We start from the raw sequence: 71,369 nt of genomic DNA on the forward strand, positions 1-71,369 counted from the left end.
AGATATGGATATACATGAATGGTGCCAAGATTTTTTTAATTCAAAAATGTTATCTTCATGGGAACAAGAGGTTGCAGAAGGGGCCAGGGCCGACCACTCAGAGGAGGAAATTATTAACAATTCTTATCTTCTGGAATTTGTGTAGATTTTGCTTGGTGATCTGTACTGAACAATATTTATCTCTCCCTGATGGACTTTCTCTTTGTGTCCTCTCGATTTCTGTATTATACACTGTGTTCTGCTTGACTGTTCTCTCAACTGGGAGCTCAATGGCCAGAATGTAAAGACAATGGAATTACAGTTACGGTTGACAGTGTGTGAAGGTATTTTGTTTAAAGGTTGGCCGGTAATCACAGGCGACTGGGTTTTGGAATTACTAGTGGCTCTTTACTCTCTTTACCCCTGTGCATTTCAGGCTGTTGAGGGCTGCAGAGAGGGTCTGGAATGTGATGTTCAGTTAGGATTTGTTGGCTTGATATCTGTATTTGTTAATGTGATTGAGTTTTTGTCAATTTATCCTTTCTTTGTCTATGTTTACATGGAAAAAAAAAGACAATTGATCGGCAGAAAAATCTGTTCTCATTTTCAGGGCTATTTAAAATATTGTCTTGAAAGGTTCTAACTTCAATCCTAAGGTCTTCTCAAATATACTGCTCAAAATTCCTCTGTCTCTTTTCCTCCTACACTGCCTTATCTATCCTTCCTCACTGCACTATCTCTTCCCATATAAATACCCCCGAATCTGTATGCCTGTATGACCTCCCCTATTTTGCTTACATTATCTATAGATATACCTGTTGCATACACAATAGTAAACAACGATAGCAAAAATCCCTGCCTTTTTTATTATTTGTATATAAACATGTCAAACTCTCAGTTGTGGGTTGTTGCTCTTTGCCTCCTCCGTTTGTGTGGCATTGCTGGCTGAGTGTGACAGAAGTGCAGCTCCACCCCAGAGGATGTCAGTAGTGGGTGCTGGATTTCTCACAGTATATAAAGTCTGTGAAGCACTGTGGGACACTTCTGGATGAAAGGCTGAGAATGCTACTGAGGCAATTGTACCAAGTTCTGCTGAAAGAGAGAGCAGAGGTGTGGGGAGTTTAGCCATACATGGCAGGGTTGTTTTGGCACAAAGTACTGCATTAAAGATATGGGATTCAAGAGCGTTTTCAGACTTATTATGTTCCCTGCCGTCTACGACAGGAATTGGGGGAGTGGTACCTTTTTTCTGATAGGGTGCTTAGCAGCCCTGTATAAGCTTAATCCAAAGCCCCTTGAAGTTAATGTGAATGCTCCCATTGACTACCCTGGGCTTTGGATAAGGCCCTATACAGGTTTTAACAGAACAGGTCGCACAGTGTGATTTGGGGGGTATAGGAAATATGAGGTACATTTCACATGGGCATGTTTCCATCCACAGCAGCTAGTACACACTCCCTTGAAAAGTCAAATAACATGCCCTTAAGTATGAAGTTTTAATAACTCTCCCAGATCCTGAAATCCTCACTCATTCGTTCTCAGTCCATATTTCAAGCAAACAACTCCCTTCGACTTCAGGTAAGAATGTCAGGATTTGGCTTCTTCTTGATGCATTTCTGCAGCACCCATCAGCATGGTATCAGGGCACTCGAGTCATGGAATCAGACCCCTCTTCCAGCCACGTGCCATTGCAAAGTGTGAGTAAACATTCCAAAGAACACTCACATCCACTGTTCCCTCTAAGCTGTGCGCGTGTGCACGCGGACACAGATCCTAAACCCCGCGCACAAGGCGAAACACCACACGCACGAAAATTTGCACAGAACCACCACAATTTGCACACAAGACATTTTTTGTGCACACAGCCTGTCAAAAATTAGAGGGAACATTGCTCACATTCCTGATTCCCAGTAAGTTAATGACATTTCCAGTCTACATCCCTACTTGATGGCATTCCATAGCTACCCTGTTGCGAGAAGCAGGTAGATGGTATTGGGCCTGTCTTATGATTGAGTTTTCAGGCAGCAGCTTACATGGTTTGGAAGGCAATGTTCAAAGAATCCCTATTTTCTCATGGCATTGACCAAACAGGCTGCCAATCCTAATAGCTATCCTCATCAAGGCTGAAATTCACACTCAGTCTAACTGTGGGTGTGAAGGCTATTTTACTCCTGCAGTCTTGGGGGTGGGAAGGGGTGTCAGCTGATCTCATGGGCCTTTTCCATATCTAGCTTCTATAAATAAAGATAACGAGAAAAATTAACAGAATCACAAATGGATAGTCCCATGGGGAATGTCCTAGTGTAGATCTGATCATATGCCCAGTATCTCTTGTCTCAACCTCTGCTCCCCTGGCAGAAGGAAATATAGACAGCATGAAAGTGTGAGCTAGCACCATAGTCAAGAGGTGCTCCAGTGGTTTGAATACTAGTCTGGGACTTAGGAGACTGAGATCTGGGTTTAATTCCCTATTCTGCCACAGGTTCCCTTGGGAAAGTCATTTACTTTCTTTGTGCCTCTGATTTCTATCTATAACATGGGGATAGTAGTACTTCCCTATCTTAAAGACCGTGAGATACTCAGATACTATCGCAAGGAGGGGATGATGGGGGAGGAGGGAGGATATAAGTACCTAGATAGAATTATGAGAATTCCAATCACACCATGGGCACAAAAACCCGCTAAGGCTGTCACACAGCCTGAGACCAGCCAAGGAATTCACTATCAGAGCAGCATGCTATGCTTCACAGTGTCATTGTGAGATGAATCAGATTCAGCCCCAACTTTGGATTCTCTGCCTGCTGTTAGTTTGTGTCAGTCGGAATGGCAGTTAAAGCTCCTTTAGGATGGTATCCTGTTCCACTTACCAATACTTTTCTGTACCTATAGTTAATAAAAACCCTAATACTGAAATCTGATTTCCCTATTGAAATCCCATACCCACCCCAACCAGTAGCTTGTTGCACTGGATGGGGAACATTGGCTAAGTATACTTTATGAAGGTGATCAGTACCTTTGATATACATAAGATGGATAAGCATTGGGCTAAAGACATTGGTTTGTCCTTCATAATCACTGCTTCCCAGAACAGACTCCCCCATCCTGTAAGTATGGCCTACATTCTTTGTTTCTTGATGTATAACTTCATATTTGGCCCTATTAAAACACACTGCTTACTAAGAGATCCAGCTCACTCTGCATCAGTGACCTGCCCTCTTCATTGTTTACCACTCTCCCAATCTTTGTGTCATCTGCAAACTTTAACATGTTTATTAATGACCTGGAAGGATACATAAAATTACTGATAAATAGTGTAGGGCCAAGAAGTGATCCCTATGGGACACCCTTAGAAACACATACTCTTGATGATGATTTCCCATTTGCAGTTATATTTTGAGACCTATCACTTAGCCAATTTTTAATCAATTTAATATGCACATAGGGATTCTGTATTGTTCTTGTTTCTTAATCAAAATGCCATGCAGTACCAATTCAAATACCAATTCAAAGACTTACAGAAGTCTTACTATTTTATATCAACACTATTACTTTTATCATCCAAACTTGTAATCCCATAAAAAAAAGATATCAAGTTAGTTTGACAAGATCAATTTTCCATAAACCCATGTTGATTTGCATTATTTTTTTATCCTCGTTTTAATTCTCTATTGATCAAGTCCCAGATGAACTGTTTTGTTATTTTGCCCAGGATCGATGTCAAGCTGTCAGGGTTATAACTACCTGGATCATAGCCCGTTCACCCTTTTTAAATATTGGCACCACATTAGCTTTCTTCCAGTCCTCTGTAACTTCCCCAGTGTTCTAAGTCTTATTGAAAACACAATATCAATGGTCTGGAAAGCTGTTCAGCCAGCTCTTTTAAAACTTTGGGATGCAAGTTATCTGGGCCTGCTGATTTAAAAATGTCTGACTTTAGTAGCTACTATTTAACATTCTCCTTAGTTCCTGTAGAAATAGAAAGTATTTCATCATCATATGATATAAATACCTCATCTGACTTTTTCCCTAAGACAGTATAGAAATATTTACTGAACACTTTTGCCTTTTCTGCATTATTATTGACAATTCTACCATTTCCATCTCATAATGGACCAATACCATTGTTAGGATTCCTTCTGTTCCTAATATGCTCAAAAAACCCTCCTTCCAATTGTCCTTAACTCTATTGGCTATGGGTTTCTCCATGTGTCCTTTTGCTTTCCTTACAAACTTTCTAAAATTCCTAGCTTCTGATTTATATTCATTGCTATTAAACTTTCCCCTTTCCCCATTTTTCTTCTATCTCCTTTTGCTTCCCCTCTAAGCCAGACTATTTTTTTTTATGAGTGTGGAGTTCTTTCTCAAATTTTGAGATTATGGCTTTTTGAACATCTAGTAAAGTGATTTTAAACAGTTCCCAAATATCATTCACATTTTTCTATTTTGTTCTATTCTATCTTTCTTCCCCCTGCTTTGGCTCAGGCTTGTTTTCAGCTTTGTGCAATTGGCCTTTTTAAAGCACCAAATGTCATCTATATCTATATAGAATAAAGTCTATATATAAGTACTGTGACTTGCTTTGGCAACACCTAGGTTGAGCCTTTGCACCTAAGCAATCACTAATTTTTAGTTCTGTGACCAATTCCTCTATCTGCCAAGATGAGGTCTACTATAGAAAAGATTTCTGCTGCGAGACTGCCTCTCCTGGGACACTGAGACTGTGCACTCGTTGTATCCCCTCATCACCCCTTTCTGACGAGGCCTGCATGCCACACGTTATTGCAACTGTGATGTAATAACTGTTGTGGCATTTACTTCTAGCTCAACCTAGGTGTTGCCAAAGCAAGTCAAAGTACAATATGCAGCAGCAACACTCCTCCTGTCATATAACCTGCTGCTCTGTAGAGAAGGGTATCTCAGTGCTGAAGTATTGCGGATGTTAGGAAGTCTCTAGGTCTGCTGCAAAGTATTAAGAATCTCATTTTATCAGCAGCGCTGGCAGAAAGGTCTGCTTTTTCCTGGTTGGATGGACTTTGGCTTGGCTTGTTTGCATGCTGTTGAGTTTTGGGGAAAGGGATTGTATGCTGTTAGACCCCTTCTCCTTTGAGTTCTTTCTTCTTCTCTGGTCTTGTCTGACTGCAGCTGAGAGACACTGGAGCAGCCAGGAATAAGCATCATATACTTTGTGTTTCTTTGCTTACCAGTTGACAGTCCCTTTGTCAGCAGGCCCAAATAACTTGCATCCCAGAGTCTTGTCAACTCCAGTCTTACTGCCCACTCCATAAAGAAATAAAAGGCAGCTTCCTCAAGCGAAACCCTGCAGGAAGGAATAAACCTGCCACTAGTCCCAACTTCCATGTACCGGAGGATGCAATCCAACAACAAAGCAGAACTGCAAATTGCATGCACTTTAGGGGTTCCTCTTGGACCTAGCATATGTCACTAAACAAGGGAGAGCCCGTAAAGGCCCCCAAATCTTCCAGGAATACACCCTGCTCTTCAGAGGGTTCCTTTAGTGCTAGGTAGGCCTTTCAAAAATACCAGAGAGAGTCTGTATGGTTCAAATATCAGACAAAAGCACCTGCACAGCAGAATCCACTCAGCACTCAGTGGCTTCCAAGGGTCACTGGTGTGATGTGGCAGAGTGAAACGCTACACACTCAAGCTGATAGGTAGCTCTGTCCCCATGGTATACCCATAATTACCCAGGGCAGATCTGGTGCTACACAGTACATGAACATTAACCCAGCAGGGACTGTTGGACAGAGAGACCTAGCTATATGGTAACCAATAAACGAACTGATAAGGTACAAAATAAACCTCCCAGTCACCACAAAGATGTTTTCCTTCCAGACAATTAATGCCGACCCCCAAAATTAGAGGCTGCTCTTAAATCTGTTTTTTAAAAAACATAAAGAAAAACTCCATCTCAGGAGAGGCTTTTGTCCGTTGCAGCTGTCACAATATCCATCCACCCAGAGCCAGGAGAGAAATCTCCAGAGAGTGGTAAGGCAAAACAGCAAGGAAAGTACAGGCAGCCTGGCATGTTAACAGGGAATTAGAAACAGTACCTCGTGGTGCAGACTGAGTAGGCTTCCCAATCCCCTGTGCAATGTGATTGATATGAGGGTGCCTCTATGTGCCATACACTCACAGGTACGTGCAATGAGAGACACAAGGCTGGCTTCAGGTTTTTTTTAGATAGCACTAGATTGTGAAATTCACTTTAGCCGGGAACAAAAGCCTGCCTGGATTATTTTGCCGCTGTGCCCATCATGTGTGAGGTGAAAGTCGTGTATCTGATGGTACCTAGCAGTTGAAATGAGCACACAATGTTCTCTAGAAGCGTTTTGGTCCTGCCTCTGACTCTAGACTGTTCCTATGGCAATGCTGTCCAGGCCGGAGCAGGGTGTAATGCCTTGCAACTGAGACACATAAAAACAAGCCCAATACAAATCAATGACATAAATCTCGACGGTGGGGCAGAGAAAATGATCCTGCCCCAACTCTAGGGTTGCCAGTATAGGTTGGACGTATTCCTGGAGGTTTCATCACATGACATAATCTTTAATTAAACATTAATCTTTAATTCCTAGAGACTTCAGGACAATCCTGGAAGGTTGGCAACCCCCCACTTCAGCCCATATTTGATTGCTACTATTTTAGTCAGTGGAGACTAAACTGGGAACATGCATGAATATGAGCCCATCGTGCAATGCTCTACTCACTGCTGGGTGGTGCCTCCTTCTGGTGATTAGCTCCACCCAGTTCAGCACCCTCTTTCTTCTCTTCCACCTCCTGCTCACGTAGTCACAGTACGGCCACTTTGTGACTCGGCCCTCTGGCCAGGTCCCACTGTGATTTCCCCTTCCCGGGGAGTCTTTCAAGGTCTCTCTCCACAAGCAGGGTCAGGCAGTCCTCATGCCCACTGCCCTGACTATGTCACTCCCGCCGTGACTCAGGCTGTCTTCCCATTCGCTGCTCCATGCAATAGCACTGTGCAGTGGATGGCAGGGGAACCCAGGCCTACCCTGTGGGTTCCAGTCCAGGGCTCTGTACTGAGCAGTTAAGGGCTGTGGCTACACCAACCTTACTGCTCTCATCCCTGGACTACTTCCTACCATGCTGCTCCAAGCTTTTCATTCTCCAGCTTTCCTAGACAGCCCCTCTCTCCTGGGCCTACTAGGTAAACCCTGCCTCTCCCCTCTTCCTTCTCCCTTACCTCAGGGAGAGATACTGCAGACTTCCTTCCTGCAGCCTCCCACTCTGTTGCCAGCCCCTGCCTGTTCCCTCACAGGTGAACTTCCTCTAGGTTTGCCAACTTTCTAACAGCACAAAACCGAACACCCCTACCCCGCCCATGCCCTGCCCCTTCTCCAAGGCCCCACCCCACTCGCTCCATTACCCCTCCCTCCGTCGCTCACTCTTCCCCACCCTCACTCACTTTCATCAGGCTGGGGCAGGGGGTTGGGGTGCAGGATGGAGTATGGGCTCAGGGCTGGGGTAGGGGGTTGGGGTGTGGCGGGGTGAGGGCTCTGGGCTGGGGATGCACGCTCTGGGGTGGGGCTGGGGATGAGGGGTTTGGGGTGCAGGAGCGGACTCTGGGCTGAGCCAAGGAATTGGAGTGTGGGAAGGGGGAATGCGGGGTCCCAGTGGCGCTTACCATGGCTGCGAGGAAGCAGCTGCCAGGTCCCTGCGGCCTCTATCCGGAGGCACAGCCAGGCAGCTCTGCGTGGTGCATGCTGCCTTCGCACCTGCAGGCATCACCCCTTGTAGCTCCCATTGGTCGCAGTTCCTGGCCAATGGGAGGTGCAGAGCCGGTACTTGGGTGGGGGTGGTACCTAGGGGCCGCAGGGACCTGGGGGCCACTTCCAGGAGCAGCGTGGAGCCAGGGCAGATAGGGAGCCTGCCTTAGCCCCGGGCCCCCGCTGCGCTGCCAACTGGACTTTTAATGGTCAAAAACTGGACGCCTGGCAATCCTAGCTTCCTCCTAATTAGTGCCTAAATCTCCTCCATTTGTAGCTTAATTGGTTGACTGGGCCCACCTAGCTTAATTCATGGCTTTCAAGGCTGGTGTGGGGAGTACACCACAGCACAGAGCCAAACATTTGAAAGGGATTAAAATAAAAGGGAATCTTATATCTGGTCTACACCATGGTTTTTGTATCAATTTAACTATTTCAGTTGGGGGCTGATCTTCTACCAATATAGTTTTACTGATACAACCCATAGTGTGGGCACAATTAAACTGGTTCAAACCTGCCTTATACCAGTGTAGCTTTTTCCCGTTTCCATAAGGTAAAATACAGCTTTTTTTGGTAGACAAGTCCCTGTGATTTTAAGATGTGATTTTGCAGAAAAACCAAGTTAACTTCTTTGTGAAAATCTGATTCACCCAATAATAAGGACAAACTCAGAGCCTACATCTAGAATTCTGTATTATCCCAGCATCAACACCACCAGCAAAAATCATTCTGCGACTGGTGAAACTTTAACAAAGCATAAAGCGGAGTAATGACGTTTAAAGGGACAGGAGTAGACTTCAGGATCCAAATCTTCAAGTTTAAGAACATTAAGTGGCGGAGTAGCCTACGAACCTAAACTCTGGTTGGGATAGTATGTTGAGCACTTTTGAAAACTGTTTTGTGTGAAAGAGGGCAGAAGGGTGTTTATGATTCAATGAAAATTGGGCACTTTCATTTCAAAATTGTGAAGGCAGCTTCATTACATCTTACCCAATGTCCTCTCTGTTGCATTTACAAACTGGATAAACTCTCCTGGGGAGGAAGGCAAACAATCAGAGACATAACATGCGTCAGTGGAAGTGTAGTGTACAACTCACTAGAGAGCAAAGCAGACAGACAGATGTTTATTGAAATATTCTGTCAGAATGCGATTGATTCTTTAGGGCAGGGACTGTGTCCTCCTCTGTGGCTGGAAAGCACGTAGCCCATTTGGGTGACTACCACAATAAATAATAACAACAACAACAGGCCATTGCCCTGCTCTCTCAGGGGATCTTGATTGCCACCAGAATCTCTGTGTGCATGTGCATGTACACACTGCACTATATACAGGATTTGGGTAGTTAAAATGTTAGCTCACCCACACTGTAACCATCATGAAACGTGCAGCAAGGGAACAGGGCAAAACTCCATTCATTTTTATTCCCAGGTAGAATTTAACATGATGTACACACTGTGAACACAACAAATCCTGCATCGCGGCAGCGGGTTAGACAAGATGATCCCTGTGGTCCCTTCTAACCCTATGGTTCTATGATTCTATGAACCAAAGTCCCTTTCCTCTTATCCTTCTAGTTTTGGAAGAGTCATTGTAGTCTCTGTGTGTGAAATAATGTGTATATGGGAATACAGACCTGATATAAATATAACATTTTATATTTTTAAATGGGTGTTCACCGGGTAAGCTTTAAAGTAACTTTTCTCTGTCAAGATGTAGATTTCGGAAGGTAAAGCTGTTTGACCTATAGCCTAGTTCCAGAAAGAACATTACTTTATTTTTAGACTAGTAGAAAACAAAGGGAAAAGATGAACTGGATCATAAGTCTGAATTTATTTTTAATGTTGCTGATAGATGACTGTTGGGTGAATAGCTGTTGCCTGGATGGTTTTTTATTCAGCTGTTTTTATAGCGTTTCTTTTACATTGACCTTCCTGTAAAACTGGTGGCATGACATCTTAAAATATTTTCCCCAGAGAAGACTATGCCAACTTCCTCAAAAGTGGCATGTCTGCATTTTTTTTTATGAGTCTTGGACTTTCAGCTTTTGTGGCAGCCGGCAGGCAAACGCCCAAATATCCTTTTGAATTACTGATTTAAAGTGGACTTTTCCAGAACTGGTGCTAGCTAAAGATGACCTCATTTGAACCTCATTAATCTGAAGACATTGAAGAGAGGAGCTAAAAGACAGAGTGATTGGAATATGCATACTATAAGGATCATCAGAAAGGCCCAGAAGCTCAGCTTTTGGGTCAATGAGCCATCTGAGGGAAGACTGACCTTCCAGAATCTCCAAGTCCGGCCGCCGCGGGAAAAGGAAGTCACAACATCAACAAACAGGCTACGCCAGCCTTTGATCAGTTTCTCCTTGCACCTGAAGTTCCACTAAAGTTCCACTGTGGCAGCAGAAAACAATGTTGACGACAATTTCAGGCTGCTACTTTATGAGTCTATCCTGGAATAAAAGCCCTGCGGCATGGCCGCGGCTGGCCGTTGTCAGCTGACGCGGGTTCCCAGGGCTTGGGATGCGGGGTTAAAAATAGCAGTGTAGGCTTGGGCTGGAGCCTGGGCTCTGGGACCCTCCCTCCTTGCAGGGTTCCAGAGCTCGGGCTGCAGCCTGAGTCCGAACCTCTACCCAGCAGTTTCACAGCCACACAGCCTGCGATGGGCAAGCCCAAGTTAACCGGCATGGGCTAGTCACACGTGTTTAATTGCTGTGTAGACGTACCCTGAGAGTCCAGAAGACCATAGGCACTGACTCCATGAGTGTTCCGGGGCTCAAGCACCCACCGGAAAAAAAAAGGGGGTGCTCAGCACCCACAGGCCCAGATTAATCTTTTGTGGGCCTCGCCCCCCGCTCTGCCTGTGCTCTGCTCTGAGGCCCCGCCCCCACCCGGGCTTTTCCTGAGGCCCAAAGCCCCACCCCCACTCAGCCTCTTCTCCTTGAGGCCCTGCCCGCTACTCGTAAGGGGGGAGGAGGTGGAAAGGAGCATCCACCAGTAAAAACAAAAGTCAGTGCCTGTACAGAAGATGCTGAGAGCTGAATAGTTGACAACCCCCTGTTACTTTATGTGTCTCATTTTTCCTTTTTTCTGCTTGTATCTTTTGTTTTTATTAACTGGGAAGCATCCCAACATTTAATTCCTAATCGGAGGGTTTTACAGTGTGGCTGTGTATATGCATGTGTGTATGAGCACCCATCAAGTTCACATGGAGAAGACATCATTAAGAAAGCTCCCTAGATTTAAACAGTCCTAAACATAGTTTCATTAAGATACTCGTTGGAGTGTGTGCAGTATTCTGTGGTTAAAAACCCTAAGAAACTTAAAGCTGACATCTGTAAATGTTGTTTGCAGTGTTGCTGCAGCCGTGTTGGTCCCAGTGCATGAGAGAGACAAGGCAGGTGAGGTCATAACTTTCTTTGGATCAATGTCTATCGGCGAGACAAGCTTTTGAGCTACTCAGAGCTCTTCTTCAGGTCTCCAGATGTGCCTGATTTAGCATCTGACAGTGGAAGAAGCCACCTGAGATGTAGAAGTAATATATAGTGACAGAATGTGTGATGGTGCACAGTGTACCCTGCATTTTTTATTTCCAGAAACTGAGCATTTCCACATAAATTCCTGAATGGCAGAGGCAAGTGAAGCTGCCAGTGGGTGGTGCATGGGCATCTCTAATGACTGCAAATACAAACTGTATTAACGTTGCCCGCTGCATGTATTCTATTTATACCACACCAGAGGGAGCGTTGGCAAAGCATCACAGAGAGAAAACCTTTTGTTACACCTAGAGTTGCTTCTGTTCGTGCAAGTGAAGAAATTAAAAAAAAAAAAAAAAAAGGATTGAATGATTTACTGATCTATCTACCCACCCACGCACGGTTTAGCAATTGACTATACCATAGTTAAGCTACTATATATTGCATAGCTGTGATTTCTTTAGGAAAAATGATCAACTGAAACATATTTGAATCATTAGGATTCAGAACTGTCAGTTCGCAGCTTTTCCCAGTATGGTACAATACTGTTTTTTGGCTCTTTTTTCAGACCTGCTGGGAGCACTGACCAACGGACTTCTTTTTCTGGTGCTATGCTCCAGGCTTGGCATTGGGGGACTTCACATGAAATCAGAGAATGATTTGTGTATTAAGAAATAGCTCTGGCACTAAAATGTTTAAAATTATTCTTTGTTTCCCTGACTTCTCTCCCAATTTAGATTATCCAAATCCAGATTCCATCAGACTTGCCCACGAGATGGAATTCTAAGAAAACACTCTTTTGTTTGTTTTTTAATGTCCACTTTTCTCAGACTTCCCATTCCATTTTTAAATTTGCTTAGGGATCCCTTAGAATTGTTCCGTTTGTTCCTTCAGGAATTAGAAAGCGGGGGGACGGGGGGGACGGGGGGACGGACACGACAATGAGAATGCAGTTCTTGGAAACCTGACTTTCCAGCCTACAAACTGCCAGCTCTTCCAAACACATCAGTGCAATGTTACTGAAAATGGCTTGATATTTCTGCATGTTTTCAGGGTTAATCGAGTGATTAACTGAAGGGAATACTAGCATGGAGGCCCAAAGTTATGCTTACAGTGTGTGTGTGTGTGTGTGTGTGTGTGTGTGTGTGTGTGTGTGTGTGTGTGTGTGTGTGTGTGTGTGTGTGTGTGTGTGAAGGAGGGAGTCGCAGATCTGGCAAAAATAAATATTTAAAATTTGTGCCAGATCACTGAGGGATGCAGTTCAAGCACCGTCTTAGCGAAGCTCCTGCTCCCAGATTATGATAGACACCCCTGTTTTTTCAGACCACTTTAAATTAATATTTAAGCACCTATGGGCTTGATTTTGTGCCCATTGAAGTCAAAAGCAAATCTCCCATTGACTTCAATGGTGCAAGAATAAGTCCTAAATGGCCTGGTTATTAAAAGTACTCAGCACCTAGCAGCTACCAAATAAGTCACGGCTCAGCCATTTTAAAAACCAGGCCACTTACTTAAGAGCCTAAATATGGATTTAGGATTTTTAGGTACCCATTATTTAACATTTTGGCCATTAATTTCTTCCTCCCATCCTCTAGCTACATATGACTTGTTATCATGAGTAAAAGAATAAGAACCAAACAGGAAATATGGCATGAACGTTTGTTTAGTTTCTTTGTTGCTGTATGACACCTCTAATAAACATTCTAGGCACCATAGAAATCCTTACAGCTATTGCCTCACATTAGTTGCAGTAGAACCTTAACATGGGAAGGCACGTGAGTCTTCTCGCTTGTGCCTGAATTCATGCAGCTACATGAACATTTAGTCAGATTTCAATTTGGCTGCTTTTTTGGTAAAAGGATGTTGGCCAGTATAAAAATCCAGGTGAAACGTAAGACCAGGTGAGCAATGTTATAGGGATAATTTTAGAAGTGAGGATGCTGTACATTATTTACAATACATTGTAGTTTTATGGGGATATGACCCATTGGTGGATTGAAAATTATTTTGATAGATTACTGTGATGCATAGGCTTTGTCAATTTCACCCAAACCCAGGATTGTTAAAGTTATGGATTGTTTGATTCACAACAACATTCATCCATAAAAAAGCTAATTAAAAAAAGTCTGTTGGACTTTACACAGAATAAGGAAAACTGTGCAGGTCTCCCTCCCCATAGGCCCAGCTGTCTGATGTCCATGAAGAGCGATGCAGGGGCCAGGGTAGGAGGATGGGACTGCATATAGAGATCTGCACAAAACATTGTTGGAAAAGGTCCAGAATGCGGGACCTTTTATTTTAGCTTTATTTAGAGAAATATCCTACCCCCTTCCTGTGGGCTTGTCAGCCTCTGTGCTCCCTGAGGCAATTTTTGGCAGCGACATTTAAGGGAAAGTCCAGTCATTAGCAATTTGCTGACTCGGAAGGGGTCTTTGTAACAATTAGAAAAAAGGAGGGAGTCTTTTGCAATGTTTGAACAACCCTCCCGCCCTGTTGCAAGCAGGACCACGGACCCTCCTCAGGCTTCTACAGAGCCCTGTCCTCTCCCCCTCTGCTGCAAATCCTGCAGTGCACACAAGGAGCCCAACACTGGAGTTGCTGGAGGTGAGTCAGTCCTTACTCAGACCAAGTCTTAGATCGGATCAGCAAGACTGAGCCCCGCATTGGTGAATGCTGCATGAGACGGCAACACAAAAGGGATTCCAAGATAAACCAACAAAAGGAAGAGCAAATCGAAGAACTACAAAGGGAAATAAAATGATTTTTGTGTGTGTGTAAATCGAAGAACCACGAAGGGAAATAAAATGATTTTTTGTGTGTGTTTTCCTCCACCAGCAGGTGCCTCTATAGAGTCAATGCTTCTCTGTATCATTGCAGGCCTAGTGGCACTATGCTGGAAATAAACTGCTTTCTAATATGTCCTTCCCCATTTCCACCCCCTTCCCCTTTCCGCGCTCTGTGGTGAAGTCAAGGAATTTGCCCAGGTTGAACATGCAATCTACCCCAGTGCCAGGAGGCAGGAGATCTAGCTCTCTATATTTTAACACATGCAAATTGTTGCAAGAAAAAGGAAGGGATAAAAACAGTATTCTCCAAAGGATGAAATATTGTGGGTGGCAGGAGTGAAGGATCTTGACTGGGGAATGTGTGTGGGGTCCACATTTAGTCTACACAGATTTTTAACCCCCAGGAAGCGGATTGAGGTTTGTCTGCCAGAACGGTCCCCACAGCACACCAGTGTGCACCCACAGGTCCTTTGAGCTGACACGAAATCACACAGGCCGAAGGGAAGTCAAACCTACACGCGAGGAGAGAATGCTCCCTTACCTAGATGCTAAGAGATCATAGGATGTTGGGGTCAGAGGCCCTTTGGGGATTAGCAGGGAGGAGACAGCGCCCCCCTCCCTCCCCCATGCATTTGGCTTTGGTTTGGAGCAAGCCCCGTTCACAAGGTGAATTCTGATTTTTTGAACACGTTCCCACAGGGGCTGACAAAAGGGGGATCGCAATCGTGACTTGGGGCTGGGGGGGGGAGGGCAAATGAAAGCGGCTGGGGGCCCTGGAGCGGATCCCCAGTTCCTCTGGCTGCAAGCGATTGCCAGCACCACACGACTCTGCAGAGGGCTTTCGGAAGGAGCAGGATGTGTGCCAATCGGAACGTCGTCCTCCCCCCCCCCCGCCTGCAGAATTGGGCCCCCTGGCCGAGGAGGGAGGGGAGGAGGGTGGAGCTGGGCGGGGCTAGTAAGCTCTTCTGAGTCAGGAGCGGAGCTAGCCGAGCAGTGCAGTTGCAGTTGCAGAGGGAGGGCGAAGCGAGGCAGGGAGAGAAAGAGAGCGCTGGGCTGTGGCTCTTGCCTGACGTTCACGAGCGAGCGACAGCAAAGTGCAGCCAGACTCTCCGCCAAGAAAGGAGAGCGAGCGAGCCAGATCAGCACAGGAGGGAGCAGAGCAGACTAGGAGGAGCAGCTCTCCCTGTGCGCTGGGATTTGCTATTGGTATTAATTATTATTTTTACCCACTCATTAATTTATTCCCCCCGCCCCCACTCTTACCGGCTTGGATTTTCCCTCCACTCCCCGGCCACTTTGGATTTTGAAAGCGGTGGAAAGAAGGAAAGGGATCCAATCCCCACCCCGCGATCCCTCCCAGTTGCAGAGAGAACCGAACCGGGCCGAGCCAGGGATCCAAAGCGGGGATCAGCCCCCCTCCCCTGAAAGGAAACTCCAGCTTGGGAGCAGCCGCAGGAAACCAACCCGAAGACTGGAAAATGCATTGAAAACTTTCGGGCAAACTTTTTTTGTGTGCGCGCGCGTGGGTTTTTCTTACCTCTCCGAGGGGAAATCTGTTACAAATCGGTGCCGTTTGGAGCTTGGATTGTCCCTCCGGGGGTCGGATCGGAACCGGGCCGGACGGAGGAGGCTGAGCTTTGTGCAGGGAACGAGAGAGAGGGAGAGAGAGAGAGAGAGAGGAAAAAAAAAAGCGGGGAGAGTGTCTGTTTCTTTGGCGGTTAGAGAGCCGGGCTCATGGAGGGGTGAAACCCGAGACTGAAGAGTTCCCCCTGGCCGCAAGCTTTGCAGAAATCACCCAGGAGAGCGGCTCCAGGAGAGGGAGGACGAGGGCACGGAGGGGTAGAGAGAAAGGGAAGGAGACAGGCGGCCAGAGAGAGACACAGCAAAAGCTCAGCAAGCCACCCCCCTCCCCCGACCTGCTGCAGGAATCATGAACTTTCTGCTCACTTGGATCCACTGGGGGCTGGCGGCGCTGCTCTATCTCCACAACGCCAAGGTAAGGGGGGGTGGGTGGGGGGCTTTGTGTGTGTGTGTAGGGGGCGCCTTCCCCCTGCCCGGCGTGGTCTTTCCCCCCGCCTGCGGCTGCCACCGACCGTGCCTCGAGGCTGGGAACTCAGGGATGCCCGTGGCAGAGCGAGCACCCCTCGCCTGCCCCGCGCCCAGGCTAGGTGTATGGAATTCACGTGTGCAGCTGTCTCTGCGTGCGTGTGCAAGGGCACGAGTGTGTGCAGTGCCGTGTGTCTCCTGCAGAAGTATCCCCAGACGCCGCACGCCCTCAGACACAGAGACAGACAGGCATCCGATGAAGTGAGCTGTAGCTCAGGAGAGCTTATGCTCAAATAAATTTGTTAGTCTCCAAGGTGCCACAAGTCCTCCTGTTCTTTTTTTAGAGAAAGGTGTGTGTGAGCTACAGTGAACACACACATGCACTTTGAGTGTAGTGGCCATCAGGCACCCTTGTACTTGCGGGGAGAGGTCCGGGATTTTATGAGTTCCTGAAGGAGTCCCGGTTCCCACTCGCTGCTCAGCCCGTGCCCACTCTCCTCTTCCTCCTGGGAATGGGACGGATCTGTTGCCTGTGGAGTTTCGTAGAAGTTGGGAGCTTTATTTGAAATTCACAGGCGGACATGATCCCCGTGCTTGGCCCCGTCATCCCTCCCCAGGCATGTAAGCGGCACGCTGACTTCTTGCATCAGCTTCTGGAAGCACCGTGCCTGGGCTGTAAGCCTCGTCCTCTGTCTCCTGACATTGCAAAAGGCTGTTTTGCCCTATTTGTCTTTAGTTAGATCTCTCGGGCATGTTACTGCCCGGCGCTCCGAGAACACCTCGCTGCTGGAAAAACAAATAGAGATCAAAGGGGACAGAATGGATTCTGTATTTCATCCAGGCTGATTTGCAAAATACATGTCCCCGCTGAGATTTCAGAACTCCGATTTCCCCCTTCTCTCCCTACTTTTACCCCAGCCTCCATGGCATTCCCAAGGATCAGAAAACGGTTTGGCCTCCTTAAAAAAATACACCTCTTTGTACAAACCCTGTCTCTTTTTAAGGGAGTCAAGTGGGATGTGTTGCCAAGTTTTTAAACGGGTTAGATTGAGCGTCCAGGTGATATGGTATAGGCTGGCTAGGTAGGCATATATTATAATTGGAGGGATAAGAAGAAGTTAGTTTTCTTCTACCATTTGTCTTCAGGAATTTGGGGAGGCCATCACTGAGGGCCAGGCCCTCCAGTGTGAGAATAAATACCATTTGTAAACTAACCTGCTGTTCACATTGTTTGCTCAGCACTGACACTAGAAGGTAACTCCTCAATTAGAAGCCATTTCAGATGTAACTGAAGTCTGGCAGGCATCACATGCTTTGTTGCTAGCCTGTTATAATGCCACTTTCTAGGTGACAGCAGCAGATTAGCCTGCACTTGATAGGAAACCAGGCTTCCCTCCTATTGGAGAGTGTCATGTGCTAAGTTATGGTGATATCACTGTCCTGTCCTTGGCTAGTCTCATGTTAAGGTGGTTTAAAAAAAACAAAAACAAAAAAACTTTGAGACCGACAGATCAGACAGAACCCAAGTCTGGCCATTTTCAGAACACAGTGCAAAAAGCCTTCCGCAAAAGTCTCTCCTCACCAGAGGAGAATAATGACAAGGAACGAAAGAGACAGAGGGGAAAGGTAGGAACAAATAAGGAGGAATAACAGAGTGGCAGGGAAGAGGCATCCCTGCCTCACAGAGTGTTGTGAGGATTAAGGCATTAAAGATTGTGAGATGCTCCTGCGATAGTACAGACGTGGGAGCCAGATAAGTGCCTAGACAGACAGACCGCCAGGTTCCTGCAGACAGATGTGAGTTCTGCCCTTATTTGTATGTCGGTCGCCTACATACTACGGTGATGGGAACATTAGAAATACTGGTGCTAGACAGATGTCACGTAGGCAACATTGCGATGACCGTGGGCCTGGCATAAAGCATGACTCTGTGTCAGGACCCGAGGTTCGCGCTTTGATGATAATATTTTATCTCCACTGTTTATCAGGCAGTGGTGCTGAATAAACTTATCTACCTAGCCAGGCATGCTGGGGAGAATTAAATAAAGCCTTGGCCCCGGCTCCCAGGAAAAGCAAGGTACAGGTAATGCAGTGCTGCTTTAATAAATGCAGAGAAGAGGGGCTGGTATTCCAGTGCTGCTTTTGTAAAGGCAGAGTTATAATTACTCATTCTTGAGGCTGTTAGTAATACTATCACGACTTGCAGGGAGGCTGGGACAGTGGGAAATTGTGAGTTGGTGGCTTGGGATGGGTGGTGCTGCTGCAGGTGTCCTGCTCTACTTGCGGGGAGTATCCTTTGTAATGACGGGGGGGGGGAGAGAATGCAGTTAGAACACCACCCTCCTCAAATGTTAGCCAGCCCTGGCCCTGCCACCCTGTCCCCACTGCTCTCAGGGTCAGGTGTGGCCAGTGGGTTTGGGGAGAGGGTACACTGACTTCCCCACAGCCCCTTTTCCCTTGAAAACAGGGAAGCACAGACCGGCCCCATCATTTCTTTGTTCGATGGGTTTGATTCTAAACTGCAGCCTCCTAGGAGTGACCGCAGGGAGAGAATATCCTGGGAGCCCGAGCTCTTCCCTTCCTGCCGTGGAATGTGGAGAGACTTGGGTACACCAGCTGTATTGCCATAGGGGTCCGGCAGTGATCAGACACTGAGGGAGGGAGGGAAAGAGAGCCTGTGACTAGACTGTTAATGATCTCACACCGACCAGGCTCCTGCTTTTGGTGTGTCTATGAGCCAGGCCACACTGGAACACCAGGAGAACTAACTTCCCCAGCCCCTTCCACGCTGAGTAGATGGGCCACAGCGGGTCACCTTCCCCAAAGCTGCTTTTCGCTCTTACTCTGAGAACAAACTAACAGGAGCAGGTCTTGGGAGCAAAAAGGGGGATTCCGCACTGCCATCCCAGTGGATCTCTAATTCTTGGACAAACCCAGATTCTCTTGCCCCATTCTGCTCTGTCTCAGAGGTCCCCATGCTGTCTGCCGGCAGCTTGCAGGATTACTGACCTCTCTCTGCATGTACAATGGGGAAAGGTTGCAGTAAAGCCTCCCCCTTGCGTAGAAACCTCTGAGAAGAATTTCTAGCGCCTAAGACTGAAAGTGCCTTAACTCCTGTCCCAGAGTCCCTCCCAAAGTGGCTGGATTGTTTGTTCCAGCCCCAAACAGTTACAAAGCTCTTTTAATGAGCCTGCAGAGATTAGGGGGAGGGGAAGGAAGAGAAAGGGTTGTGGTGGGGGGAACGATTGAATTAACCTTTTCTCTTCCTCAAGAGAATAACTGGCTTCTCATTAGAACTGGATCCCTCAGCAAAGCAGACAGGAGACAGAGAAGGTGCAGATACAGACAGGGTGAGTCAGGAGCTGACTCTGTGTTGGGGAGTGTTTCTCTGATTTCAGACCACAAGTTCTCAACAACCTGCAAATAGCACAGGGCACAAAAGAAGCTTCTTCTTATACAACCCCTACCCCAAGGCGATATACCTGCCACTAACTCAGGGACTGCATCCATGCCACAGAAAAACATGGAAAGCAATCATATTACGGAAGTGATGAGTAGTTCCAAAAGCCAGTAGAGGAGAGAGAGCCCAGGCAGCATGACCTTCAGGCTCCCACCGAAGGGCACTGGGCCTTGTTGTGCCCTGAAGGGCTCTTCTGATTTTGTTTTCCAGTTGCCCCTTCTGTGATACATAGCCGCCTGGTCTAATGTGAGGCAAGCTGCCTTCCATCCAAGCAATGCTGCCTCAACAGACAGTCTCCATGGGTAGCAGTGATTGGAAAGGGAAAAGGAGTGAGAGAAATACGTGAGAGTGGAGCAGGGCCTCTAGGGAGACATTGTATTATTAATAATTCCAGAAGCCCTCCTAGATCCAAAGGCAAGGAGTGGAGGGCCTGCTGTGAAATCACCTTCTTTCCGGGCCAGTTGGTAGTCAGGAGTGGCATGTGGGGTTGATTTCAGGCAGGCACAGCAATCCAGTTCAGGTGAATTCCCAGACTGTTGTATGACTTTTAACATGCTTGCAGACTTCGTTAGCTAGCAGTTTGCACACGCACTCCCACACCTTGATCACAGTAAAATCACGGGTTAGAGTTTGGTTACTTCCTCGAATGGGTAGAATAGCTGCTGCTCCAGGTGCTGGTTGTGGGATGGTGGGTTCTGCTGAAGAACGAGCTGTGGGCTGTGTTGCAGGTGAGGAGTGAAAATGTGCTGCTTACACCTGTTTCCTGACACCTGCCAGTGACGTGGGGGGCATGTGGCAGGGGAGGCCAGTGGCCCCAGAAAGCGAGGAGGCACAGCTGAGCTGTAAAGGTGTTTCCAAGGCAGTTCTCAGTAGCGGCCAATGGTCATGCTCTGCCTGACTCCAAGCCCTACCCTAACAGTACTTTTGTGCCTTGTAGATTGAACAGACTGATCTGGCTGGTGATTTCCTTTCTTCGCTAGGGCACAGCTGATGCTTTTCTGTCCCTTTTGGCCCTTGGTCTTCAGGCATGGGCTGGTTCTGGAGGGCTGCTGCAGCCTCTGCCTCCTCCATTTTGTTTGTGCTGTTGCAGTGACCTTCACCCTTCAGGAATGATAGTGTTCCTGGGAGTCCTCTTTTAAAGCTGATATCACAGCCCTAACGCCGAGCGAGGGCAGATAGCTTCTCTTCCCCAGTGGGGAATAGACCCTTAATTGGGTGACTGAAGGCTGGATTTGCATATTATACCTAGGGCCAGGAGCTTATGTGCTTCAATGGCGTTGGGAGGCAGATCAGCAGAACCTTAGCTAGAGGGAACTATACACAGGCCCTAGGGAATAATTGGCAGAGGGGCTTCTTCTCCTGCTTTGGAAGCTCCATCTCCTCCCTCCTCTTAAAGCTGGTGGTGCTAGGTTGTGTGTGGGTCTGTGTGGAAGCATATAGGTAGCTGATCTATTTGGCAGGCCTGACATTGTCCTGGGCTGGCTGGCTCCAGTCCCGTACCTGGCCATTTGTGAGATGACAGTGATTATTTTTTTTTAAAAGCCTAATAAGATCAGTGACAAATAATATATGGCGTTTCTATACCACCACTCATCCCAAAGCACTTTAATACAGCTCCACTGAAATGCAGCTGTCTCTGGAGTGGAGGACATGTAGATGGCAGCACATTGCACAAATAGAGAGTGAGTGGGTGTTTTTGGTCAAGGACAGCAGGGTGAAGTCTGCCTTATGGAAAATGCCATCAGAGTTATAATGCTCACACGGAGCAGACAGGAGCTGGGTTTTTAAGGTCTCACCTGAAATGTAAAACGGTTTTCTAATAAAACACTGTAATGCTTTCTCTCCATCTCTCCCTCTGGTTGGGGGGCAGGTTAGTTAATTCCATTAGTGCCTGTGTCAGCTACTCAGAAGTGTCTCTTGTCACTACAAAAACAGCAGGAGGGGGTTTTTTTTGGTTAGGAAAGTGTGATAGAGGGAGCTCAGGGGCCTAGTCTTCGTTCTGTAGCACAGAGGCTCTGGCCCAGATCTGTGGCCCCACTGTGCTGTGGTGCGCAATGTCCTTCATGCCAGGGGGAGTGGGAGTGCGCAAGGGTAGTTTTGGGCAGTTACTATGTGAGGGAGTGATGTAACAGTTAATCACTCTGGCAGAAAGCCAAATATCGACACCCAACCATCGCCACCACTCAGCGGCAAACATGGTAAGAGCAGAGATGACCTTTCAAACCATGAGACTTTTCTCACCCTCCTTCCCCCCGCCACATAATGCCAGCTCAAATGATTTACCTTTATAACAGAGACTAATTTAGGAGCGAGAGGGGAGGTAGAAAAAATAGGGCTGTTGTCCCTTTAAAAGCAGTACCCAATCCGTCTGCACTTGCTAGCCTGCTTTGTAACCTAGGCCCCTTTTTGAAATACCTTCCACTAACTTTCCTTGGAACATGAACGTGGACAAATCTCCTAGCGTATTTGTCATGTCAGCGTTAGAAGGTCACCAATGTTGTTTTTCTCCCCTGCCCAGATTCCCGCTCTGTTTTTTGACCTTAATAATTCGAAATGCCTTTGAGCAGTTAATTTCTCTGTGTTCTTTTTTAAAGTGATGTTGCACTAAACCAGATCCCCACCCACTCCACTCCCAAGTGCCCTCTCTGGCTCTCTCACGCACACACACGCTGGGGTGAATTGCCTTTGCCTGGATGCTGTGTCTCTGCCCCCCACACTCCTTTTTAAGCCCAGGCCCAAGGTGTTATTTTTATTTCATTTTCTTCTGCTCTGGAGGAAAGAGAAGACAAAGGTTTCTCTGTGCTTGTCTTGTGGTCACATGGGGTGGGGGGAGGGGGGGGAACACTTCCCCTCAAAGCCGGCAAAAGCCTTTACTAATAACTTCTCTCCGCATGCAACACTTCTCCCTGTAAGGTTGTAACAGGGAAGGCAGACATGCTCCTTTGTGGCAGCTTTATTTTCCGAGGGGAGAAGAGGGTTGGGATGGAACTAGGGGGGCTGGAATGCATCCAAAGGCTACACTAATGCTCCGAAACACTGTTGCTTCCAGTGGCATTGTTACCGCAGCATTCTGGAGCTGGAGGGTAGAACCCTGGGAAGCGGCTCAGCTCCCTAACCGCCCCTGGGGACAGGATAATTACTTTGGGTTTTGACTAATTTTCTATTATCTTTGCAGTTGTCGCAGGCCGCTCCGACCCTTGGGGATGGGGAGAGGAAACCCAATGAAGGTAAGCGGCTTGCCTCTTTCTTCTCAACAGCTACAAGGGCTTACAAGCAATTAGGAAGAGCAGAAGCTCTGGGAGGTGGGGAATGGGGTGCTTTGGGGGAGACATTGAGCCAAGCTGCTGGGAAGATCCTGAGGACCAATACTGCCACCTTCTGGAAAGCAGGAGCAAAGTGTGCATATGGGGGCGGGGGGAGGAGAGAATAGGACTTGAAATGTGAGACACCAGATTTAACCCTTTTGTGGCTTCATACTAGTCAGAACTGCTCTTTAATTTGGAAAACCCTTTTGCGAAACAGGTGGGCCTGTCTGAAGAGCAGACTTTTCCCTTCCTTCATCATTTCTGGAGACATAGAGGGACACTGGCTGTATCAGTCCAATGGAACATATTGCAGAGATCCTTATGAACCTGTTGCAAATTTCCCAGAATGACCCCCCCCCCAAAAAAAAACAAACAAAAAAACCCCCAAAAACACAATTTACCAAAAGCTGAGTGGCTATGAATAGTTCCCTAATGTCACAGGAAGGAGTTTGTCATCTTTGCTGCCTGTCTCCCTCTTCTCTTTCCCATGCGCACTCACTGTGCCCTGCTCAGTGATAAGATCTGATCATCAGACAAAGGACCAATCAGCACCTGGATCTTCCTGAGCCAGTAAGATAGCTCATCTTAAAAAAAAAAAGAAGAAGAAGAAGAAGAAGCCAGGGCTAATTTTCCAGACTCTCAGCCAGATCTCTTGGAAGGAGGAGAGGGTTGCACTATATAGTGACAAACCTAAAACACATTCCCTTTTGCTCTGTTTGAGCTAGCAGGCCTAGAGAGTGTATTAATGGTACCATAGCCCAGTTAATTCAATTGGGTTCATTGCTGGCAGTCTAGTACCTGTGGGGGTACTAGATAAAAGGAAGTGAGACCTTGGTGCTTCTCAAGTCATTGCTATCTCAGATAACTCCAGCTGCTCGAAGACTATAATGGGTAGTAAATCAGGTGTTTGGACAAGGGCTGAATAAATCTGGGTATAGACTAGAACTGCAGTAGGCACCAAGCTATCAGATGGCAAGCTTTGGTAGCCCACTTCTGACTTGTGGGACCCCTTATATTTTAATGGCTCAGCTTTCTCTCTGTAGTTCTTGATTCAGACTGGGGATTACAGCGCTGTGGACTTTGGAGCAGTAGGGTGAGGTGACCTTCTGTGCCCCATCTCAGACAGGGTTACCATTCTTTTCCACCTTCATGCTGGAGAAAGCCACTGTCACTCTGGCAATGGTCATCCACGGCCCTAGTTTGTCTTTATCCTCATCTTGATTGGCATGGCCTGGCAGGTTGTGACCCTTGGTGTTATTCCCACAGAAGGGCAGCAGGGGGCTCTAGCAGTGCACCTAGGGACTGAACCCCTCCCTGCCACACTCAGTTTCAATTTCAATAACTTTATTGGCATGACAAGCCATAGGAGAGTTGCCAGAGATTTCCAGCAGGCTGGATTTGTTACAAGGTGTCCATTTTGCATTGTCATCCATTTCTGGTTTGCTGGCAGACTGCCCCGTGAACAGTAAAAGGCTCATTGACTTCAGAGGAAGCAGGATTGAGCCCACTGCAAGGCTCATTTTCGTACCCAGACCCTCTGCTAGTAGTAGAAATGAGTGGCAGCTAATACCCTGGTCTGTGCCCCCTTTGTGCTCCCATCCATCTTACTGGTGAGAGGAGGAGTTCAACGGTGCCTGTTGTCCTGGAGGGTTCTTACTTTCCACCCACTCCTGGTTCCACATCACAAGAATGGTGATGGGAAGGGAAGAGAGATTGGTCTATTGATTGGAGCAGGGGGACTAGGAATCAGGACTCATAGGTTCTGTTCCTAGTTCTGTGATGCAAATATGTCTATGGTTAGCTCAGGGTACTAGAAATCATGAGTCGTGTGTTATCTTCCTAGCTCTGCTTCTGATTTGCTCCGACACCTTGGGAAGTCAGTTCCCATTCCTTCCCCCTTGCTCCCCTCCCTGTGCCTCTGTTTCCCCCTCTGTGCAATGGGGTGATAATACTCAGCTACTCTACAAGGGGAGTCATACAGCTTCATACTTCATAAAGGTCCTGGGACGAAAGGTCATTTTGTTTCTTTGGCCTCTTCACTGACCCACCCACTTCAGCCAGGATTACATCTGGGGACCTGATCCAATTTGGGGACTATCTGTAATGGTAGACCTAGCCCCCCTGCTGCTCCGCTATCCTTCCACATGATTTTGTGGCACAGGTCGTTGTAGAGAAGCCAGACAAACACTCTTTGTTTGCTCCACGAGAAAAGATTTTTCTGGTATAAATAAAGGAAGCCACCAGCTCTTGTGGCTGCGCTTTTTATTTTTAAAAGAACAGTATGTATATATAGCTGCTCAGCCAGCGATGGGCACAGCAGTGAACCAATCACAGACCCATTCTGAGAGCACCACCCTCTTTTTAGCATGTTTCTCTCCACCACTCAGCTCCAAATTTGGGCTTGATCCTGCTAAGTATTGAGCACCTTAAACTCAAATAAATCAATGCATCTAGCAAGATCAGCCCCTTTGTGGGCAGGATATTCTGATTTAAATTTGGGTACAGATTCTCCTCCCCCTCTTCAGAAGCTGACACATGCTCCTGAAAATAATCTTTCATATTCAAACACAAAAAACAGCAGCAAGTAAAGGCTGCGGCTTCTATTGGAGATTTCTTCTGCGAACATTCTGGGTTTGGCAGCACCCTGAATCCCCAGCACTATGGTCAGGGCACTGCTGAACGTGTAAGGACTGGAGACTTTACAAATGAAACAAAAGACTCTGCAAAGGAAACTACACATGCAGTTTTGAAACCAAACTATAGACCACAGTCACTGGCATGATCCAGCTGCTTGGTGCTGTGCTGGCAAAGCAGTGTATTTGGAGTCCACCAATAAACCTGGCCTTAGAAATGGAATCGCCTTCCTTATGTTGCTAATAACCCCTTAGGTTATAAAAAAATCAAATGAATTTTTAAAAGCCAAGTGTATTTTTTCACCATTTATGCTGTTGGTTTTCCCTTCTGACACACTCAGTTTGGACAATGGAAGCAGGCTGGTCAGTTTCACTTTAGTTTCCAGTCAGTTTCAGTTTCTGCCTGTCATGACTAGACTAGCATATGCAGTAGTGTTTGGTTGGCACATGTAGCCAATCCCTCCCCCACCCCCTCACCCCCGCACGGATCCATCCGCATTTTTATCCTGGACTTATTTGTATTGCGACAGTTCCCAGATCCTTAACGCTCGGAGGGTGTGAATAATCAGCAGTGCGCCTCCATGCCTGTCTCTGGGCCTGCGTAATTTCCCAGGGGCTAAATTGTTTAAACCTACCGTATAGAGATAGTCTCTTTTTAAGGTTAAGGTCACCCTGAAAGGGAACAAGAAGAAGGAAGTGACAGAGACAAGACAGGGAAGGAGATGAGAGGCAGGCTTGCCAAGGAGAGGGGGAATGACTCTTCTGGAGGAAGAATGCTAGCAACCAGTCCCTGTCTTGCCGGTCACATTTCCCTTCCCTGAGCCACTTTCCCTTTTAATAGGCGCTTGTGCTCTCTGACACGTTCAATTCCTAAACAGATACTCCTCCCACTCGCACCCACTGCCAGGAGTACTGTGACTCTCTCAGCTCTGCATGACCTAGAATTAACTTTCAACAATTAACTGTGGGCCCTGAGCTCAGAGCCCTGCAGCTTTTATATTTTTGTGGCAAAATAACCTTTATGCTAGTTTGTCACAGGTTCAGGCCACTCCAGAAATGCTTAGTAGAGACCATTTTTTCCATGATGCAAGCAGTTTGTGCTTATCACATGGGGTTATCGACCTCACCATTACAGGACTGTGTGCATACAGTGCAGGCGTATCATTCTAATGGAGAACAGCACAGGCCAGCCACTGTCTTCCTATGCATATACTCTCCCTCTGCTCTTTGAAAGTTCCTCTCTAGAACGCATGCTGGACTATAGGGTGCCGTGCATTTGCTATCCGCAGAACAGGGCTTTGTACGTGTATTCATCTATCATCTCTTTAAATCTCTCCACTCCTTGACCAAGCGATGAGATCAATCTTTGGCACCCGATAGGGGAGCACTGGGAAACACTTGTGAAATCAGAGAGGGTCCCAGCACCTGATGTTTAGTTCGCTTGGGTACTCAGAGTGAAAGGGAGGAAGTAAAGGCAGATCTGCACCACACTCCACCTCATTCTGGTATGTGGCCCAGTTATTACCCTGGATGCTGAGAGGTGACTTTGATTCCTCCACTCCACGGCTGACCCTGGATTTCCTGGACTGAGAAACTGTGGCATTGCTGAGAGGTTCCGGGGAATTAGGGACTGACACTCTGGCAAATGTCGTTAACAGGCAGTGTAGTGCTGCAGAAGGTGGCATATTGGAACGGATGCTCTGGATCTGACAGGCACGCTCTGGGTGGGTGGGCAGGAGGGTAGACTGGGGGAGGGACAGCACGGAGGAGTGGGAATGCACTTTTAATGATTCCAACCCATTCTCCTTCACCCCAAGGGAGCTTCTGTTCCCAAAGATCGTCAGGGGTGGAGTCTGTCCCCTCTGTTCTGACCTTTTGGGAGTCACTTCCCACGTTAGCTTATGGCATTCCCAGTGTCCATTGGATGAGAATTTGACACTTTGAACGGGGTGAAAGATAAATCCTACCAATGACTCACCCCTACCCAAAACCATCTGTTTCAGCGTCAGGTGCTTTTTGGCTGAGCTAAGGCATTTAGTGGCAGGGCGTCCGATGGAGTGTGTCAGATAACAGGGGAGGCAGGTAGAGGAGGCATCAGGGCCAGGTGATTTAGATCAGCCTAGACAGTTATCTTCCCACTTCCACCCTTCCGCTGCTACTCAGAAGCAGCGTCTAATTCAGGCAAGAGCCCCCCTTCCCCTACAGAGTTAACAGGATATCTGGGAAGTTAATTTGCACCAGCGGGGGCCCCCTCAGCTTGGTGGGGTGAAGATGAGGGACTCTGTACTGCAGAGGCAGATCAGGGCAGCAGGGGCCCCAGCAAAGGGCAGAGGGATCAGTAATTTCAACTGCTTGTCTCATTTTAAGGGGAAGGTGTGAGTGTTCCCAGGCCGAGCTGCTGTTAATTCATTCCCTCTCTCTCTCTCTCCTTCCCTCCCTCCCGCCTCATAGTTATCAAGTTCCTGGAGGTCTATGAGCGCAGCTTCTGCAGGACAATTGAGACCCTGGTGGACATTTTCCAGGAGTACCCTGATGAGGTGGAGTACATCTTCAAGCCGTCCTGCGTACCCCTGCTGAGGTGTGCGGGCTGCTGTGGTGACGAGGGCCTAGAATGTGTCCCCGTGGAGGTGCACAACGTCACCATGGAGGTGAGGACATGGCTGGAGAATGGGGGTAGCGGAGGGGAGGACGCCTCCTGTCCTTGGGCAACCCCTGAGTCACTGTAACTTGCTCGCTCTGAGGCAGCCGAGGAGGAGAAGCCTTGTCTGGGAGGGAGGCCTCTACAAAGAAGGCAGATGGGCCTCCCCTGGAGTCTTGGGGAGGGGAAAGGGGGGTGGTCAGTCTCGCTTCTAGCCAAAGGCTGGTGTGATGAGACATTGCTTCGGGGGTCTGATCTCCCATGGCCGCACCAAGCAGATTTAACAGGAGTTGCTTCCATTTAAGGTTAAGGGGAGAATCCATTTTCTGGGTCAGTGGAATTAACTTGCTAGCCACAGACAGAGAAGCTGCATTATAAAGGGAGCGCTTCGAATGACTTCCTGGTGTGATCTCGGAGGCCGGGTAGGGAATCTTCCCAGCCCCTTGTGCCACATTAACTCTTGCTTTGGTATTTGTATCAGGCAGCACTTGCTCCTAAGGCGGCTGCGTGTAGTGTGAAAGAGGATGCCCTCTCTGATCTCTCTCCCCTGGAGAGCGTGTCAGGCCAGCCTTTACCCGCGGAGCTGGGGATTTGGGCCGTTAGCGCCAATGGCCCAGCAGGGGTGGGAAGGGGCTCTAAGAAATGCTGCTGCTGCAGTGTCAAGTGGAAAAGTCTCTGTGCCTTTCTCGCTTTTGTTCTGAAGCTGCTGAATTTAGTGCTCAGGAAGGTCAGAGGCTGGCCGTGTGGGCGAAGGCCAGGCGTACCGGCGGGAAGCTCTCTGTGAAAGCATTCCCCATATCGATCAGCCACTGCAGCTCTGCACTGGCCGGGTTCCTGCCTCTCCCCCCCCACAGCAATGCTGATGCCCTGAGCCTGACCAGCACTACCTCTGCTCTTCCAATCCTGGGCTCCCCATACACAGCTCCTCACTCCTGACCTGCAGCCTTCCCCCACCCCCGTTCCAGCCCTGGGCACCTCAAGCAGAGACTGTAAATATTGCAGTGGCTTTGTGGTATGGACAAGAGACCACATGGGACTATGTTGACACCAAACACACTCATTATACTCATGACCTGAGCCAAATTTGACGTTGTGTGTTGAGAACCTTGCAGTATTATTTATATTGGCGCAGCAGCTCAGGCTCCAATCGGGATCGATGACCCGTTATGCTGGGTGCTGTAAATAGGGACGCATGTTTCTTCCTGCCCCTTCACACTGGACTCACCATAGCTGACCGATGTGCACATGCATTGAGGGCAGGAGCACATCAGCAGATCTCTGCCGGAAGCACCAGTGCTAGCGTCCCAGCTGGGTTCTGGGCTCAGATACCACCATGATGAGTGCAGTATAAATGGGGGGTCAGATCCGTGGCTTAAGTAACTTTGCTGGAGCTGCACTGATTGACACCAGCTCAAGAGCTGGCCCTACAGGGATGATTCTAGTGCTGAGTGCAGGAATCCTGGCTCTGCAGCATTGAATGGTTCACGTCTTGCTACGCAGTGGCTTTTATTCTGCGTGAGCAGCCTGGGTGGAGTGGGCGACTCAGGGGATCAAGAGTTTGCTCCCAGGGCCTTACACCTGGAAGGCACCAGTTTGAATCCAGGATGGGGCAGGAGCTCAGGAGTGGGCTGTGGCGTCTTGGTTTAAATGCCTCTCGTGTTGGTAGGGACTGAAGTTTGTCTCCAGTTGAGGGCAGTTTTGTGGCTGCTGTGAAATCGGCTGTTTTCTTGTCGGTCTTAGAGGGGCCTGGTACTGACGAAGCAAGTGTCGGCCTTTAGAAGTGTCACTAGGGGAGAAGTCTATGGACAGAGCAGCATGGGGGAAGCTTGCACAGCTGCCCTTGCTCCTGTACCAGCATCCAGGGCTGTCACTCTGCACTTTTCACCAGCACCAGCTCCAGCTCCACTTCACATCTGAAAAAATAAAGCCCTAGGCTGAGCTTGGTGCTGCTTCCTGCCAGGCAAGCAAAGGGCTCCACTGACCAGGGGGATGCGCCTGGAAGCACCACTAGGAGCTCTGGTGTCCTCCTCAGAGAGACAGCGGGGGGCTGGGAATGTTTCTTCTGTCTGTGCTTCTTGGCAGAGATGCCGATCAGCCCCAACTGGCCCATGATTGTGACTCTCTGTGTCTTTCCTTCCAGATAATGAGAATTAAACCCCATCAGAGTCAGCACATAGTGCACATGAGCTTCTTACAGCACAGTAAATGTGAATGCAGGTGAGGATGGAGCCACGCTGGGGATCTCCAGAGCACCAGCTGCCCTCAGAATGCACCTGCCCACGGGGAGCCGGCCTTTCCTTTTTACTGGCATTGGGGGTTAGGGACCCTGGCCTGGGGCTGCAGGTCTGCTCCAAGCTGGTTCGCAGAGGGGCAGCTGGGCTGGGGAGGAAAGGGTCCTTTGCTAATGATGTCACCACCTTTCTAGAGACTGCTGGGGGCTGGAGGAGAGTACGGGGGAGGGCCGATGATAGCCCATGTCCCGTGGAGCCCCGTGGCTGCCAACGGGTTGCAAATGGAGGACAAACCCCTCCAGGGAGGCCGCTCAGCCAGTCGGGATAGATGGGGCCTATGTGCCGAGGGCACAGTGGTGGGACTGCTGTCCTTGGGGGGATAAGGCGGGGCTGGGATGGTGAAGGGGAGGACAGTACAGTAAGGGCCTGCCACTGGCTCCCTTCTAAGCCAGCATTTGTTCTCTCTTGCCCCGCAGACCAAAGAAAGACGTCAAAGCTAAACAAGAAAAGTAAGTGACGAGTCTTTTCCTCCTTTTTCTTTTGGTGGTTGGCTGGTGGTTTATTTCCCCCTCTTTGCTCCTTTGACAGCAGGAGATGCTCAGATTTAGGCATTGTTTCTTTAATAAACAAGTGGTGCTGTTAGAGGGTTGTACCCTGAATCCATTCCAGGAGGGCACAGAAATCCAGTTGTGGTGGTTCTTCCTTCTTATTCTAGACTGCAGGAGTCTGCTCCCTGCCTGACCCCACATGACAGTGGCTCCCTGACACATTACATAGAGCATCAGAGAAATCCTGGAATGGAGTTAAGTGCCAATCAGGAATGGATTCTGGTGCAGCACCCGGGTGTTGCTGTGGTCACTGGCAATCGCTGCCTTTCTTTTTCCTGCTGTTTTGGTGAGAGCTTGCTGGCTTCTTTCGCATCAGCTTGCATAGAGACTTTTTCAGCAGCCAGACTATCCATCTCAGCTTTGGTTCCTGGCAGGGCCTCTCTCTCTCTGAACAAGAGCCGCGCTTGGCCTCAGGAAGAGATTGCACTCGAGGCCTGGTGGAGGGAAGGCGAACACTATATGGGGTTGGACACTGCTCATTGAGAGGCGGGTGGGAGAAGGAAAGGAGCCACTTTAGCTCGCCTAGCAGCATGTGGGAATGTTCCTGGCAGAGGCTTTAGCGAGAGGTAGAATCTCGGTCAAACTTGTGGATTTGCTGGGGCGCCACAGAAGGGGTCAGGGTAGAACCTTTCCAAAAACGGTCACGAAAATTACCCTGACGCCATCTGCTCTCAGCGACGGTAACAGACAGGGAGGAATGAACGATCCTGCGCTCACCCAGCACAAATCAATACATAAAGAGGAAGGCGCGACCCCTCCCTGGGAGCGGGAGAGCTGGACTGCACGTGGCTGGGGTAATGGCTCTGCACAGTGCCAGCGAGGGAAGTGATGGAGCTGGGGCTTGGGGAGATGAGGCAGAAAGAGAGAGAAAGAGAGAGAACACCCTCCTGGTCAGCTGTGCAGCCAGAGTTGCTTCCCTCCTTCCCTGGAGTTCGGCTCATGGTTCCATCAGGCCGACATTCCCGAAGTTCCTTCTCTCTGGACTAGTGTGTGCAGTGGTGGTTCAATCCGAGTGACTTTGTGCTTTGAAGGTGCGAGAGAGCTGGGGCCGTGTGAGCGCTGGTGCCGTAGGGGATGGGCGAAGCAGCCGGCCTGCTCCCCTCTGTTTGTGCAGCGTTCCCTCTCCGCTAACCTGACCCGCAGCACCTCCCCTTCTCTATGCCATTCCTGCACGCTAGCGACAGTTTGGTTTGGATCGGACTGAAGTCTCTGTTATGCTTGGTGCTTCCATCCCTCCCCCCACCCCCCAAGTACATTTGTCCTTAATGTCTCTCTGTAGTCTGCAAGGCATGGAAATCTCCCGCAAAGGACATTTCCCTCCCCCCACCCCCACCCCACGACTCTCCTTGGGTTCCTGGGACGCTCTCTTTGCTCGCAGCTAGGAGAGAGTTTGGAAGGAAATGAACACTCAGTTGCTGGTGCCAGCAAACAGGCTTGAACAGGGCCCAAGAAACGCCCTGCCAGTTACCCTCAGGGTCCTCCCGCCCCCTCTCCTCGCCCTTCTCCACCCAGCCAAGGTGGACTGAGCTGGGGAAGGGAGGAAGGAGGCAGAGCTGGGGAGGAGGAGGGCTTCGGTGCAAGGACTCACTCGACTGACAAACCCTGGGACTTTGTCTGCTGTCTCTGTGTCACGCGTGTCCCTTGCACTGGTGCTAGTGCAGCTGGAGGGGTAGAGCAGGCTGTCCCCCTGCTCTGCCATCGGCAGCCCGATCGGTGCCAGCTCTTCCCAGACCCGCCTGCCAACCACAAGCGATGGATGGATTTGGAAGAAGAAGGTGTAAAATGAGTCAGTCTCTTGGCTCCGTCCGCTCCTCTCTTGGGCAGCGCCAGGTGGAATGGGGAGGGGGAGGTTTGGAAACTGCTTGGCTGGCAAAGAGAGGTCTGTTTCCCCTCCCAGGTGTCAGAACTAGGGTAGGCCTCTTCCTCCTTCATGCAGAGCCGGTAGGAAGCTGCCAGTGGGTGGGAGCCCTGGAGCTCCCAGCCATGGGCTGACAGTCAGGAGCCAGCCAGCAGCAAGGATGAGCAAGTGAGTGACTCAGGTTCTGACTCCTCCTGCCCTGCTGCTCACCTGCCTGCAGGAATCACTCACTCGATCTGCCCATGCAGCCGCCGCAGCAAAGGGAAACAGGTTGGGTACCCGACGTGCTTAGTGCTGCAGGGTCCTGCCCCCGCAAGTAAGCAGGCTACTGCCTATGCCAGGCTGCCCCTGGCTGCCATGAGGGCAGTGGGTGCGGGGCGAAGGGCTGGGAGAGCTTTGACCAAACACTTCCAACTCGTTACCCCTCAGTAGCGAGGCTCGCATGGCAAAGCTTTAATACGGGGCCTCTTCCCTCAGGGAAACCCCCCTGCCCTCACGGGGCAGCTTCTGCACCCTGTCCCAGCACGTATTAACCCTGGCCCGGCTGGTCACCGCGGTGGAATTCTCTGCCGCACCGACGTTCCCTTTGGAATACTGGCGATGCATCCGGCCCGTGGGGCGGTGCTGGTGTTGCAGCTTGCCCTGCACATCTGGGCATGTCTGGACCCAGCGCTTTAGTTTATCAAGGAGGAGGGGAGTTGCTCTGTTCTGGTTTCTTCTCCTCAGTCAGTGACGGACGCTCTGTTGCCGGCCCTCCCAGGCCACACTTACTGAGTCTCTCTGCACCCCTCCCCCGCCCAGAAAGCCCTCCTACCCTTGAGGCGGTAGCAGCAGGGCAATAGGATGCTGGGACTGGTCCAGGCTGCCTTTGATTTGAAGGGCTCTCTGCCCCTGTGGTTGTGGTGGGGAGTGTGAGAAAGCCAGTGCGAATGGTGTGATGAGCACATCATCCCAGAGACCAGTTCTCCGGCCCTGCCCTGGGTGTTTCCCCCTCCCCCCAATGGACGCACATGGCTGTATTTTTTCCTTTCGGTTTTCTTCCGTTCTCTCTCTCTCTCTCTCTCTCTCTCTTTCTCTTTTCTGGTTTTTTTTTTTTTTTTTTTTTTTTTTTGGTTTTTCTTCCAGAAAATCAAAGCGAGGAATGGGGAAGGGGCAAAAGAGAAAGCGCAAGAAAAGCCGGTACAAACCGCTCAGCTTGTACGTTTGTGTCATGTGCTCGTAGACTCTGTCCCAAGCCAATCAGCCCGCTTGCAGCACACTCAAAATCTCCCCCCTCCCCTCCGAATCACTGGTTGGCTCCTAGTCCTGCGGGGCAGCACTGGTGGTGGCACTGGGCAGGGGTAGCACAGCTCAGGGCAGGTGGCTTTTGCTTGCTTGGCACCTCCTCTCTTCGACGAGCAGCTGTGGTCGTTTCCGAGCGCACAGGAACGTGGTGGCTGGGCGGGCTCGTTGCACTGTAATCACTCCTTATAATGCGCCTGTGTGATCCCCCCTTCCCATCTTGGCTTCTGTCCTCCGCCAGTCCCTGCGGCAAGGCGGGCGACAGGAGACTGGCCTCAGCTCTGCATGCGTGTGTGCATGTGCGTGTGTGTCTGATGAAAACACAAGCCTAGGGGAGTAGTGGAAGGCTGGGTAACTTAGGGGGGCTCTCTGCATCTGCTGGATTTGGTGGCTTCTCTCTCTCTCTTGCTCTCTCTCTCTCACTCTGATTCACACAATTCTGCATTGTAAATTCACACCCTTTCTCTTGATAGTCTCTTAGGTGGCAGGTCTGGAGTGGGCTGGGGGCTTAAAGAATGAATTAAATCCCCCAGTCCCCAAGGAAGGACAAGACAAAACTCGACTGTAGCAGCAAGGGGCAGGGGTCTTCTCTCCCCTCACTGCACAGTTGAGCCCTGCCTGCCTCTCCAGGGGAGGAGAGACCACAGGGGTTTAACCGACTAGCTGCTGGCCTCTTTGTAGCGTGGACATTCCGTTTCAGGGGCCGTTGCTAACACAGCCGTGGTCAGGGAGGTTCTCTCACCTCCCTGTCCCCCGTGCGGATTGGACCCAATGCGGGATTGGTGAATACCGTGCTGAGAGCCTGTTTTCTGTCTCTTTACACTAATGCAAGTGGGTGTTGTCGCAACTAGGTTCCGGGCCTGTCGGAGCGCTGCCGTGCGAATCCGTCAGCCAGCGACGCTCCAATGGGGCCGTGTGGGAGCTGCGGGGAGGGGGCAGGGGATTGCTTGGATGTGTAGGGTGTTGCATGTGTATTTTCTTCCTGCTGAAGCGCTGTAGCTTAGACTTCTTTCCTTTTGCCTTTTTGCAGTCACTGTGAGCCTTGCTCAGAGAGGAGAAAGCACTTGTTTGTACAAGATCCCCAGACCTGTAAATGTTCCTGCAAATTCACAGACTCACGTTGCAAGTCGAGGCAGCTTGAGTTAAACGAGCGCACTTGCAGGTTTGTGTCCTGAAGGATGAAAGAGAAACACCCAAAGAGAGAGAAAGAGAGAGAGAGGGAGCTTGCTTCCTGCTGGCTTCTGGCACCAATGCTCTGTGGTCGCTCCTTTCCTCTGTACTAAGGGCCAGGGATCAGAGGGACACCTTGCAATGGAAAGGGGACAGCGTTTACCGTTTGTCACAGGCCTGCTGTGAGCTTCGAATGCGCTAGCAGGGATCGGATGGGATGCTCCCAAAGACAGGGCGTTTGGGGCCAGCGTACCCACTAGCAGGACATCCTGGTGGTTTTGTGTTGCTGTGTTAAGCAGAGAATGAGCCTGTAACCCCACATACATCCCAGTGTACATACTGCCCATTGGTTGGTTTAGGGAAGGCACATGGCTCCTCTTTCGCACTTTGATTAGACTCCCCCTTTTGCATAGACAATGTATCCCTCGGTATATTTGGAGGGTGACTCTTTCACACCCCTCTGGAGAGACTGGAAACAGTCCAGGAAGTCCTCCCTTCCCCTGAGCCCTCCCCCACGCACCCCTAGAGCCGGCAGTTCTCCTGACCCTCATGCTCCTAAATGCCAGGGAGAGAACTCTTGGCCTGTGGTGTGCATACAGCTCCCTACATGCCCTAACAATGAGATGAGAGCATGTGAGGCTGTGCCACGAGACATGGTGTGTCTGTGGGTGTGTCTGTCTATAGTGTACACAAGGCAGGGTCACTGTTTCTGGCTGCATGTATGATAGGACTACAGAGGGACAGTGTGGTCTGGGTCCATCCAGCTGTCTATGCTGCGTGCGTGTCTTCAGCCTACTTATGTCTTCTCTGTCAGTCATAGCTATAGCTGGAGACAGACCTGCATAGAAACTGTGGGCCAGATCCTCAGCTGGTGCAAATCAGTGTTGCCTCATTGACTTCAATGGAGCGATGCTGATTGACACCAGCTGAGGATCCTGCTGGTGTGTGTGAGAGAATCTCTGTATAGATGTGTAAAAGGAACTGCTAAGGACCAGTCTGTGGCTATAAACTCCAGCCTCGATTCACAAAGATTCGGTTCCCATAAGAGGGTGTCAGGCTGTTTCTGTTGGGGGTGAAGAGGGCAAGCGGCTATGAAAATGAGGGTCCTGTGTGGCTAGCGGCTGGAAGCTGAGGCATCTTGTCCCCTGCCTGGTGGTAGTTTTGTGGTTGACCAGCATCCGTGTATTACAGCCATCCCTGGGAGTGAGGTGCTTACACCCCAAAACCATCGTGCCATCCTGCTTTGTGCCAAACCCCGGGAAGCCCAGGCTTCTGGTGCTGCCAGGGCTTGTGAATGCAGAGGAAATTTTTTTTTGTGGGGGGAGGTGTAACCTGAGCGGGAGAGTGACTGGTGCTATGGGCAGAGCTGAGCCAGCCCTTCTTGAGTTACAGAGAGTGAGACCAGACAGCTCCCTGCCCTTGACCTTTATCTCCCACCACCTCCCTCCCCCTCCCAGGAGCAGCTGGAAATCATCCCCTCAGAATTCAAGGGTGGGAAATATTCCCAAGTGAAAAAAACAAAACAAAAAACCCTTCCTGGCTCGAGGGATTATTAGTCTTTCTTGCCAAGCCCTCCCTGTGGTGGGGTGAGTGGCATGGTTAGAGGTTTCCAGAGCCAGTGCATTGGCCGGGAGCGCAGGATGGAGCCATGGGAGCGGGTGATTTAGCTGTTTCCGGATTTAAAGCTGGTTAAGCTGAAGTTCCTCCCTCTCTCCCCGCTGGAGTTTCTGAAGTTGGGCCCTACAGGGCAGGGCCAGCTCTCGTTTCTCCTGCTGCTTCCACAAGTGGCTGCTGCTGTTCTCTGGCACTAACCCCTGCTCGCAGCAGCTAGTGGAATGAGACGCGCTTTCCTTTCATCTTCTTGCCTGCATGAGACTGTTTTGGCTGCACTGCTTCCAACGGGAACCACAGGCGAAGTTGGGAGCTGGGCTGTGGGGAGTGTCTCTGCATGGGTCGGCCAGTCTCTGTGCACATGAGTTGGTGTGGAAGTGTGAGAAGGGGCAGATGGGAAGCAGGGTGGGTTTGAAGGCTGAGGAGGGAGAAGGTGCTTTTCAGCTGTAATTCTGTTCCTAACTCACCCCCAACCTAAGAACCCAGGGGACTGTGATTTGGCTGGGTTGATATTCTCAGTGATTTTCTCCCTCTTCTAGTACGGGACGAATCACTACCTGGGTCCCTGCGGTGCCTTTGGCTTATCCCCGCAGAGCCGCAGTGCGGTCTTGAACTTGTCACTGCCCTCCCTGCCACACAAATGTAACCTCTTTTCTCCCCTTCCTGCCCAGCAGATGTGAAAAGCCGAGACGGTGAGCAGCGGAGAAGAAGGGGGGAGCAGCCCTGTTTCTGGAGCTTGATTTCTCGCCTGGATGGGAAAAGAAAGAAAGAAAAAAACAAAAACCCTAATCCAAATGCACCCTAAAATGAAGGATCGGTAGAGCACAGCACTTTCAGTACGGACGATGGACTCCGGAAGGAACATTCCCCGAGGCACCCGCCGCACAGGATTCACCTTTGGGTTTTGACCTGTTTTATTTTATTTTTTTTTTCTTTTCATGCTGCTAAATAACAGAGCCAGGAAGACTATAGGGGTGTATTTTATGGGATTCCCATACAGACGTATATGTAGGTATAAATATATATATACATACATACATACATCTATATATGTATATATATTTTAACCACATCTGTATGTGTGTGTGTGCGTGCATGTGTGTGTGTACGTACACACACTGAATTTTTTTAACATTGCTAATGTTATTGGTGTCTTCACTGGATATACTCGACTGCTGTGGACACAAGCGGGCTACTTGGGGCATAAGAAACAAGCTGAGACGGGACTTTAACGAAAGCGCTGGGTGTAGCCTTCTTAACTCTGACTGACTTGTGCGGCCGCCGCTGTTTCTCTGTTGCGTGGGCTGTTCCACAAAGCCCCTTCTCTTCCCTTGTGCCGAGGAGGAGAAGAGCCAGAGAGGAGGGGCAGGGGATTCCAAAGAGCGGTGCCTTGGGGTTTTATGGGTCAAAGGTCAAGGAAACGGATTGGCACGCTGGGCCCTCTACGTGGTTGAGGATTCTTTCCCCCCTCCTTCCCTCCAACCTTCGCCCCTACTCGTCTCATGACCTGCCTTGCTGGGACACGGGATGTCAGTGTACGTTTTGCGTTGATTTGACTTGCTGTAGGAACTCTGCCGAGGGTAGAGCCTGGCCTTAAGGATGGTGGGCAGCTGACACACGAACCGTTCCCCTTGAGGAAGTATCCCAAGAAACTAGATTTCTCACCCTGGTGGCTGCAAAACGACAGATGGGCCTGCAGGGTGCTGAAGCAAGAATGGGGACCCGTGCATAGCCAGACAGCACGGTCTGCTCTCCTCATGCACCGTGCTGCCACTGAAGAGCGTCCAAGATGCGGATGGAACATTTCTGGAAAGGGATATTAATCAAAAGTATATACACAGTAGGGGTGTGTGTGTGTGTGTGTGTGTGTGTGTGTGTGCGCGCATGTGTCTGTATATCTAATTATCTGTACTTATTATATATATACAGCAAAGATTTTCAAAAGCGCTTAGTGATTTGGGGTGCTTTCATTTTTTGGGTGCTTCATCTGAGGCCCGATTTTTCACCCCTTCTCAAAACACCAGGCCTCTTTAAGGAGGCTCACGTTGGGTACCCATCACCTCAAATCACTAGTCTCTTTTGAAATCTTGGCCATCTCTCTCTATATCTGTAATATGCACCAGTATGCACACACACACACACACACACCCCCCGCACACCAATGAGTGTTTGTATGTCTATGTGGATATATATAATCCAGTTCTGTGATTAAAAAAACAATAATCAAAAGGATACTTGGTTTGTGTTAGAATGCTGCCAGCCACCACCCTGCAATTGAACTTTCAACGCCTAATAATGTACCAAATGAAAGCGTCCCAAGAGACAAGGCGGTCTAAAAACAGACTCCCCACAAGTGACTACTAACCACTAGGAATTCCCCAGCCCGCTGATGGCTTTCAGGAGGAGGAAAACACGCGGGTGTGCCTGCATCCATCATGTATATAGTCACGCTGCGTCGTGCTCAAGACAGAAGCTTCTGAGGCGGGAAGAGAAAGTGTTTTATATACTTATTTAATATCCCTTTTTAAATTAGAAATTAAACATAATTTAATTAAAGAGTAGGGATTTTTCAGTATTTCTTGTTAATATTTAATTTCAACTATTTATAAACCATACCTCCTTTTTTTTTTTAACTGATTGTGTATAAGTTTAACCCTTCTATGCCCCAACCCATCTCCCCAATTGTTGGCAGACTCAGTAGCATGTTCTAGGTAGTTATTTAATTGAGTTTCTCTAACAGACACCCCTACACATTCCTATTGAGACAAGGGTTAGATATACATCTACATACTATATATATATTTGGCTGTGTGTGTGTGTATATATATATATATATGTCTATGTATATGTGTGATTCGGATTAAATAGACGCTACGATTTTTTTTATATATGTAAAAAAAAAAAAGGAACAATAGAAAATTCTACATCCTGAATTTCTCCTTTTTTAATTTTAATATTTGTTATCATTTTATTTATTGGTGCTACTGTTTATCTGTAATAATTGCGGGGAAAAAGATATTAACAATACATATTGTGTCTAGTGAATTTTTTCAAGATATTCCGTAGTACATATTTATTTTTAAACAAACCAACACAAAAGTACAGATATATCTTAAAAAACAGCTACAACGATGACAAACTTTTTTTTGTATTAAAGAATTTAATTCTGATCTTGATTTTCTTTGGCTTCTCCTTCTGCTTTGCATCCTATTGTTCTTCCAGTGTGTAAACAGACCCTCTCATGTTGCCTCGAGGTGAGATAGCACCTGGGATTCAATGGTTGAATTCTGTGATTTTGTTCCCAGCTTTAAGAGGAGACTGTTGTCTGGTGGGTTTGAGCAAAGGAGACTAGGGGTCAGGACTCTTGGATTCTCTTCCGGGCTCTGGTAGAGGAGTGTTGTCTAAATGGTTAGAGCACACAGGACTGGGAGTCAGGAGACCAGCAGTCTACTTCTAACTCTGTTACTAGTATCAGGATTGAAACCCCATTGTACTGGTGGAGTAGAAACACAGAGGCAGATGTGATCCTAATGGTCCTCAATGAACTTACTATTTAAAAAGATGAGGAGAGAGGGAGACGATCATTGTGCACATTTTAATAAACGTTTTATTGTATTGCATCAACACAACACTATCAGCAATGGCTCAGCCAAGCCATGGTCGTCATGTTCTGGCACCTCTCAGTGTCTCACTTTACCCCTTTGTAAAATGGGCGAATGATACTGACACACCTTTGGTATCCACCGATTAAAAGCACTTAGCACATGCCAAGTAATGTGCTAAACCACCAGCGTCCTTTTTCCATTCTTCCTCAGCCATGGAGGTGGGCGTATCAGATGGACTTAATCCTCTGGTTGTCCTGGAGGTGAGTGTATTGGAAGTGGGTTGTCACCCATGAGTGTGGGCATATTTGACATGACGTGTTAGCACTGAGGGTATTAACAGAGCTCACTGAACATAAATCGTGCTGCAGATGGGGAGGGGAAGGGGAGCAAGTATTTTAGGAGGCTGCACTGATTTCATTCACAAGTCTCTTGTACGTCCAGCAATGGGGTGGATGCTCCCATATGTGTAAGATGCAGAGACTGCCCGCCTGGCTACCAAGAAGGTGCCCTCTGCCATGCTTCCACGCTGCTTCTAGGGGCACTTTGGAAAGTGAAATCTCAGCATGAAGGAACCCAACTGGCTTTCTCCAAGAAGAAGAACCAAAGCCCTCCTCAGGGAAGCTGCATGACAAACCCAGACTATTACCCACTCTGCTCTTCATTAGCCATTGGCTGTGTGCGGGGCCTGGTGAGGAGGGGAATGGGAACGTGCCCCTAATGTTAAACTTCACTAGGGGACTGGAGAACTAGCACATTTACAAAGCTAGGGAATGCCGGTGTCCTGCTGCTCTTTGAGCGAACTGGCTGTGTTTGGCAAGATCCCTTGTCTTCCCACCAAGGTTTTCTGCTCGTTGGAGGTCTCCTTTGCGTCTTCTCCGAGTCTGGGTGCAAAAGAACTTTTGCAGCTGCCTCAGATGCACACATGTTCAGAGACTATACCGCAGCCATAGTGTGGCTGAGGAATGATCCCTTCACGAGATAAGAGACCCCTGAGGGAATGGTGCCATCAGGGCGCCCTTCGGAGCGCAGCTAAAGTCCCCGTTCCTTGGGATGGCTTATCCCCATCGCTACAAGCTTGATCCCGCGCAGCTCGATCGGGTGACTCCCTAAGTAAAGACTATGTTTGGGAGGCTGGATTTGAGGGTTTGCACTCGAATTTAGGAGTACAATATTTCATCCCCCACAATGGGATTTTGTCGTGAGGACTCCGTATGGTGCTCACTAGTAAATTAAAGGCTGCCTTTGTGCAGCATCATGGAGCTCGTCCATGCATTTGACGCCCCTTTCATTTATGCGGCAGTATTAAATGAGCTGAGGTACCTGAAGAAGGTGGGAAGGGCACATCCAGCATAGGACTTGTGATAAAAATCAAGCTGATGCCGAGATGTTTTAAACTCATTCACAATCTTCCTTTGGTTGCCACCCTGCAGCTGCTTTAACCACTGGACAGTTACTAGACTTTGCTAACACCTGGCGCTTTGGGGGCAGCTTGCCCACCCATGAATGGAAGGAAGGAGAGCGCTTTGGTGTGTTGGTGAAAGGTTAGAGTGGGATGACCTTGAACCGAGCTCAGCTAGGACCATGCTACCAGATTTAGGATGGATGTTATAGCACAAGTGATCCCTGCCCCTCCACTGTGCTGCTGAGAAAGGGATCAGGCCCATGGGCAAATTCCTGTTCACTGTGGGTAAATTTAGTGCATAGGCACAAGACCTATGCACTACAGTCCCATGTAAGCATTAGGATTTAAGTAGTTCATAGGCGTTATGCTGGCCCTCTGCATGGTAATGAATTTATTATTACTATTTATTTGTCTTAGAGTAGCACCTAGACCCTCCCCCCTTAGAGTAGCACCTAGACCCGCCCAAATTCAGGATCCCATTGCACTAAGCACTGTACAAACCCAGAGGAAGAGACAGTCCAGGCCCCAAAGATCTTACTGTCTAAATAAACAAGCCAGACAAAGAATTGGGAACTGAGGCGAAGAGATGAGTGATTTTCCTGAGGTCACAGAGGGAGTTTTCAGGACTGAATGCCTCCCAAGTGTCCCAGTCCAGTGCCTTACCATAATGTAACAGGAGAAATGGACATGATGGGCTAAAAGGTGAAAGGCCTAGAAGATAAGAACAAGAAGTTGGTGTACGATGCAGAGAAGGGTGAAGAGATGAGGGAGGGATCCTCAGAGGGGCAGAGGATGAGGTCAGAGTGATGGTGACCCTAGCAGTAGTATTTTGAATGACCCTCCTTCAGGATTTGCTTCCTGTTCAATGAGCATGGACCTTGGTTCGACTGAGAGGGTCCTGAGGGCTTTGCACCATGGAGGGGACATGGATCGGGATCTGATGCTATGCTGTAGGACTAAGGAACTGTGTGTGGATTCTGAGCTTCCTCAGGGATTTTCATGCACTCTGAGGCTGTGTGCTAATGGCCCCTCTGATGCTTTGTCAATATTGCAGGGTTCACGCATTGGCATGGTGGCTGCTATGACACCTTCTCAAGCTGCGGCCCACCTATGTAAGGATACCTGTACTGCTTATGAGGTTATGCAGGCAAAACTGGCTAATATACTGCCTTAGCACATGTCACTGCTAGGGGCTTGCCCCAGGGATTATAAAAGCCTACCACTTACAGCTAACAGAGTGGTAGCAGAAGTGTTCAGTTCTGATTGATGATTGTGGTGTATATGTAGTTCCGGGTACATAACACACCTACATCACATGGGGACTTACTATGAAGAACCTGTGCTCTTGGGTTGAGTTACACAACTCTACCTGCATGATGTAATCTTATTGGTTGAAACTCTTTAAGCGTCTATTTTGACAATGTGAACCCTGCCCTTTTGGATGTGACATCAGAAACACAAGATTCGAATGACTCCTCAGGCATCCAGATCACATGCGAACTCCAGAAGTGGCCTGGTGCAACAAGCTATAGACAGACACCTCCAGGATTTCAGTCTGAAGGTGTGCGCCCAGCATACACCATACAGCGCAGGGGAAGGTGCACTCCAACCGCACTCCGGGTTGGGCTGATGGCAAAACCTGTGATTTTCATACTGCAGGTGCCAGGTGTTGAGGTACAGGGCTGATGACCACACGGAAAGGGCTCAGCTCTGCTATTTCAAGCCTTTCTCCCCCAGCTCTTCCTGGCACTATTTCCATGTGCACTGGAAGAGTTCCCTCACCTGCTTTGGGCCTCTTGGTGAGGACAGAAGGTCCAGTTTGGCAAAGGTCCCTTGATTTGCCAAGCTGAGAGAGTGACATAAAACTGGTGCCAGGACCTGATGTTGACTGAGCATTCAGCTCTCCCACCATTTGGGAGACACCTAAAACATTGCAGGGGCTTCCTTAAAACATTCCGGGACTATGGATGATGACACGTTGAAATCCTGCCTCTGGGGCACTCTGCACCTATGCAGCTGAGAAACATGGATACAGACAGCATCATCACAAAGACTCAGCCAAACTGGTTGATAGACCATAAAGGGGCTGTCTCAGAAACATCCCTTGGGGCCTTTACCCCTCTCTGCAGTGTGCAGTAAATACTCAGAGACAAAGTGTTTGACAGAGATCTGCTTCATTCAGTGTCCCAGCACCAACTGCCTCTACATTACACAACACAAGTCCCTTAAAGGTGCAGTTCCCCACACTCCTGACAGAACTCACTCAAAGGTGAGTGTAAGGTGCACATGCAAATCAAAGGGGAGGCTCCTGCCCCCTTAGCTGCAGTCCCTGTAGAACAGCTCAGGAGAGGCAGCGTGAGGCCGCTGAGGTTCCCTCCTCTCAGTAGTTGTACGCTGTACCCTGCAATGGTCCCTGGGTCAACAAACGTTATGGTTCCATCAACTCTTAATAGATTCATAAGTGTTAAGGCCTGAAGAGATCATTGGGATAGTCTAATCTGGCCTACTGTATAACACAGGTCAAAGAACCTCCCCCAGTAATCTCTGCACCAAACCCGTCACTTCTCGGCGAGTTACAGCATAGCTTTTAGACAGACAACCAGTCTTGACTGAAAACTCAGAAGTGACTGGGAATCCACCAATCCAGGGTCACACGGGAAGTAAAAAGCTGTGGGAACCTGCTGACACCAGGAAAAGGGTGTGATAAATCTGGAACATGTTAGCTGTGGGAAGCTCTTTTCTTAAAATAAGAATAATCCTCACCTCGGCTGAGCACTTCCATGTGCCGATGAAAGGCTCTGTGTTGCTTATTCTTGGTTTTATTATATTTCAAGAGAGATGCCCTCCTGGCTAGTTGTAATCACTGAAGATGCCACAGCACTTTTCACACTAGTTAATTCCCATTGCGTGGCCACAGTCCAGCTCAGGTAATTCCATGCTGCAGAGAGGATGCGCTTGCACTTTCAGTCCTCAACTGCTCCACTTTCAAATGGCTGCACACTCCACCCCGTATGAGGCTGCGGTGGGCAAAGTGGATCCTGCAATGCACATGTGTGGATGGGAAACGCAAGGAGCAGCAGGCTGCCTGGGTCTTGTAACTTGCCAGATTAGGGCCTTTGTTTGTAAAGCACATTGTGATTCCTTGGAATTGTACAGTATTGCTATTGCGCCCTGATCTGGTGATGCTCTGCTGCCTGACTCAGGTGTGGGAGGGGAGACATGATTGCCAGGGCAATCTCCACTAGCGTGATCACTGTGAGTCCAGGGGTTAACGCTTGCACTCTGGTTTCCTGGATAGAATGAAGTGTGGGTGACAGGAAAGGGAGAGGGAGGAGAGGAAATGTCAGGGGAGACAAACCCCTTTGTATGACGCACAGTTCAGGAGAGTCCATTCCGGCCTGGCTAGGGAGGGAGGTGGCACAAGAAACAAAAAGAGGGCAGGTGAAGGGAGAGAGAGGTGACCTGTGATGTTGAGAGGAGACGGCATAGGGTAACTGTCTCAGAAGCAGGGTGTGGCGATCGTGAGATAATCTGTCCGCCATGGGGCACAAGGAACCCCACCCCATGTGCAGTTATGAAATCTCTTCCAGTCTCATGGAGAGATCTATCATTTGAGTAAATTGCTCTGAGAGCTGGAAACTGCCAGTTAGGTTTTGCAGGAATGTTTGAATTCCCAGGCACTCAGTGACATTTACCAGTCTCTGAGCTCGCACGGGGCAGTTGCCTTGAAGTCTCAGCACACCATATCTTGGGTCAAAATCTGCAAGACCTGGTCCTCAAAGGAAAGGTCCCACATGCGCTCAGATTCTCCACTGACACTCTCCTGGGTATTGATTTCACTGAGTTACCCCATGTTCTTACCTCATGGTACTACTTATAAAAGCAGGCACTAATCTGCTTCCAGTGTTGCCAACTCTCATGACTTTACTGTGAGTCTCGTGCTATTTGGTGTTCTTCTGAAAGCCTTGACTCCTGGAGTCATGTGATTAGATGAACATCTTAGATGTTGGGGTGGAGGGGGGGGGAGCATGTAGCCCTCATGGTTGCAGAGAAAAGCTTGACAATGTGACCACAGGGTGCCCTGGAGGCTCAGCAGCAAGGAGGCAAAAAACCAAAACAAAAACCCCAACTTTTATGATTAAGCCAAGCCCACAATATTTTGAGGCCTGGTACATGCTTTTTGAATGCTTGGGTTGGCAATCATTAGCTTCCGTCACACTCTTAAATTCCTCCTCTAAATCCTATCCAACCTTTTTCAGGCTATGAAATCCTAGTTTTTCTGTTGTGTCCCTTCATGTGTAATCTCGCTCCACTTCTAACCATCTGTGTTGCCTTTCGTCACGCTTCGAGCTTTCTGAAGGACAAAAGAGGGTTGTTCAATGTACCCTAGTGCCATCGGAAACATTTCTTGCTTATTTCCTGTCCTGTTTTTAATGCACTCAAGCCCCTACTTTGTTTTTTGGATGGATTCTATACTCAGGGCAGGCACCAATTTTTTCCTCAGAGGAAATTCACTGTACTTTGACGGATAGGAAAAAAATAGGTTATTTTGTGCCAGGGAATGTCCCCTTGCACCTAGCCGCGGTGCATTTCAAAGTGCATCAGGTTGCTTTGTCCCCCATGCTTTTCAATCCATTTCAAATGGCTCAGACCACTGAATCCCAACAATAAAGTTCCCAGATTCAGAGATTCCCGGGCCAGAAGGGACCATTGTGACCATCTAGTCTGCCCTCCTGTATAGCACAGGCCAGAGAACGGCCCCAGAATAATTCCCGATCAGTTAGAAAAACACCCAGTCTTGGTTTAAAGATTGTCAGTGCTGGAGGATCCACCACAACCCCTTGGTAAATAGTTCCAGTGGTTAATTACTCTCATTATCAAAAAATGTACATCTAATTTCTAGTCTGAATTTGTCGAGCGTTGACTTCCAGCCACTGGAGCGTGTTGTACCTTTCTCTGCTCGGCCGAAGAGCCAATTATCAAATGTTTTTTCCCCATGTAGATTCTTATGGAATCAAGTCTCCCCGTAACCTCTCTGTTAAGCGAAATAGCTTAAGCTCCTTGAGTCTATCACTATAAATAATGTTTTCTAATCTTTTAATCATTCTCATGGCTCTTCCCCCAGCCCTCTTGGATTTCTCAATATCCTTCTTGAATGGCGGGCACCAGAATGGGACACAGCATTCCAGCAGTGGTCGCACCAGTGCCAAATCCAAAGGTACAATAACCTCTCTGCTCCTACTTGAGATTCTGCCCCTTCCTTCGCAAGAGCGATAATAAAAACTTTAAATAACCGTCATCACACTCCAGTCCTGGGGCACCATCAGACTTCTGGGGCACCTGACTGTTTGGCTCTGTCTGCTCTGAGTCTGCCTTTGACTAGGACTCTTTAATCACTTTGCCAGCTTTTAATGTACAACAAGACTTTGCCCCTCATACAGAGGCTATTAATTAGCCTTAACAGCCTTTTGTGACAAGTCTTATAAAAAAGCTTTTGAAAATGCAAACGAATCACATCCACCAGGTTAGTTTTATTTACTATCTCACTAACTTTTTCCGACAAAGGGCCTTGAAGATTAGATGGCCTTTTCTTCTTTACAGGAGAGAAGCGTTCACAGCAGGGCACAATTAACTCTCAACAGATCTGGATACTTTCCAATCAATCCCTACACACACAGGGTGAAATCCCGGCCCCACGGAAGTCAAGGGCAAAACTGCCACTGATTTCAGTGGGGTTAATGCTTAATGATCATGTGTGTGGAAAGCTAAGGGGTAAAGAGGAGATAAAAAGGTTTGAATCTCCCTCCCCGAATTTTAGCTATTTACAGTGTTATATAGGCTTTACAGCTGAGAAAGAAGCCAAAATCTATAATTCCACATACTAATCCCCTGGAAAAATCACGGCGCAGGTCCTCAAGGAATCAATTATGAAACACTTAGAGGAGAGGAAAGTGATCAGGATCCGGAACAGTCAGCATGGATTCACCAAGGGCAAGTCATGCCTGACTAACTTAATTGCCTTCTATGGTGAGATAACTGGCTCTGTGGATGAGGGGAAAGCAGTGGACGTGTTATTCCTTGACTTTAGCAAAGCTTTTGATATGGTCTCCCACAGTATTCTTGCCAGCAAGTTAAAGAAGTATGTGCAGGATGAATGGACTATAAGGTGGATAGAAAGCTGGCTAGATCATCGGGCTCAATGGGTAGTGATCAATGGCTTCATGTCTAGTTGGCAGCCAGTATCAAGCGGAGCGCCCCAAGGGTCGGTCCTGGGGCTGGTTTTGTTCAATATCTTCATTAATGATCTGGAGGATGGTATGGACTGCACCCTCAGCAAGTTCGCAGATGATACTAAACTGGGAGGAGTGGTAGATACACTGGAGGGTAGGGATAGGATACAGAGGGACCTAGACAAATTAGAGGATTGGGCCAAAAGAAATCTGATGACAAGTGCAGAGTCCTGCACTTAGGACGGAAGAAGCCCATGCACCGCTACAGACTAGGGACCGAATGGCTAGGCAGCAGTTCTGCAGAAAAGGACGTAGGGGTTACAGTGGATGAGAAGCTGGATATGAGTCAACTGTGTGCCCTTGTTGCCAAGAAGGCTAATGGCATTTTGGGCTGTATAAGTAGGGGCATTGCCAGCAGATCGAGGGACGGGATCATTCCCCTCTCTCTATTTGACATTGGTGAGGCCTCATCTGGAGTACTGTGTCCAGTTTTGGGCCCCACACTACAAGAAGGATGTGGAAAAATTGGAAAGAGTCCAGCGGAGGGCAACAAAAATGATTAAGGGGCTGGAGCACATGACTTATAAGGAGAGGTTGAGGGAACTGGGATTGTTTAGTCTGCAGAAGAGAGGAATGAGGGGGGATTTGATAGCTGCTTTCAACTACCTGAAAGGGGGTTCCAAAGAGGACGGATCTAGACTGTGCAGTGGGGGAGGTTAAGGCTGGATGTTAGGAAAAACTTTTTCACTAGGAGGGTGGTGAAGCACTGGAATGGGTCACCTAGGGAGGTGGTGGAATCTCCTTCCTTAGAGGTTTTCAAGGTCAGGCTTGACAAAGCCCTGGCTGGGATGATTTAGTTGGGGATTGGTCCTGCTTTCAGCAGGGGGTTGGACTAGATGACCTCCTGAGGTCCCTTCCAACCCTGATATTCTATGATTCTAAAGGTGGGGCACATGTAAACACTGCTAAGAGACTAAACTTTATAACCTGGTCCCAGTCACAAAGGTCAATATCCTATCACATGACCAGCATGGGCTGCTAGCCAATGGAATGCCCAGCTGCCCTTGTTGCAAACAGACAAGCTCCTATAATGTGTTATTAATCTCACCTGAAGAGGTGAATCAGAAGCCTTGAAGTGCTTCCTAATTCAGGCTGGTGTAGTTAAGCAGCCCGGCTACATCTAGCACTACTGAGAGCTGGAGTTTTGGCTGCAGATGAAGCAGTGGTTTGTTTCTAGAGAAGCGCAGGAGATGATGCATCAGAGAGAAACTACGGCTTACTTCAGCCAACTGGGCTGCTTCATGTCATCGTGCTGAATCAGGAACTGATTTAGGGCTGTCAATTCAGTCTTTTCAGTAAGATTAGCACTTTAAAGAGGGGGCAGCTGGGTGCAAGTGTGGCAGCAAAAATCTATGCAGCTGTTTTTTGTTATTTTAATTAAAAGGAAATGTGTGTGTGTATATACCTCATATTAATATTACAGCTATTTCATTACTCCTTCAGGCAGAGTAGGGACAAAGAGTGTTTTTGTTTTTACTGATTGTTAATTTTAATTGCCTGTAAGAAGAAAACCAGAACCAAGATTTTTCTACTCTAAATAATTCAAGGCAGAATTCACAGGTACACACTCTGGCTGTTTTGTGCTTCTTCAGTGACATAAAGCAGCTATAAACCTAACATTAGTCACTCTGCTAATAGGCTCTATCACAAGATCCAGTGTCGAAACATTTCCCAGACTAATTGCATTGTCCCCTGTGAGCTCACTGTGTGAAATGTCATGTTATTTGATCACTACCAAATAATATTGTTCTTGAATGTACGAATACTTCTTGCCTCCACGTCCATGGAATCACACACCATATATCTGCCGAGATGCTCAGACTCGCTCTGGGACATATGCTCATGTACACCCACAGACTGAAGTGCATCCTTCATTCTCATTCTAATTACAACATCAAGAATGTTAATGACCAAAGCAGTCCACGGATGTCTCAGAACCGGGACCAGGTAGCAAAGCAGATTGAACTCTACATCAATGGCTCTCAACCTTTCCAGACTACTGGACTCCTTTCAGGAGGCTGATTTGTCTTGCGTACCCCAAGTTTCACCTCACTTAAAAACTACTTGCTTAAAGAATCAGACATCAAAATACAAAAGTGGCCCAGCACACGATTACTGAAAAATGGCTTACTTTCTCATTGTTACCATATAGTTATAATATCAATTAATTGGAATATAAATATTGTACTTACATTTCAAAGTATAGTCTATAGAGCAGTACAAAGAAGTCATTGAAACTTTAGTTTGTACTGACTTCGCTGGTGCTTTTTATGTTGCCTGTTGTAAAACTAGGCAAATATCTAGATGAGTTGGTTTACCCCCTTGAAGACCACTGTGTGCCCCCAGGGGTACATACCCCTGGTTGAGAACCACTGTTCTACACCACTCAATGACTACACACATACTAGTGCAAGCTCTGGGCCTGGTGCATACACTGAGCTACCTCTCACTCACAAAAGGGTAGTAGGGACAGCAAAACAGCACAAGAAAACTTGCCCTGAGGTAACCAAGAAGACCCTGTCTCCGGATACAAAGAGAAGATTTCAGTGGGCTCCTCTAACTCAGGCAAGGAGTAGGAGCTGGTGGCTAGAGCAGGGGACAGCACCGGAATTCTGCAGCTCTATTCCCAGCTCTGGCCACTGACTTGCTGTGTCATCTTGGGCAGGTCACTTTGGTGCAGATTTCAAGGGAAGTTAGAAGCCTAGTTAGCTTTGAGGATCTGGGCCATCCCCACTCTGTGTCTGTTTCCGTAAGTGTAAAATGGGGATGGTGATACTCATCTACCCCACTGGGTTAAAGGGAAAATTAATGAATAATTGTTAAAGCTTAATTAATAATGTTTGTAAAATGCTTTGAGATCACGTATGGTGTATCTTAGAATAGTAAGATAACGACCTCAAATGCATGTGATGTGCAACTGTTGCCTGAATTAATAAACTCTCCTGAGTCATTACTCTCCTCAACGTTGCTTTGGAAAGGAATTTTCTCCCTTGATTAAGGCTTGGCAGTTCTGTTACATTGTTTCTCGCTGCCTGGCAAGCTCTGTGGTGTCAGGATGAAATATCCATCCTATTGTTACTTTCTTCCTGTGAAACAAGATGGAGCCCAAAGTGGCTTTCGGGATCTTTGGGGTTTTAAAAGCACAGGTTCAAGGATGCAATGAGTTTCAGGGTTAGCCTTTCATTTTTGGAGAACTGGATTCAGAAGTGAGGAGAGAGGGGCATCAACAGAGCAGCGTGGAGAGCCCAGGGCTGAAATAGCAGGAGTCCAGGACTGAGAATGAAGAGGGCTGCAGGTCAGGGGTGAGGGGCACTGGCAGACCTGTGTGTGCAGAGCCCAGGGCTGGAATAGCAGGCGGCTTCAGATCAGGAGTGAAAAGCATTTGCAGGGTTGGAATAGCAGCAGTATTGCTGGTCTCAGGAGAAACGTTGTGACCAGAATCAACTACAGGAAGGCCCACAACTCCTCATGGGAAGCAGCTGGTCCTTCAATAATGATGGCTAAGATCCCTCAGCATCCTATCCTGGTGCAGTCTACAATCTTGGGCAATTACAAGAAAGGAGATACTCACCTTTGGGTGCCTGAGGGTGCTCCACCCTCTAATCACAGAGCTACTGTATGTTACACAGGTCACCGTTCCAAAGTCAGTGGCACCTCCCTGTCTATTAAAATGTATTCACTGCTCAGGTGACCCACTGTTTGTAAACCATCACCTGGCAGCAGGGAGCTCCTCTCATTGGGTCAGAGCCTACCATCTGCTCGTCTCCTGACTTTGCATCTTGTTCTAAAGATGGGGGAGCCTCACTTTGGAGAATGAAACAATAGCAATGAAACCATGAGCTAGTTCCAAAATGACTTGGAACTCAGACCTTGGCATGTAACAGCAGTAATCTCCACGCTTCTGACTATTGCTCAGCAAGAAACACCTCTTGTGTATCTGCCGCCCTTGGTATTTATAAAGCTAAAACACCCAGGCCCTGCTGTGTGGATCCACTCAGAGACTGAAGGCCAGATTCAGCAGTGAGTCTAAATTGGGGTAACCCCTCTCCAGCCCCCACAGTGTGCATGTGGTACCAAGTGGAGTTCCCATCTTGCTCTGCAAAGAGTAACTACACATTAGATGTGGTCCAAGGTTATCTGGGGTTTCCTTTATTGTTTACTTCCACAACAACGTAAGTTAGAGGACTCATGCAGGACACTTTCCCCCAATTCCCTGTGCCTCACAGAGATCCTCCAAACACTCTTACGTTCTGCATTTGAGCTAAGAGAATCCACCAGCTAGCAAGAGTCAGCAACATAACTCTGCATGTCAACATAACTCTGCATGTCTGCATGTGTTAGTCTAGGGCAGCAAAAACCATGTTAGTCATGGGGCAGCTGGCATTAGTCTGAATTGACCGGGGAGCCACGTATTCTTATGCAGGGTACTGGAATCTGAACTAGAGCTATGTAAACAATGCTTTTTTCAGTTGGCTGGCAATTCTGAAAAATTGGGGAGAAAAACTTTGTTTTGGGTCAAACTGAAAATGAATACCTGTAAACGTTTGGTGAATCGAAAAGTTTTAAAAAAATATTTGTTTCAGGTTGAACAAAATGTTCCATTCAGATTTGAAGCTTTCAAAAAATATTTCTGCATTTTTAAAAGATAAAACATAAGGAAATTTCAAACCAAAAAGTCACTTCAAAATGAAAAATTAGAACCTTTAGAAAATGTTGAAATGAAAGGTTTTACCTTTTTTGAAATTTTTTTGTTTTCAACAGGAACAGTTGGGCAAAACAGACATAATTTTGAGAGACAAGGTGGGCAAGGTAATATCTTTTATTGGACCAACTTCTGTTGGGGAGGGAGACAAGCTTTCGAACCACACAGAGCTCTTCTTCGACCACAGAAGTTGGTCCAATAAAAGATATTATCTCACCCACCTTGTCTCTCTGCTGTTCTCGGTGCGACATGGCTACAACACTGTATACAACAAATTCAAGAAACATTTTGGTGTTGCTACATCTGCATTTTTTGCTGAGAAAAGTTGTGGCCAAAAAATTTCACCCTGCTCTACTTCCACCCCTGTTAGAGTATGTTACACCAGCTTAGATTAATTCACTTACACATAACTTACCAATGTATAACCTACACCTCCGCCACTTACACATCACCTCTGCATTTGGCAGGTGTAAAGTGTGTGTCTCACACACTGAGGGGTCAGAAAAGAAGGTTGAAGTAAGAAAAATAATGAACAGAAGGCTGTAATATACAGTGTTGTTGTAGCCGTGTGTCGGCCCCAGGATATCAGAGCAATAAGGTAGGTGAGGTGGTAGCTTTTAGTGGACCCTACTTCTATTGGGGAGAGAGACCAGCTTTTGAGCTATGCAGAGCTCTTCTCCAGGTCTGGGATAGGAACTCCCAGTGTCACAGCTCAATGCAAGGTGGAACAGATAGTTTAGCATAATCTAAGGGACCATTCAAAGAGAAGTGACCCGTTAACAACCATGTAGTCATAGGATAAAAAGTGGGGCTAGTGGGTTACAGGAGGCTGCAAGGAAGTGTAATCTGAAGTAGGCCAGGCCCTACTGTAACCTACATTTTCTTGCAGGTCCTTGAGGTGCAAGCTACACCATCTTAGAGACTCTATTATAGATCAGTAAGTTGGTCTGAGGCTTGGTCTACACAAGCAACTTATCTCGGTATCACTATGTTGCTCAGGGGTGTGGAAAATCCATACTCCTAAGCAACGCAGTTATACCGACCTAACCCTTAGTGTGGACAGTGTTATGTCTATGGGAGAGCTTTTCCTGCCGCCATCGCTACTGTCTCTTGGGGAGGTGGGTACCTACACCAATGGGAGAAGTCCTCCCGTCAGCACAGGTAGCGTCTTCATTTTCAGTGTAGACGAGCCCTGAGAGGGTCTGGAAAGCTACTTGAGGAGGTAGGAATGTAAGTTAGTGTGGAGGAGTCTAACCAACGTACACTTCTGAATTTGGCTTTGGCACAGTATAAATCACGGTGCTCGTGGGTGGCTCCTGTGCTCCGGGGCTGGGAGTGTGGTACTGGGGAATCTGATGATCTCAGCAACAAGCACTGTGACTCTAAGTACTAGTGCCCTACATTCCCAGGCTGAGCTTGGGAATTCTGTCGCTTGCACCCTTCACTGCAACCAACAAGGCTATTGGATAGAGATTTACAGAGGGAGGAAAGGCAAGATGGTGATAAGATGGTAAATGGGTAGAAAAACCCGTTGATTAGGTCTTCTTCTGGTAAATGGGTCAGACATTGCATGAAATGCATATGCTGCTGGCACTTATGCTACCCGTCACCTGATGCTGAATTACCAGAGGGCAGATCAAAAGCCGCCCACAAAGGCAGTTAGAGATTTTATAAGAGGAAGCCCTGGCCAGCATGACTCAACAGTCCTGATTGGTGGCACACCTACTCAGGAGCCTGGCAGAGCAGAAGGGAAGAAGCTTGAGCACCTTAATCTCTCCTTGATTTCAGATTGTCTCCCCTTTCCCAGAGCCAGAGCCAAAATGCTGCTTGAAGGATGGAGTGAACTGTGTCTGCAGACATTAACTGCTGTTCCTCTGTAGGATGGGAGCAGGGGGAGATGCCTGGCTGAGGAGCTGTGCCGCTCTAGAGGGATTTCTTTTCAGTTATATGTATATATTATTGGCAATCAGGGTGGAGGCCCCATTGTTCTGGGTGCTGCACATTTATGCAGACATGGTCCCTGCTCCAAAGAGCTTACAATATAATCTGAGTCAAGACAAATGAGATAGATAAAAGATAAATGAGAGGGAAGGAAGGAGAATGAAGATCACAGTGATATGAAACACTGCATCCCCAACTCCCCTCAGCTCTCCCCCCTTTCCCCCACAGCTCTGCCCATGCCCCTCACGACCAGTGAATCTGACTTGGCCTCTCTCCGGCTCTGTGGAGCTGCCTGTGCTCCAAAGCTAGCTGCTCAGAGGAACGCTCTCTCTTTCTTTCCTTTGGCTCCTGCAGTTGGATGTGGACTGTTCTCAGACATTCAACATGGAGCCATGGTTGGGTCTATTTATTTACACACCTGGGTGCACCGGGCATGTTATGGATCACCCCTTCCTTAGTCATGGTTTCCACACAAAGTCCCTTGGAGAGGAATTCTCTCTCAAAAATATCTTGTAGGCCCAGTTTCTTTACCTGGTTCAGATTAGATTTCCCACAGTATTTCTTTTCTATCTTTTGACAAAAGAAGAATGATAACCCCCATGGGGGAGGAACCGGACATGCTTTGATTTAGTGTTTAATATTCTGTTGCTTATTGTTGCTGTTGCAAGCGTTTGTTTAGTTTGGGGAAGATCAGCCATCCCTGGATGGGACATCATGGGGCAGCTGACCTGGGAACTCCTTTGGGCAGGCAATTAAAAAATATCTATCTCTCTACCTACCTATCTATCCATCTAGGAAGGCAATTCTTTTTTCAAAGCTTTACATGCTTGGCAAAAACAAGAGTGAGAGAAAGGAGTACACGGTCTACAGGAATAGAGATTCCTCAGCTCTCCCCCCTTCCCAGCCTCTTCCCACTCCTTCCATTGCTCCACAGAAATTCCCAGGTTGGATCAGCCCAGCGGACCATCCTGTTCAATGTCCTCTCTCTCTGACAGTAGTCAGTACCAGTTACTTCCGAGGAAGGTGCATGAAACCCAGTTGTAGGCACTTCTGGAATAACCTGCCCATAAGGGAAGTTTCTGCTTAATCCCTGTCAGTCAGTGGCTGGCTTATGTCCCAAAGCATAAGAGTTTATAGCTCTTGTTTTTTTACCCTATCTACTGTAATGCTTGATGTTCTTGCAATACAGCTAAACGTCTGCTCCCTTTGTGAATCCCACACAGTTCTTGGCCTCACTGATAGCTTGTGGCACTGAGTTCCAGCTGGGCTTTTCCTCAGACAATTTCCAGTCTCTTTTGGTGAGTGTTTTGGGGAGGGGAGGGGGTTCTGGAAACTGAACCATGTGTGTGTGTGTGTGTGTGTGTAAGTGCTGTCCCTGTCACCCTTTTCAGGGTATCACTGACTCTATTCTGAACACACCAGCCCCCACTGCTCAACAGCCTCCACAAGGGGCCAGATTCTGCACTGAAGACCACAGGATTGCTTGGTCTCCGCCTCAGTGCAGAGTAGGCTCCGTTGCATCTTCTGCCCGTGCATGTGCCCGTGGCCTCTCGCCAGTGGGCAGCAAAAGGCTTTAGGATGAGGACGTTTATCCAGGACCCAAGCATACTGTTCATCTTTCATTTCGCTCCCAGCAGACCTGGAGCCTGGCACACACCCTGCTTTCCATGGGTTTGCTCTGCAAATGGTGGATGTTACTTCTCAGGCCACCCGTGGCTGTAGCATCAAACTCTCAAAAGTCAAAACCCTGCTACTTTTTCTGTTAGTTTATTTTGTTTGGCCTAAGTCCCAGAGGACATAACTGTGGGTTTCCGAATATTTAAGGCCAATGAGTTATGCTGGAAACACCCTGGGTATGTGCATTTTACCAGGGAGCGGCTGGGTCTGGTAGGTCCTCGCACCTTGATTTTGGAGTTCTGCAGAACGAGGTAGGGCTGGCTGCGTGCTGCTCCCTGCTGGGGCTGCATTTCAGGGAGGCATGGTCTGTGATGGCTTCAGCCTCAAGATGTTCTGGGTGCGATGGCTTCAGAGCCACACACAGAAAGGTGGAGAAACCATTAAAGGGTTATGAGGGTAGCAAAGGACGGGAGAGGGTCCTCTGTGTCAGTCGGGAACCCTTGGGGTCTCTGTTTTGCACCCTTGACACCAGCAAGGCCCCTTATCTCTGGGGCCCATGTTTTGGCCAAGGACACCCTGCAGAGCTCAGCCCCTCTCTAAAGCTGGGCAGGAGTAGGTGCTCCCTTTCCCCTGAGAAGCTGAGCATAGGCTGCTCCTGCAGCACTGCCAGCCCACTTCCACCCCTCCCCGCCAAAGGGAGCAAGAGACATAGTGCAGATATGGAAAACCAAGGGCCGCTCCATCCATCAGACCCCCTAGTACATACACTATGCCTGTCACCGTGGTAGCTGAGCACCTGTGGCGTCTTCAGAAGCCTGTGAGGCTGTGAGACTGGCTGGCATAGTGGAGCCGATACCAGTGAAACAGTGTCCCCGCCCTGCATCGATCCCTCAGCTGCCCAGAGAGTAGCTGAAAGGGGGAGCTACTCCCGGGGTCCAGCTTCTCCTCTGTCTGCGGGAGTGATCAGGCTGCTGTAAGGCCATCTCCAACAGACTGACGTTATCTCCATAGTGACGCAGGCAAGTGGCCCTCACCCCTGTTTAGAACCATGTCAGGGTCACTCTCTGTCTGTTTCTCCTGTGCCACTACCTGAATGATAGGCCTGGAGCCAGAAGTCTTTCACTGATCTTCTGGGAAATTACCAGTCATTTGCGTTATTGACAGAGCATCTCAGCTCTGCGCTCTCAGGCAAGTTCCCAGAACTCAGCGCGGAGCTGCTTATTTCATGGCAGCATTCGCGGCTGCACCCTGCAGCTCCTGAGAAAGCAAAGCTTTGATGTCCTGCTTTCATGGTGCTAAATTTAGAAAATCCCTAAGCTGGAAACTCTTCAGAGGCGAGACTGGGCTTTTAAACCAGAATATGAAAGATTTTAACTTTTGCACCATAACAAGACAAAAGATCATCACAGGACTGTCTGCTCTCACTGAGGCCATCTTTTTCCTGTTGGGCCTCTTCTGATTGAATATTCATTACTCGTATTGCAGTCTTGGCTAGCAGACCCAGCCAAGACAGGGACCCCACTGTACTAGGCACTGTGCAAATATATAGTGAAAGACAGTCCCTGCCCAGCAAAGCTTACAGTCGAAATAAACCAGACAGACAAATGATAGAAAGGGAAACGGAAAGGAGAGGTGAAGTCACTGTCCAATGTCACAGAGCAGTCAGTGGCAGAGTTGGAAATAGATCCCAGGTGGTCAGAGTGCTGGTTTGGGACCCTAGCCACTGGCCCACACTGCCTCCTTGGCACGCTTGCCTCATATTCCAGTGATAGCTTGCCACTGAGCCAGCCTTCTAGCACCCCACTCCCCAAATGGGAACTCAATTTCCTGGCACTGTGCAGAAGGAACAGTAGAAGGGGAAGCCTGGTCCATTTGTGATGGTAATGCTTTGGGGAAGGTTGTGCTGGAAGGCTGGCATCCTGACTAGGGCAGAGTTAAGGTTATGGTTCATTGTCTGTAGTCTAGAAATAGCTGTGCAAGTGCAAAAGAATGTGTCTCTGGATAGAGGAGTTGAGGGTATAATCCTTGCTTTTGAGATTTGTGTTAAATATGTGATGGGTGCAGCAACTTTCACCGATACAAAATGTAAAGTGTCACTGTGTATGAAGGTTCCACCTCCCAAAAAACCAAAACAGACCACTGTGTTGTCAAAACTTGTATTAATTGCTTAGATACTATGGTGATTGGGGCTATAGATGTGCCTAGATAGACAGGGACCAAGGGCCAGACCCTCTGTTATAATCCAGCTCCTTTGTGCTGCTCGGCCCTGGCAGAGAGGAACTCCCACTGACGTAACAGTGGCTGAGCTGACTCCTGGAGCAAGAGCGCCCCTGCTGAAGGGGCTGTGTTGGGAGAAGGAGCGGTATGGAGGGAGTGGGCTCACGGGGATTTCTGCTTGCTCTGCTGGTCCTCTCCTAGCATAAGGTCCCATAGGGGCTGCTGCCAGTGGCATAAATTAGAACAGGCCCCACACTGCTCTAATGGATGCCGGGCCTGGGCTTGTGCAGTAACACAGCCCTGACAGCCCCCCTTCATCCCTGGGGTATGTTTTTTTAAAAATAAAAACAGTGAAGCTTAATATGTTCTCCTCTCATTTCTCTTCAGCGTATGGGCCACATCCTCCTAAATCAGTGTCGTTCCATCTATCTCAGCAGAGCTGCCTTGATTATAGTAGCTGGGGATGTCGCCCATGGATTTCGATGGAGCTGCACTGATTTATACCAGCTGAGGACCCAGCCCTATATCATCAGACTTTTCCACATAGGTGAGTAGGTGAGAATGAGAGCCCATAGAAAAAGACTCTTCCAGTACAGAGTACTACTATTCCGTTCCTCTCCTTTGCCCCATTATTATGTATTTATGATACACAGAGACCTCTACTTATACACCCTGGCCAAACAGTTTACATGTTATTGTCATTTCAAGTTCTTTAAACAGGGATCCAAGGTCCTGGGAGGAAGGGGAAGCAGCAAAGAACACGGCACTGACCTTTGAGACAGAGGGAAAAGCCCGAGTAAGCATTCATTCATTATTTCACCCAAACTGGGCATTTGCTCCAGATACTGGCAATTAACTGGCAGCTGCCAGGTTTGCCTCTCTTCAGAGTCCCGAAGTATGGGCAGAGTAGGAATTCAGTATGCAAAATGAACCACTTCCCCTGAGCTGGGGAGACAACTCCATAGAAATCATTTCACAGTTAAGCCAATTGGAATAAAGAAGGTAATGAAAGGGAGAAAATGTCCCCCATAAAATGTCCTTTGTCAGGAGGATCTTTGTGATCTAGTCCTCTGATTTGGTTTCCCTTGGTGCAAGTTGTGTCCTTCCGTCTCTCTCTGTCATAGGTATGCCCATGTGTTCAGACTCTCACGTGTACTTGCATTCAGTACACATGTGAAAACAAGTCACAACAAGGACATGCCATACACACAGTAAGCTGTCACTCAGTGCATACACAGGCATGCCAGAGCTTCCTTAACTACTCAGCCCAAACCCTGAAAGCACTTCAGTCAGCCTTGGTTCAAGTTTGACCCACGTCTGTGAAGCAGCTAGATGTGTATGTATTTGTAAGCTGGCTGCAGTAGCATTTAGTGAACTCTTTTTGCCCAGTCTACATATTTATTAAATTGCTGTTCACCTTGCATTTTGCAGTCAAGCCTTGTTTACTGGAGTATGTCATCGGGGCAAGGAACATGGTATTTTGCTTTTGTCCCTCATTGGATGAGGGTACATCAGGTGATTAAGTAGCTCAGCTGAAATTAGCAGATGACAATTTCACTTGGTTTCTCTATTCTAGCTGAACTTTCTGATGTAGCTACAAATCTCAGAAAAATTAAACGTCTCCTCCTGGCCCCTGTGTCTCTTTGGCCCTGGCCCACAGCTGAATTGCAGGTGCCCAACAACCAGCTTCCAACTCTTGTCATTCCATCCTGCCTAATTTTGGTGGGGGTCAGAGCCAGTCTTGCTCCAGCCCTCCTGGGAATTTTAGCCCTACCTGGGGAAAGGTCTCTGTGATTGGCTGCCTTTCTCACTTTCCCAGCTCTGGGGAAGAGCAGCCAATCAGAGCTGCTGCAAGAATCAGGCAGAGCTCTTCCCCTGGAAGAAAAAAAAGCTCCTCTCCCCACTCTCCTCTTGTGAATAATAATGGGTCAGTCTGATCCTTCCCCCACCCCTCTCCGTCTCAGCAATGCTAGGCCTGGGAAGGAGGAGAGGAGAGTGAAGAGTCCCCAGACCTGTCCCCTGCCCCAGGCATGAGAAGGGGGAGAGGGGATCCTGCTGCAGCTGCCCATCAGGCCTGGCAGAGGGGGGTGAAGAGCCCTGGAGCTGCAGGAGGAGCAGAGGTGGGACTGGAAGGATAAACTGTTGGGCTGGGGGATGTTGGGGTTTGGGGAGAAGCTGGAAGCCTCGCACCACCAGGCAGCCTGCAGCCGGGGCCCAAATCACCCTAGTGTGTATCTTTGGGAGAGTGGCAACATGAACTATGTCTCACACACACTGGGGGTAGGCAGGGGGAGCTCAAAAATCAAAAGACAGAGCAAAACCCACAGTATAATCTTTAAAACAATTTCATGATTTTTGGCACCGACGATACTAAGGTACAAAAAGGGAGACCCCCTAACGTACCCCTAAGTGTTTGCAGTAGCGAGCCACCCCGATGGTTATGTACAAGTTACACATGGTTCATTGGGTTTAGACTACAAGCTTCCAAGGCAGGTTATTCCATTTTGTTTTGTGCAGCACTAAGTGCCCTGATGGCACTCAGTACATAACACTGCCATCCCCTTCATTATATAACACTTTGGTGTCATGGCCAGTTCACTAGAGAGCCATGGAAACAACTCACAAGAGACACTGTTGAAATGATTCTGGCAGAATGTGATTGGATGAAGGATAGTCACATGGCTTTTTTCACCCAGAAAGTTATGATTCTGCGCCCAAGCTGTATTTCACATTAGGAAGAGACTTTTCAGGTGACCATTAATATTGCAAACATTGTTCACTTGTGGCTATTACTGTCTACTCTGTGTGCAGCTTGTGGGTCCCATGCTTCCCTTGATCTATACAAACACATCACACACATGGGGTTAGCCATGCACAGAAGTCCATACTTATGCACATCATGTACAGAAATGCTCACACTCACATGCACACTGACAATTAGTTGTTGAGTGAAGGGTACATGTATATTAGTACAGTGGCTCTCAACCTTTCCAGACTACTGGACCCCTTGCAGAAGTCTGATTTGTCCTGCGTACCCCCGCAGGTTTCACCTCACTTAAAAACTACTTGCTTACAAAATCAGACATCCAAATACAAAAATGTCGCAGCACGCTATTACTGAAAAATGTCTTACTTTCTCATTTTTACCATATAGTTATAAAATAAATCAACTGGAATACAAACATTACACTTACATTTCAGTGTATAATATCTTGAAGAGTATAAACAAGTCATTGTTGGTATGAAATTGTAGTTTGTACTGACTTTGCCAGTGCTTTTTATGTAGCCCCTTGTAAAACTAGGCAAATATCTAGATGAGTTGATGTACCCCCTGGAAGACCTCTATGTGCCCCCCAGCGGTACACGTACCTTTGGTTGAGAACCACTGCACTAGTACATTAACCAAAAAATAAAGAGTTCATTGGCCTTGCCAGCTGTTGTACCCAGTCAGTCCAAGATATTGGGCCAGATCCGCAGTGGGTGTACATTGGCATAGCTCTGTTAACCAGCTGAGGAGTTGGCCCATAATTGATAACCACAGTGCTACATTAACTGCATAGGTATGTGTGTCGTGCCTGGTTGTGTTTTCCTATTTCCCACATACATTTCAAATAAAACCACCCAATCATATATTTATAGGGAGAGGGTTCATTCCTTTTACGAACCTCTAATTGAACTTTGCTCTTGCTGTTTATAAAGTTCCCAGAGGCCACCGGTGGAGTAACAGCTATGTTAATATGTACTGGGGTCTGCTTCCAACTGCATAGCATAAGAAAGAACCTAGGTCTGCCTGGACTTCTCATCACACCATATCCCAGCACTTACCTCTGGGTACCCAGTCGAGGTCCCAGTTACCCACTATGTTCTGACATCTTTCCTGGGAAAGCCAATGTTAGGAACAGGCTCTTTTAGGAATGACATCATAGTTCTAGCACATCAATTATTTAGATATTACAACGTTATCACTAGAAGCCCCATTTCCCCAAGGCAGCACTGCAGGAAGTGAGGATGATTTATTATTGTTTAGTGCTGGCAATTATTCCAAGCGATTATTTTGTATTCCAGTAGCACCTAGAGGCCTCAGTTGAGAGCAGGCCCTCACTATGCTAGATGCTGTGCAAACACATGTTAAGAGACAGTCCCTACCCCAAAGAGCTTTATACAGAGAGAGAAGATGATGACTTTCCTTTTCCCAAGGGAGGCTCAGCTTCTTCCAGTGGATCTCAAGTACCATTCTTGCTGTTGACTAGGAAGTAGCATTGTAGAAGCCTTTAGAGACCCCCACATGTCAGCTGGTATTCACAATGCTAAGTAATGCGTACTCCGAGGGGTATTTTGCGCCACTGTGCAATGCAGAATTTTGCAGAAATTAACATGGTGCAAGCAGAATTTCCTTTCCCCACACAGAAATGGGCTGCAGTGCTGCTGGCTGCCACTAGGGGCTGCTGGGCCCAGCAGGGCCCAGCTCGCACATAGAAGACACTGCCAGGGGGAGAGAATTAAATGGTTCCTGACAGCTGCAGTTCTCAGCACACCCTCAGCGAGGGCGGTGTGCAGGAAACTCCTTGCAAGCCTGGGATGGAGCATCAGGCTGTTTCTCCCTCTGGATCCCTGGGCCCTGGGAGGGAGGGGAGTGGGTGTCTGGTGCTGGGAGGAGGGGGGGCATGGCTGGGCTCTGAGGGGCTGGGGGGGTTGATATCTGGGCAAGGGGAGGCCCTGCAGCTGAGCTCTGGGTGGGGAGGGGTTGTGCGTGTTTGGCCCCCCAGCTGGGCTCGGGGGTGGGGGGAGGTAGGAAGGGGGCAGAGAAACAGGAACTGGGTTGTCATAGGGGTTTCCTCAACTCTTTACTCTTGGGGAAATTTTTATGTGTCTGTATTGTTCCAGACATACTTGCTGACAAGTATTTTGAAATAAATTACCAAAATAATTGAAACTGGTGTGATTATGTAGTGTTATTTTGACAAATAAGATTTGCGGAATTTTAAAATATTGTGCACAGAGTTTTAAATTTTTGGCACAGAATGCCCCCAGGAGTAGTAATGCGCTATGGACAGTGCTCATATCCCACAGTGATGAGTGTCGTGAAGATAAACCTTAGGAAACGTCAACTAGTACAGAATGCTGCAGTACATCTCCTCAGCAACATGGGCTACTGTGAGTACATCACACCTGTCCTCCACTTTCTACACTGGCTTCCTATACAATATTGAGTCCAGTCGCTATCTTCAGTCTGTCTCTGTCTTCAAGATGTTCAAGGCCAGAGCCCAGGATACCTGAAAGATCACCTGAAACTCCTGGATAGGACCGCGGTCACCATCTCCACTCCTTAGGACCCAGGGAACTTTCTACCACAAGGGGAAAGCTCGTCTGTGTAGGAGACAGAGCTCTCCTGGGGGTTGGTCCTAGACAGTGGAACAAACTCCCCCAGAAGCTCAGGGCCATCACAAACCTCTGTACCTTCCACTCCAAGTGCAAGGGGCACTGCTTCAACCTGCCTTCTCCAGCGCAAACACAGAGTGATGTGTACATGCAGAGAACCCACCACCCAGAACAAACCTCTCCACGGTGCACCCAATTCTGCCCCAGGGGAGAGGATGAGAGAGAGAGAACAAGTCACCCATGATGGATGTTAGTCATGTTGCTTAGTGCGTGGCTGGAAGGTGCTCGGGTACTCTGGAGATGAAGGCGGTACAAGAATCTAAAATAGAATAGAATAGATACATGGTTGTGTTAGTGTGGGCAGGGGGCGTCAGAGTGACCCAAGAAACAGGGAGTAATCCCTACTTCTAGGAGGTGATAAATGGGGAGGATCAGAAACATTAAATCCCCTCTGTGTAAAGAGTTATCAAAGAAATTGGAGCTGCAGTTTACCAGGTGACCTGCAGTGCAAAGAACAAGACAAAGTCCCGGTTTTCCACTGTAAAAAAAGCCAGGGAGGATTTCAGTGAGGGAAATCCAGACCAATGAGCTGTCAGAGCAAGGTCACATGGGTATAAACCACCATCAGATACAACTCCTTACTCCAGTATAGAGATACTCAGGCTGTTTACTTACCCTCACCGGTGACTCGCAGCAAAGGCCACGCCTCCAGTTTCCAAGCCACCTGTCCCTGTGTCTCTGCAGACACAAACATCCCCCCCCACACAACACTTTTACAGCACAGTGAGGAAAGTAACATTCCATTTCTGACTCTTTCTCTGGCTTGCACTTTCTAAAGATAGAGCTAAAAATCAGAAAGCACCAGGAGAATTATGGGTTTCTACAGCCTATTGTACTTTATGATAGTTATAATTATTGTAAACACTGCCCCAGACACTGTAATTTTCTGCTCTCCATCGGGTCTTTCTTTTTCATTTGCTTCTTCCTTTTATGACTGTTTTCTAAGAAAGTTTTTGTCTGTCACCTTATAGATGGGAAATGGCAGAGTCAACTCTTAAAATAAAAGAAGAGAGGAGGGCAGTGGCTGGGGGGGAAAAGAGCAAGAGGTGGGAGTTTTCATGGTGTAGTAGCTAGGGCACTGGTGTAGGAGTCAGGGGATCTGGGCTCTATTTCTAGCTCTGCCATGTGTCTTTGGGCAAGACTCTGTGCCTACCGGGTGTATGTAGAGCACATGCTTTCCGGGGTAGGCACTTTTTCTTACTGTATTCAGCACCGAGCACAATAGCTCAGCTGCTGTCTCTAGGCACATCTATAACATAAATAGTAATGATGTAAAGACATTGGAAGGAGGACAAATATTTACAGACAAGCTAAAGAAAAGGAGGGAATTCCACTCCTCATGGCATCGTTCATGTGTGACCCGGAAGCCACCTGGAATTTCATACCCAAACTGTGAGGAAGGAGGGGGGGAGACGAGGTAAACATAGATAGAGAGAACTGGGGACAAAAGGTCATTGAAGTCCGTGGGAGTCCTTTCAATGACCTCAGTGAACATTGGATTGGACTCGAAGAAAGAAAGAGGTGGAGAAGGGAGAGATAAGGATGGAGAGGGACTAGGAGAGTCACAGAAAAGAAAGAAAAAGGGAAAAAGAGAAGTTTGGCCAGAGCTGATGCATAACTGGTGAAAGTGAGGGGCACAATGTAAAGGTTGGGGTGGGGGGGGGCATGTGACCGCCCCATGTGTTGCCTCTGCAGGATGGGAGTGACTGAGGGGCAGGGAAGGATGAATGTGTTCCCGTGCATTTGCCCTGCTCTCCCCCTCACTCTTTAGCATCCCAGGCAAGTCCCCATTCTCTCCCCCCCCCCTTTGCTCCCCATGGCTCCTCTACTCCCAGCCAGCCCCGCAGCGGCTCGTGTGCCACATCCCGAACCCCACCCCAGCACTGACCAAGCGTTTGCGTCAAGTGGAGAAACTGTGACCGAGTTTAGGAAAGCGCTGATGTTGCAAAGTCTCTGCATGTGCGCTGCCGGCCCCTGGCTGCAGGCACTGCCCCTCTCCTGGTGAGGCGAGGAGGGCAGGGGCTGGAGCAGTGGGTGGGAGGCACTGCACAGCAGGTGACTGTGTTTGCCACTAATAACCAAGATGGAACCCAGCTCTCGGAGCTCAGGGTTTGCCGGCTGACAAGCGGGGCTCGCTGCTGAGGTGTGTTAGGGCCAGGGGTGAAGGTGGCGCTGCCTCCACGAGCCGAGCCATGCGGGGCTGGTGTCGCCACTCACCCGCAACCCCGAAATGTGAGCTTGGCTATGAATGTGTCTGGCACAGTCCCTGCAGGATATGGTGCTATATACATGAGAAATAAAACATGACAAAAATATTAATGAAAACTAGGAGTGAGGAAGAGAGGGAGAGAGAGGGATGGGGAGAGGCGGTAAAAGACAAAGGGAGAGAATGAGAGAAGGAAAAAGAAAGTAGGATCAAGAGATACCAATGGTGTGGGAATGATCATTTTCTTCAAAGAGGGAGAGCTGGGTTGAAATGCCCTAGTCAAATGCCTAGCAGGGATTGTGATTTCATTGTGACTAGTATGTGGTTCAACACACACGTTGGTTTGAACAGGCAATTTTAGCAAGCCCTCCTTGGAAGGCCTGAGTTCCTCCTCTCCCCGGTATCCCTTCCAAAACAAATTAAAGCAGAAGAAATGGGTGAAAGAGACAGGGCCTGCAGTTCACTGTATTGTCTTAAAACAAACGGAGTCTTAGATTTTTTAACAGTTACAAATAAATGGATGGCTCTTTTATAAAGCTTTCTTAAAAGGGAACAGGTCTATTGGTTTAGAGGATGGGCCTGGGAATGAAGAATCTTGGGTTCTATTCCTGGCTCTGGGAGGGAGTGTGGTCTACTAATTATAGCTGGGTGCTTGGAGTCAGGACTCCTGGGTTCTATTGCCAGCTCTGGGAGAGGAGTGTTGCACAAAGAGTAGAAGTGGGGCTTGAGAATCAGGAGTTCTGGGTTTTATTCCTGCCTCCCCCACTGACTTGCGGTGTGACCTGAAACAAGTCACTTAACCTCTCTTTTGCTACAATAACACTAGCTGCCTCACAAGGATGTTTTGAGCCTTAAATAATTGTGTGTAAAGTGTTCTGAGATCCTTGGAGGAAAGGTGCTTTACAAGAATGAATTTCTGCTGTTTTACTTTAAGGTATAAGAAGCCCTCGACCTTTCTAGCCCTCCTTTCCCTGAACTCCCCATTGCTCCTTACACATACATCTACTGGTACAGTAGGTATCAAGCCCTGCAATTGGCTGAGCAGGTCATATGAATTAGGAGAATAGTTGCTGAAGTATTTGGAAGTAACTCAAAGACTCTGCTATCTGCATTTCTCACAAATACCATGGATTCTTTAGGTGCATGCCTCCACCATTCCAAGCTGTTGCTTTGACTTGCTAATGGGTCTCTGTTGTGAAAACATGTGTGCTTCTTTTATTTATTCATTTATTTTATAACACTGAGATGTTATGTCACGCACAACAAGTGAGTGAGAATATGGTGTTTGTTGGATTCCAAGAGGAGGTATGTGCAGGGAATCTGGCTTGAAAAAAAAAAAAATGCCAGCCAGGTATTTGTGGAAAACAGACGAACTGGCTGGATTCAAGAATGTAGAGTGGGACATATCCTGAGCTGGTGTTTAAATTGGCATAGCTTCGTTGAATTCATTGGAGCTATGCGGATTACTAACAATGGAAGATCCGGCCAAGTCAATCTAAACAACTCTGTTTAGCTCTCTTATCAAGCTAGTAGGCATACATATCAGGTGACAGACCTAGCTGAGCGATATGGTCATATTCTGCATACCTAGCACTTGACACTCAGGTCCTTGCAAGTTATCATCCAATCTCTAATTGAGAAGATGGTACCAAACCATCATGTGCCTAGCTAAGAGGTTCCAAAGGTTCCCTCACTGTTAAAACTTGCCTATTATTTCTAGTGTGAATTGAGCTTCTAATCATCGAATCAAATTATGTCTTTCTTTTTAAATGCAGAACCACTTGTTGGACACTCAAGCTAGACCAGTGGTTTTCAGTCTCGGCCCACAAACCACTTGCGGCCCAATCAGCACAGAGCTGCAGTCCATGTGACATCCTCAGGTCCATACAGGTAGTATTGGATGCTGCCCACAATGATAAATAGGTTGAGAACCTACAAAAATGCAGACTAGAAATAAGGCACACACTTTAGCAGTGAGGGTAATTACGTTGTGTGCTCACTGTGTGGAAAAAGGCAAGAACATGTGGTATGCGTATTAACAAGGCTGCAACTTTATACAGCAGATTGCAAGGTTCCCATCATGGGCCAGCCAGTGAAGTCACTCACATCCCACTGATCCTTTACCAATTCTTGGGAGCTCCCACTGCAGGGGGAGCCAACACACACACTAGGAGGGTCTCTGGGCACCCCCAAGAGGGGGAGAATTCCAGCCCTCTGGTTGCCAAATATCCAACCCTAGATTTCACTGCGAGGAAGGTGAAAAAAATCCAACCAGCCTTCACCAATATGGTGGTATGGGGAAAAATTCCTTCCCAGCCTCAAAGTGGTGACTAACTCAGCCCACAGTGACCTAGATAACTCGGGGAGGGTAGGTTGACTGTTGCAAACCAGCAAATGGGAAGTGACTCTTATCATGGCTCCAAATCATGGTTTAAATCCCATGAGACCTCAAGAGTATTCTGGGAGTCCTATGGGGGCTGGAAATCTTTTGTGATCCAGCCTGTCATGTCCTTTTGCCTTTTCCCATTGCGGGAGCAACCAAAACACACCCCTCATTCGGCTCGGTGCCCTTTCACTGGAACAATTACTTATAGATATGATGGATTCTATATATCTTGCAGTCTTTAAGTCAAGACTGGATATCTTTCCAAATGATACCGTGTAGCTCAATAGTCTTGATACAGAGATTGCTAGGTGATAATCTTTGGCCTGTGTTATGCAGATTAGATTATGCTAATGGTCCCTTCTGGCCTTAAAATCTATGAATCTAAGAACTCTAATAGCAATTAATGTTCTCCAATTTTTGGACCCATATCACTCAGCCTTGAAGCTTGTTTGTGGCATAGAGACAGAACTGGACAATGATCCCCTCAGCAATGGATGGAGGTCAACTGTCCTTCCTGAGAATACCAGCTCTTCCAAGCCACCTTCATAGCATGAGAGATGTTGCCATGATTTTGCAGTGGGTCCAGAGGGTTGTGTTGACATCTGTTCTTCCTCAACAAAAGGCTCCGAGAGGTGCATTCCACAGGACTCCGTATCAATTAACCCTCTTATTCAGTGTTTAATTACATTGTTTAGATTAGTCAAAAGTGGGGAAAAATTGTGAGAAAGACTCACTAAAGGCAGGCAACTGGCAGTTTAATTTCAGCATGGACAAGTACAAGGTGACACATATTGGAAGGATCAAATTGAACTACTCATGAAAAATGATGGGTCCTGAAATAACTATTTTTATGCTGGAAAATACTTAGGCCTCTGTTAGGCTGAATTTAGATCTCTGCTCAGTGTGGTTAAAAAGCAAACAAAATGTCAAGGTGCATAAAGGATGGAAAAGAAAATACTGAACATATAATACCTTTCTATAAATCAAAGGTGCAGCCTCATCTGGAATGCTGTGTTCAAGTTTAGTCACCCTAGCTGAAGGGCATAAAGGAAATAGAAAAGATCTAAAGATAAGTGATGAAAAAGATTAGAGTCTGGAAGGGCTTCATTGAAAAAGATGAGGACCATTTAGTTTGGAGACGCGGGGGCCTAATAGGGGTATACAAAATAATGAATGATTTAGAAAAGACGAATCAGACACTACTACTTACCCTTTGACAACAAAGGTCCATACAATGAAATTAAAAGACAACAACAGGCTTAAATACTGATAAAGGAACATTTTATATACTGTGAAGCCCATGGAACTCATTGCCTTAAATATCATTGAGGCAACAAGCTTTGTGGGGCTAAAAAACAGCCTGGACATTTGCCTTATAGGAATAACAAAAGTATCATCCACCCTTACATCAGGTAGCTGAAAATGTGCAAGAAAGATAAATCTTCCTTCTTCAGGACATAAACCACAGTCAAGAGCTAGGAGAAATCTTCCCTCTGGGCAGGTTATTACATAATTGTCCATTATGGGGGTTTCACACATTCTTCTGAAGCTTCTGGTACTGGCCACTGGGACAGGCTAGTGGGCTAGATGGACTTCCGATCTGATCCACTTTTTTTTTTTTTACTCCCTGTTTACCTATCTGGGTTCTTTTAAAGTGCCCACCACCATGGTATCTGGTGCTGCTAAAATTATGGTGTCCACATGAGCTATACCTTCTTCCTCTTCCATCTCAGCAGCAGGGACTGGACTTTGGGGCCATATTGGTGTGGGTGTAGTGTTACTGTAGGGTGAGGAGGGAGGTGGCTGGCTGAAGTAGTGAGATTTGCACTTGGCTTTGAAGATGCTAAGATGGTCATCCTTATTTCTTCCAGATGTGTGAGCCAATTGCAGAGAAGACTCCCATCTGCTGCATGCAAGTCTCTTCCCCTTGAGCTGACATTTTCCAGTGGACCGTGGCTGTTATAGGAGATATTGATTATAGAGGGTGAGGTGGTTTCCCCAGGTAGCCAGAGCCAATCCTGTGGATGGGTTTGAAAATGAGGACAAAAACCTTGAGTTTGACCAGGAGCCAGTGGTGACAATGGAGCACTGGGCTGATGAGTTCTAGGGGGCATGTGTTGTTCTGAAGCAAGTGGGGATATTTAAGATCAGTGTTTTCATACCTAGGTACAGATTTACTATATGCAAGCCTGAAGGTGATAAATGCTGGGAGTGTTGTATCTAAGTCTGAATCTGACAAGAGGGGGTGTGGTCTTCTTGCCAATGGTTGGTGGGAAAGGGTGTATCTAGCAGATGCGGCTATTTGGGTCTCCAGAAGCAATGACATGTCCAGGTGAACACCGAGGCTGTGGACTGTCTTAGTCATCTGAGGAAGCAGGATTGCTCTGGAAGGTGATGATACAGGGATGGTGAGTTCTTCAAAACACCTCCCTCTTAGTACCACCTCTGCCTTTCCAGGATTTAGCTTCAGTCGATTCTTCCCCAGTCACTGCTCTTAACCAGTCGCTTGGAGGACTGGTAGATGTGATGTGAAGGTGACACAGTGCTGGTTGTCAGAGGTGTATTGTTGCCTCTGAGGAGAACTTGATGTAGAACTTTGCATATCACAGGCATTTTAGACAAGGCTGTTTCACCGTTTCCCCTAGTGGTTTCATCCAAGGTAGAAGTTGGAAGAACATGGATCCCTGTGGGCTCCACAGGTGATAGCTCTGGAGGCTGAGCAGCAGATAGCTATCTG

The 71,369-nt window shown here is 47.9% G+C and overlaps 1 protein-coding gene across 5 annotated transcripts; it reads left to right on the top strand.

Annotated features, from left to right (window-relative positions):
* The first annotated feature begins 14,959 nt into the window (after positions 1 to 14,959).
* On the top strand, positions 14,960 to 39,747 carry VEGFA (vascular endothelial growth factor A). Of its 5 annotated transcripts, none has more exons than XM_074949057.1 (8): positions 14,965 to 15,982; positions 22,668 to 22,719; positions 27,882 to 28,078; positions 30,209 to 30,285; positions 30,776 to 30,808; positions 33,891 to 33,962; positions 35,077 to 35,208; positions 37,502 to 39,747. In XM_074949057.1, exons 1-8 carry the CDS (start codon positions 15,917 to 15,919, stop codon positions 37,521 to 37,523), a joined length of 651 nt encoding a protein of 216 aa, XP_074805158.1. In that variant the 5' UTR covers positions 14,965 to 15,916; the 3' UTR covers positions 37,524 to 39,747. The 5 variants fall into 5 exon arrangements, with proteins under 5 accessions (XP_074805161.1, XP_074805162.1, XP_074805158.1 ...); XM_074949058.1 differs by having other exon boundaries at positions 33,891 to 33,944; XM_074949060.1 differs by lacking the exon at positions 35,077 to 35,208 and having other exon boundaries at positions 14,960 to 15,982.
* Positions 39,748 to 71,369: the final 31,622 nt, after the last annotated feature.

Source organism: Natator depressus, chromosome 3 (genome assembly GCF_965152275.1).
Source record: "Natator depressus isolate rNatDep1 chromosome 3, rNatDep2.hap1, whole genome shotgun sequence".
Taxonomy (NCBI): domain Eukaryota; kingdom Metazoa; phylum Chordata; order Testudines; family Cheloniidae; genus Natator; species Natator depressus.

Coding starts and splice junctions, on each gene's coding strand:
- VEGFA (XM_074949057.1), top strand. CDS start 15,917: ATGAACTTTCTGCTCACTTGGATCCACTGGGGGCTGGCGGCGCTGCTC. Junction 15,983..22,667: donor TCTATCTCCACAACGCCAAG/GTAAGGGGGGGT, acceptor TTATCTTTGCAG/TTGTCGCAGGCCGCTCCGAC. Junction 35,209..37,501: donor TTAAACGAGCGCACTTGCAG/GTTTGTGTCCTG, acceptor CCTGCCCAGCAG/ATGTGAAAAGCCGAGACGGT.